The sequence below is a fragment of the Oryx dammah genome, unplaced genomic scaffold (genome assembly GCF_014754425.2).
Source record: "Oryx dammah isolate SB20612 unplaced genomic scaffold, SCBI_Odam_1.1 HiC_scaffold_27, whole genome shotgun sequence".
In the NCBI taxonomy this organism is placed as follows: Eukaryota; Metazoa; Chordata; class Mammalia; order Artiodactyla; family Bovidae; genus Oryx; species Oryx dammah.
The window spans coordinates 6,613,523-6,684,440 of record NW_024070211.1 but is presented as its reverse complement, the minus strand read 5'-3'; the positions used below and the strand labels follow the sequence as shown (position 1 = coordinate 6,684,440).

Genomic DNA, 70,918 nt, shown 5'->3' with positions numbered 1-70,918 from the left:
GGATTTTCCAGGCAAGAGTACTGGAGTGGGGTGCCATTACACAGACATATAATTAGGGACTTGTATCTAGAATATGGGCTTCCCTTGTAGCTCAGTTGGTAAAGAATCTGCCTGCAATGCAGGAGACCTGGGTTCAGTTCCTAGGTTAGGAAGATCCACTGGAGAAGGATTGCCTCCAAGCCCATAGCAATGGAGTATTATTTAGCAAATAAAAAGACAGAAATTACTGGTTTATACTGCAGCATAGGTGAGCCCTGAAAGCCTGGTAAATGAAAGAAGCCAGACATAAATGGTGACAGGATGCTATTTCATTTATATGGAATGTCTGGAATAGGCCTATCTAGGGACTGGAAGCAGATTAGTAGCTGCTTAAGGCTTTGAAGGAAGGGAGAAGAGGAGTGACTACTCATGGAAACAGGGCTTTATTGAGAGGGGGCCATGGAAATATTCTAAAATTGTTGTGGTAATTGTTGTACAGCTCCATGAATATCCTAAAGCCCATTGAATTGTATACTTCAAGTAGTTGAATTGTGTGGTATGTGAATTATATCTCAACAAAGCTATTGCTTTACAAATGGAAATAGGGTGGATGCAAATTTATGGTAATAGTTACAGTTACTTGATACAATTTCTAGAAATCAATGCATTGTACACCTGAAATAGGTGAAATTTAGATTATGTAAAAGATGCTTCAATAAAGTTGTTAATTTTAAAAAGTTCCCAGGTAATGCAGCCAATGAGAGGCAAAGCTGAAAATGTATATGAAAGGAATAATTTTCTAGAAAATAATATATTTACCCAAGTTGGCTCAAGAAGAAATACAAATAGTTAACTAGCTTGAATTGGTATTCAGGAGTTTCTGACTCCAAATGATGCCAGAGCCAGAAGGAGTTTACAAGTTTTACTAAATCTTAATCTTGAACTTACACATTTTTCAGAGAATGAGAGACAAAATCATCCAATGTGTTTTATGAGGCTAGGATAACCTTGATCCCTAAACCAAACAAGGACAATGCAAGAAAAGAAAATTCCAGAAGAATTCTCTCAAATGCGGAGACACAAATCCTAAATATATGTTGCTGCTGCTGCTAAGTCGCTTCAGTCGTGTCCGACTCTGTGCGACCCTATGGACAGCAGCCCACCAGGCTCCTCCGTCCACAGGACTCTCCAGGCAAGAATACTGAAGTGGGTTGCCATTTCCTTTTCCACCTAAATGTGCAGTAGCCAATTAATATACCCTTGCAAAATAAAAATAAATCACAGCCAGCTTGGATTGATCCAGGCACACAAACACATTATCAGCACATTTGCTGCAAAACTCCAAGCTTTTCTTTTGTGCACAATGTGAGCTAGAAATGCAACTTTTGAGGAAATTTTCCTAAGAATCTGTTCCTCATTTATTTATTCAGCAGATATATTTAGGTGCCTGTGAATTGTTGGGTGCCGTTTGCACACCACACATGACACAAACTCCTGTCATCAAAATTGGAAAGAAAGCAATTTATGCAACCCCCACATTAACAAAGTAAAGGAAAACCCACGTGATCATCTCCATAGATACAGGAAAAATGCAGGAAAAAATCAACTCTCATTTATGATTTTTAGAAACTTGATAGGGAAATCAGAATATACAGGAATTACTATTCTACAGCAAATATGTGTGCATGCCTGCTAAGTCGCCTTAGTCGTGTCCAAGTCTTTGCAACCTTATGGACTGTACCCCGCTAGGCTCCTCTGTCCAAGAGATTGTCCAGGCAAGAATACTGGAGTGGGTTGCCATGCCCTCCTCTAGGGGATCTTCCCAACCCAGGGAGGGAACCATGTCTCTTTCGTCTCCTGCATTAGCAGGCAGGTTCTTTCCCACTAGCGCCACCTGAAGCCCACAGCAAATATCATAAAACAATGAAACCTCAGAAACAAGACAAAGACACCTGCTATTACTCCTACAACTCAACATCATCTTGGCAATCCTGGACAAAGCAATAGGGCAAGAAGGAGAAAAAAAGAAAAACAATTTGATGGCTCAAAAATCCATGCAAGTAACTCTGCTCTCCAAGGGGTTGTTTACTTTTCAGACGTTTATTGACCATCCACCTCGTGCCAGGATGGGGTCATAACTACTGCTCCTTCCTTGTTAAGAGTATTGACCTGTTTTAAGAGCAGGCTTCCTCATTCCATGGATGGACAAGGCCTCGCAGATGTGTGTCTGTGGCGGAACTCTTAAGCTTCCTGAAGTTCTAGCTTAGAGCAGGGGTAGAAGTCCAGACCTCTCTGGGGAATTTCTGATGACAATACTATTTGATTATGTATATTCACATATTTCATTTGCCTCTTGATCCTTCCATCCATCCCGGGAGAGAGGACAGATAAAACTGAAATTCAGAAGGTTTAAAATAATTAAAACACAGAAGAAGAACTGGAAAGGATTTTCACTGATGTATTTTACAAACATTTTTGAGCACCTACTATGTGCCTGCATCTGCTAGGTGCTAGGGAAAACATGGCCCCTGCTGCTTTCACGGAGCTTACAGCCTATTCTAATTCAAATAGCCAGTTTTACAGGTTGGTACATCCACTTAATGGGTTTCCCAGGTGGCGCTAGTGGTAAAGAACCCGCCTGCCAATACAAGAGATGTAAGTGACTGGGTTCGAATTCTTGGTTGGGCAGATCCTCTGGATGAGGGCATGGCAACCCACTCTAGTACTCTTTCCTGGAGAATCCCATATCAGAGGAGCCTGGCTGGCTACAGCCTCTGGAGTCGCAAGAGTCAGATATGACTTAGAGACTACACCACCACCACATCCACTTAAATGAATACTCCTGAGCCTCTGTGCTCTAGGCCAGTAGATCACAAACTGTACGTGGAATAAAATCACCTAGAGGACTGACTAAAGCACAGATTACTGGGCCCCATCTCCAGAGTTTCTGATTCAGTAGGTTAGAGGCAAGGCCTAAAAATGGGCATTTCTGACAAGCTCTAAGGTTATGCCAAGGCTGCTGGCTGGGGGGAACCTACTTTGAAAACCATTGTACTGGCAACATGCCCACACTGGGATTCAAGTGTTACACAACGTAAAAAAGAAAGAAAACTGTTCCTACTCCCGAGGAGCTTATAGCTCCGTGGGCTTGTTTGTTTAATCCTAATTTATCCTTCCCCACCTCCCTTTCCCCTTTGGTAACCGTAAGTTTGTTTTCTATGTCTATGACTTTATTTCTGTTTTGTGTATAGATTAATTTGTACTCTCTTTTAGATTTCATGTATAAGTTACATCATATAATATTTGTCTTTCGCTGTCTGACCTCACCAAGTGTAATATTCTCTGGGTTCATCCACGTTGCTGCAGTGGCGCTAGGGCTGAGTAATATTTCACTGTGTGCATATATCACATCTTAAATCAATCATCTGTTGTTGGGCACTTGGGTTGTTTCCATGTCTTAACTATTGTATGCTGCTGCTGCTGCTGCTAAGTCGCTTCAGTCGTGTCCAACGCTGTGCGAACCCATAGACGGCAGCCCACGAGGCTCCCCCGTCCCTGGGACTCTCCAGGCAAGAACATGGGAGTGGGTTGCCATTTCCTTCGCCAATGCATGAAAGTGAAAAGTCAGTTTAGTTGCTCAGTCGTGTCCTACTCTTCACGACCCCATGGACTGCAGCCTACCAGGCTCCTCTGTCCATGGGATTTTCCAGGCAAGAGGACTGGAGTGGGGTGCCAGTGCCTTCCCCATAACTATTGTATAGAGTGCTGCTAATAAACATTGGTGTGAATGTATCTCTTTGAATCAAAGTTTTCATCTTTTCCAGATATATACTCAGGAGCAGGGTTACTGGATCATATAGTAGCTCTAATTTTCGTTTTGTAAAGAACCTCCCCACTGCTCTCCATGTCGGCTGCACCGTTACATTCTCACCAACAGTGCAGGAGGGTTCTTTTTCCTCCACACTCTCTCCAGCATTTTCTATTTGCAGACTTTTTGATGATGGCCATTCTGACCAGGATGAGGTGGTTTTGATTTGCATTTTTCTGATAACTAGTGATACTGAGCATCTTTTCATGTGCCTGTCGGCCATCTCTATGTCTTCTTTGGAGAAATGTCTCTTTCGGTCTTCTGCTCATTTTTTTAAATTGGGTTGTTTGCTTTCTTGATACTGAATTGCATGAACTGTGGATGTATTTTTTGATATTAACCGCTTGTTGATCATATCTTTTGCAAATATTCTGTAAATATTTGTTCATTTACTTGGGGCCGTGTTGGATTTTTGTTGCTGTGCCTGCGCCTAGAAAGAGAATTCTGTTCCAGTGGCTTCTCTTGTTGCGGAGCGCGGGTTCTACCATGCCTAGGCTTCAGCAGTTGTAGCGTGCGGTCTCAGGAGCTGCAGCTCACAGGCTCCAGAGCTCAGGCCTGGTTGTGGTGCATGGCTTAGCTGCCCCATCTTCCACAACCAGGGATCGAACCTGTGTCCCCTGCATTGCAAAGTGGATGATGCTTAACCACTGGATCACCAGAGAAGCCCTCCTTTGCAAATATTTTCTCCCATTTCATAGGTTGTCTTTTTGATAGTTTCCTTTCCTGTGTAAAAGTTTTTAAGTTTACTTAGGTCCCATTTGGGAGAAGGCAGTGGCACCCCACTCCAGTACTCTTGCCTGGAAAATCCCATGGACGGAGGAGCCTGGAAGGCTGCAGTCCGTGGGGTCGCTGAGGGTCGGACACGACTGAGCGACTTCACTTTCACTTTTCACTTTCATTCGTTGGAGAGGTAAATGGCAACCCAGTCCAGTGTTCTTGCCTGGAGAATCCCAGGGATGGGGGAGCCTGGTGGGCTGCCGTCTATGGGGTCGCATAGAGTCGGACACGACTGAAGCGACTTAGCAGCAGTAGCAGAAGCAGCAGGTCCCATTTGGGGCTTCCCCGGTAGCTCAACTGGTAAGAATCCACCTGCAATGCAGGAGATGCGGGTTCAATTGCTAGGTCAGGAAGATCCTCTGGAGGAGGAAATGTCAACCCACCCACTCCAGTATTCTTACCTGGAAAATTCCATGGAAGCGGAATCTGGTGGGGTATGTTACATCCTTAGAGCTGGCCATAATAGCACGCTGTTTTGATTACACACTGTTTTGATGTAGCTTTGTAGTATAGTTTGAAGTCTGGAAGGATTATGCCTCCAGCTTTGTTCTCTTTCCTCAGGATTGTTTTGACAATTCTGGGTCTTTTGTGGTTCCATATAAATTTTAAGAAAATTTTTCTGTGAAAAATGTCATGAATATATTGATAGAGATTGCATTAAATATGTAGATTGCTCTGGATAATATGACCATTTTATCAAGATTAATTCTTCCAACCCAAGAGCATAGGATATCTTTCCATTTCTTTGAATCATTTTCCTTTATCATGTTTTATAGTTTTCACAACTCCAGGGGTTTTAATAGGCACTCACTCACTTGGCCATTCATTTGTTCATCAAACCAGGGCTTTGCATTCTTAATGTTGTGTAGTTTTCAGGAAAACCCTATGTGCTGAGTACTGTTATTAGTCCCACTTTTACATATGAGGAAACTGCAACTCAGAAAGGTTAGATAATGTGCACCCAGTTACACAGTAGTTGACAGAGCCCAGGCTGCAATTCTCCAAGCCTCCTTACTGTTAACATCTAGTTAAACTGCACGTAAGTAATTTAACGATGCGTTTAAATGCTACCATCAAGGAGACTACAGTGTTTGGGGAGCCTAGATGAATCCCTTCTGTGGAGGAAAGAACTCAGAGAGGTGGGGACGAACCTGAAGAGGACGTTTACCAAAGCACAGCAAGCAGAAGGAACCACTTCAGAAAAGGCCGGTGGTTCCATGGTTAGGGTAGAAAGGGTAGAAGGTCCCAGCAAATGCCTGTTCACTGCTCTCAGGCTAATGCCAGTCCTCGAGTGACCGCACAGGAGAGCGACCAGCAGGCTGCCCGTTTGTCGGCCAGTGGCTGTGTTGACCAATCAAGGCCACATCCCCTCCTGGTGCACGTGTGTGCAGGTGTGTGTTTCTTCAAAGGACTCACAGATCACCAGGCAGGCTGTTTTCCCATCATGGGGACCACCGCCCTCTGGTGGCCAGTCTGCCCAAAGCCGAAATTTGGGAAAAGGGAAAAGCACTCTCCCTAATGAGACCATTCAGGACGGGTTTAATCTCCCCAAAACCTTATAGAATAGGTATTATTATGCCCAATGAGGCTCAGAGAGGTGAAGTGACTTGTTTGAGGTCACACAGCTAGACATGGTAGACAGGGTGGTGACTAGAGTGAGGCAGGAGAGACAAAGGATGGGACTGGAATCCAGCCAACCAAACTCCAAGGCTTACAGTCTTCGCCACCATGTGCCCAGCCTCCTGACTGGCATGCGGGGGTTCCATTCTCACCTTGGACATTTCCTTTGTGCGTACAAGGCTAATTGATGCGCAAACAAAGACACAACCCTTTTCCCATGAAGAGCAAGGCTTGTATCTGACAAATGTAAATTGGGAGAAGATGCCTTGCTCCAGGAGAAGCATGAGGGGTATGGTGTGTGTGTGTGTGTGTGTGTGTGTGTGTGTGTGTGTGTGTGTGTTTGGCATCCTAAGGGACTAGGTCCTCAGGGAAGCCTGAAGGCAGTGTCCCAGTCACAAGGAGTCTTCTTCATGGAGTACATGCCCTGAGCCAAGTCAGAGGGCACCCACAGGCCCCTTGGAGGTGCTCAGGAAGCGTTTGTTGGATAACAACCATGAACTTAGAACACAGTTGACCTGCAGTCCACTGTGACACTACACAGGATTGTTATTGTACTGTGTGGTCATCGGGCATGGAAAGAAAACCCTCACCAGCGTGAAAACGCTCACCAGCGTGAAGGTACTTAGCATTCCTTTGACCCAGACATATGCAACTTGGCTATCTTAGCTCTTCTCAATTTGCCAGCATTTTTCATTAGGGCCCAAGTCAGTAGTTGTCCCTAAAACCAATTCACAAATTTTTATTGAACTCCCACTAGGAACTCAAAACACACGGAAAAGGGAAATTACAGAGGTAGAGTTCTAAGCCATCTATTCAGTACCGTTAAGGTGCATCGCATTGTCCTAAACCTGTGACTCCTTACATCAACCCAATGGAGGGGGAAGAGAATCCTTTTAGAGATGAGAAAGGAGCTCGGAGAGAGCAAGGGATGTATCCAAAGTCATGCGGTGAGAGGAAGATTTGAGAGCCGAGCCCAAGTCTAGCTTCGTGCTATCACCTCAACTTCTGAGCCTAGGACCCTTGAAGTGTACTCCCCATATCAGCAGCATCAGGGTCACCTGGACACTTGTTAGAGATGCAGACGACCAGGTCCCACTGCAGATCTACTGAATCCAAAATTCTGGGTATTGGACCCCACAGCCTGTATTGATATTCTAACAAGCACCCCACCCAGCTGATTCTGATGTACACTCAAATGTGAAAACCCCAGACTTTTGCTACAGCATTCTGTGCGCTTCAGCTGCCCACAGTTAAGATGGGGGCAAACCCAAACCTGGACATATACAAAAACTCCAGTCCAGACCTTCTGTAATTGTGTTTGAGAAGGAAGAGTCATTCTGGGGGTTCTGAAGAAGTTTCATGGAAAAGATGACATTTGAACTTGGCGATGATAAATGGAAGGACTTTAATGATCATACATGGAAGAAAAGGCCTCTCAGGTGGAGCACAGGCAAGGAGACCGGAGAGAGCCTCTTCATAAACGGGATGGAGGCCAGCTGATGAAAGGCCCTGCCCGGCTGAGAGGGCTGGCCCCTTTCCTGGAGGCAGAGGGAGCCATGTAGGTTTTTGAGTGCAGGTGTACTCATGGCTCAAAGTCCCAGTATGTCACTGCCCAACAACATTTTCTTTCTTAACTCTGGTAGGCACAGTAATGGTCTTCCAAAGATGTCCATGTCTTATTCCTCAGAGCCTATGAATATGTTACGTTACATAGCAAGCGGAAATTAAACTTGCAGATGGAATTAAGGTTGCTAATCAGCTGACCTTGGGATGGAGAGAGCGTCCTGCATTATCTAGGTGGCCCCAGTGGAATCACAAACATCCTTACAAGTGAAAGAGGAAGAAGAGTCAGTGCCAGAATCAGTGAGAGATTTCAAGGTGCTAAGGTGCTGACTCTGATGACAGAGGAAGGGGCCAAGGCCTCTAAAACTGGGAAGGAAGTGGAATTCTTTCCTAGAGCCTCCGGAAGGAACACAGTCCAGTCAACATCTTGATTTTAGCCCAGTAAGACACATTTCAGACTTCCTACATCTAGAGCTAAGAGACAGACCTCCAAAAAACTGCAAGGAGTTTTCTGTTCTTCAATCAAAGATGAATAACAAGATCGATCACCGTTTCCTGAGTGTTTACAGTGTTGCGTACTTTTTGAGGGCTTCTCACTGGAGAGGGCACCCCACTCCAGTACGCTTGCCTGGAAAATCCCATGGATGGAGGAGCCTGGTGGGCTGCAGTCCATGGGGTCGCTGAGATTCGGACACGACTGAGCGACTTCACTTTCCCTTTTCACTTTCATGCATTGGAGAAGGAAATGGCAACCCACTCCAGTGTTCTTGCCTGGAGAATCCCACGGACGGGGGAGACTGGTGGGCTGCCGTCTCTGGGGTCGCACAGAGACGGACACAACTGAAGCGACTTAGCAGCAGCAGCAGGTGGCACTACTGGTAAAGAACCCACCTGCCAAAGCAGGAGATGTAAGAGATGGGGGTTCGATCCCTGCGTCGGGAAGATCACCTGGAGAAGAGAATGGAAACCCACTCCAGTATTCTTGCCTGGAGAATCCCCTGGACAGAGGAGCCTGGCAGATGGTGACTGCAGCCATGAAATTAAAAGACACTTACTCCTTGGAGGAAAAGTTATGACCAACCTAGATAGTATATTCAAAAGCAGAGACATTACTTTGCCGACTGAGGTCCGTCTAGTCAAGGCTATGGTTTTTCCAGTGGTCATGTATGGATGTGAGAGTTGGACTGTGAAGAAGGCTGAGCACCGAAGAATTGATGCGTTTGAACTGTGGTGTTGGAGAAGACTCTTGAGAGTCCCTTGGACTGCAAGGAGATCCAACCAGTCCATTCTGAAGGAGATCAGCCCTTGGTGTTCTTTGGAAGGAATGACGCTAAAGCTGAAACTCCAGTACTTTGGCCACCTCATGCAAAGAGTTGACTCATTGGAAAAGACTCTGATGCTGGGAGGGATTGGGGGCAGGAGGAGAAGGGGATGACAGAGGATGAGATGGCTGGATGGCATCACGGACTCGATGGACGTGAGTCTGAGTGAACTCCGGGAGCTGGTGATGGACAGGGAGGCCTGGCGTGCTGCGATTCATGGGGTTGCAAAGAGTCGGAGACGACTGAGTGACTGAACTGAACTGAACTGAGGAGCCTGGCGGGGTACAATCCATAGGGTTGCAACGAGTTGAACACGACTGAAGCGACTTAGCACTTAGCACGCATGTACTTTATGAGTATGCTCTCCATTAATCCTCACAACAACCCCATAGACAGGCATTATTCTTTCCATTTTCTATTTGGAAAACAGAGACTTCCCCATCCTAATAAGGAGCACAGCTAGGATGGAAACCCAGGCCTGTCTCCAAAGGTTGTCTTCACCAGGCTTGAGAAAAGACTTTGTATGACAGTCTCTACTCCAGGTTGCTTGGATGGGCTTCAGCCAAAGATGCCAGGGGCCCTTCTGGCTGGAGCAGGGACAGAGGGTTGGAGGACCCTGACTATCCTCCTCCTCTAATTTGGAAGTTGGTGAAGATAATGTGGACTTGGTCATCTACCCCAGCTGAGCCTGCTTTCACCTAGGCTGGGAGATAGAAGCCCAGGCACTGGACACTCGTCCACTGCCACAGTCCCTGCGTTTGTTCCCGGGTCCTGTCACTTCTGGACCTGTAACTTTAGGGAAGTTTTTTACTGCTTCCTGTCTTACTCTCCCATTCTAGAAAATAGGGGTAAAACAGTACCTGCCTCTGACAGTGGGCTTCCCAGGTGGCGCAGTGATCAAGAATCCGCCCGTCAATGCAGAAGACACAAGAGATGCAGGTTTGATCCCTGGATCGGGAAGATCCCCTGGAATAGGAAATGGCAACCAGCTTCAGGATTCTTGCCTGGAAAATTCCATAGACAGAGGAGCTTGGCAGGCTACAGTCCATGGTGTTGCACAGAGTTGGACACAGCTGAGCACAGACACACACCTTTGAGAGCATTCTATGACTTATTGTATGTAATAGGCTTAGAAAAGTACCTACACTCAGTAAATTGGATAGCTGACACTATTTTCATTTTTATTTCATATCCTTAAATATTGGAGAAGGAAATAGTAACCCACTCCAGTATTCTTGCCTGGAGAATCCCATGCATGGAGGAGCTCAGTGGGCTGCAGTCCATGGGAGTCACAAAGAGTTGGACATGACTAAAACAATACCCAAAGGAAAAACAACTGTGGATGTGACTGGTAATGGAAGCAAGGTCTGATGCTATAAAGAGCAATATTGCATAGGAACCTGGAATGTCAGGTCCATGAATCAAGGCAAATTGGAAGTGGTCAAACAGGAGATGGCAAGAGTGAATGTCAACATTCTAGGAATCAGCGAACTAAAATGGACTGGAATGGGTGAATTTAACTCAGATGACCATTATATCTACTACTGTGGGCAGGAATCCCTTAGAAGAAATGGAGTAGCCATCATGGTCAACAAGAGAGTCCAAAATGCAGTACTTGGACGCAATCTCAAAAATGACAGAATGATCTCTGTTCGTCTCCAAGGCAAACCATTCAATATCACAGTAATCCAAGCCTATGCCCCAACCAGTAACGCTGAAGAAGCTGAACAGTTCTGTGAAGACCTACAAGACCTTTTAGAACTAACACCCCAAAAAGATGTCCTTTTCATTATAGGGGACTGGAATGCAAAAGCAGGAAGTCAAGAAACACCTGGAGTAACAGGCAAATTTGGCCTTGGAATGCGGAATGAAGCAGGGCAAAGGCTAATAGAGTTTTGCCAAGAGAACGCACTGGTCATAGCAAACACCCTCTTCCAACAACACAAGAGAACACTCTACACATGGACATCACCAGATGGTCAACACCGAAATCAGACTGATTCTATTCTTTGTAGTCAAAGCTGGAGAAGCTCTATACAGTCAGCAAAAACAAGACTGGGAGCTGACTGTGGCTCAGATCATGAACTTATTGCCAAATTTAGACTTAAATTGAAGAAAGTAGGGAAAACCACTAGACCATTCAGGTATGACCTAAATCAAATCCCTTATGATTATACAGTAGAAGTGAGAAATAGATTTAAAGGACTAGGTCTGATAGACAGAGTGCCTGATGAACTATGGATGGAGGTTCATGACATTGTACAGGAGACAGGGATCAAGACCATCCCCATGGAAAAGAAATGCAAAAAAGCAAAATGGCTGTCTGAGGAGGCTTTACAAATAGCTGTGAAAAGAAGAGAAGCAAAAAGCAAAGGAGAAAAATAAAAATATACCCATTTGAATGCAGAGTTCCAAAGAATAGCAAGGAGAGATAAGAAAGCCTTCCTCAGTGATCAGTGTGAAGAAATAGAGGAAAACAACAGAATGGGAAAGACTAGAAATCTCTTCAAGAAAATTAGAGATATCAAGGGAACATTTTATGCAAAGATCGGCTTGATAAAGGACAGAGACGGTATGGACCTAACAGAAGCAGAAGATATTAAGAAGAGTTGGCAAGAATACACAGAAGAACTGTACAAAAAAGATCTTCATGACCCAGATAATCACGATAGCATGATCACTCACCTAGAGCTAGACATCCCGGAATGTGAAGTCAAGTGGGCCTTAGAAAGCATCACTACGAACAAAGCTAGTGGAGGTGATGGAATTCCAGTAGAGCTATTTCAAATCCTGAAAGATGATGCTGTGAAAGTGCTGCACTCAACATGCCAGCAAATTTGGAAAACTCAGCAGTGGCCACAGGACTGGAAAGGTCAGTTTTCATTCCAATCCCAAAGAAAGGCAATGCAAAAGAATGCTCAAACTACCGCACAATTGCACTCATCTCACATGCTAGTAAAGTAATGCTCAAAATTCTCCAAGCCAGGCTTCAGCAATACATCAACTGTGAACTTCCAGATGTTCAAGCTGGTTTTAGAAAAGGCAGAGGAACCAGAGTTCAAACTGCCAACATCTGCTGGATCATGGAAAAAACAAGAGAGTTCCAGAAAAACATCTATTTCTGCTTTATTGACTATGCCAAAGACTTTGACTGTGTGGATCACAATAAACTGTGGAAAATTCTGAAAGAGATGGGAATACCAGACTACCTGACCTGCCTCTTGAGAAATCTGTATGCAGGTCAGGAAGCAGCAGTTAGAACTGGACATGGAACAACAGACTGGTTCCAAATAGGAAAAGGAGTACATCAAGGCTGTATATTGTCACCGTGCTTATTTAACTTATATGCAGAGTACATCATGAGAAATGCTGGGCTGGAAGAAGCACAAGGTGGAATCAAGATTGCCGGGAGAAATCTCAATAACCTCAGATATGCAGATGACACCACCCTTATGGCAGAAAGTGAAGAGGAATTGTAAAGCCTCTTGATGAAAGTGAAAGAGGAGAGCAAAAATGTTGGCTTAAAGCTCAACATTCAGAAAACGAAGATCACGGCATCTGGTCCCATCACTTCATGGGAAATAGATGGGGAAACAGTGGAAACAGTGTCAGACTTTATTTTGGGGGGCTCCAAAACCACTGCAGATGGTGACTGCAGCCACGAAATTAAAAGACGCTTACTCCTTGGAAGGAAAGTTATGACCAAACTAGATAGCATATTCAAAAGCAGAGACATTACTTTGCCAACAAAGGTCTGTCTAGTCAACACTATGGTTTTTCCTGTGGTCATGTATGGATGTGAGAGTTGGACTGTGAAGAAAATTGAGTGCCGAAGAATTGATGCTTTTGAACTGTGGTGTTGGAGAAGACTCTTGAGAGTCCCTTGGACTGCAAGGAGATCCAACCAGTCCATTCTGAAGGAGATCAGCCCTTGGTGTTCTTTGGAAGGAATGATGCTAAAGCTGAAACTCCAGTACTTTGGCCACCTCATGCGAAGACTTGACCCATTGGAAAAGACTGATGCTAGGAGGGATTGGGGGCAGGAGGAGAAGGGGATGACAGAGGATGAGATGGCTGGATGGCATCACGGACTCGATGGACATGAGTCTGAGTGAACTCTGGGAGCTGGTGATGGACAGGGAGGCCTGGTGTGCTGCGATTCATGGGGTCACAAAGAGTCGGACACGACTGAGCGACTGAACTGAACTGAACTGATATCCAATGGAAGAGCATTCTAGGCAGGAAGAGCAGCCAGTGCAAAGGTCTGGAGGTAGGACTGTGCCTAGTGCATTCAAGGAACAAGGAAGTCCCTGGAGAAAACCATAATTTAAAAAGAGACATGCAGCCCAGTGTTCACTGCAGCACTATGTACAGTAACCAGCACATGGAAGCAACGTAAACGGCCATCAACAGAGGAACGGATAAAGAAGATGTAGTCCATATGCACAGGGGAATGTCACTCAGCCATAAAAAGGAATGAAGTTGTGCCAGCTGCAGAGACACGGATGGACCTAGAGACTGTCATACAGAGTGAAGTAAGTCGGAAAAAGAAAAATAAATATCATACATTAACGCAAAGATGTGGAATCTAGAAAAATGGTATAGATTAACCTATTTGCAAAGCGGAAATAGACACAAACGTAGAGACACGAATGGAAACCAAGGGGAGGAAGAGAGTGTGAGATCAATTGGGAGACTGGGACTGTTACAGACACACTGCTGCTGCTGCTGCTGCTAAGTCGCTTCAGTCGTGTCCGACTCTGTGCGACCCCATAGACGGCAGCCCACCAGGCTCCCCCGTCCCTGGGATTCTCCAGGCAAGAACACTGGAGTGGGGTGCCAGTGCCTCCTCCATATACACACTACTAGGTATAAAATAGGTAACTAATGAGAACCTACTGTACAGCACAGGAAACTCCGCTCATTGCTCTGTGGTGACCAAATGGAAAGGAAATCCAAAAGAAGAAGGGATGTCTGTATACATATCACTGATCCACTTTGCAGTACGGTAGAAACTTACACAACATTGTAAAGGAACTATACTCCAATCAAAGCTTAAAATAAGGAACAAGGCAGTCAATGTGGCTGGAGCAGAGGTGGGGAACATGGGGAAGAGTGGATGAGCTCAGAGAGAGAGATTATACAAGAATTGCAAGCCATGCAAGGACTTGGCGTCTAGTCTGGGTGAAATGAGACGCCATTAGAGGGTTTTGAGGTGTGAAACTACATAATCTGACACGATGTTTTAAAGGCTCACTTGCTGCTCCGTTGAGAACAACCTGTAGAGGAGCCAGGGTGGAAGCAGAGAGACCAATCCGAAGCCTCCCAAAGGAATGTGGGCAAGAGATGATGGTGGCTGGAATCAGGCTGGTAGCAGTGAAGAGGTGAGGGGTGGTGGATTCTAGATCTATTTTGAGGAAGAGCCAATGGGTCTTCTGATGTGGGGGGAAAGGTTTGGGAAGGGAAATCCGGAGTTCACCTTCGGACACATTAAGTTTAAGACGCCCTAATAGATTTTCAGGTGGGAGTGTCAAGGAGCTGGTTGGAGACAGGCGCCTGGAGTTCAGGGGAGAGGTCCAGGCTGGAGTTGTAAGCTTGAGGGTCATTGGAGAACAGTTTCAGCGGTTAGTGAGAACAAAAACCTGGTCAAAGGGAGCAGAATAGTAGCGCTCAGGAGTGGCCTCCTTCCTGAGGTCGTCCTCTGCCCAGTGAGCTCACTTCTCACCCTCCCCACTGCTCAGTCCCAGCAACATGCTGGAGTCTCCTCTTGACAGATGGCAATTTGCCCATGACCCAAAACCAAGCAAAGCAATCCAATGAGGCTGATGCTCAATTACTCCTGATTCTATACTACTGGTGGTATAGATAAAGAGAAGCTATCTTAAGAAGTTCTGTTTAAAAAGTTGTGAATCTAAAAGAGAGTTTTGCATTAGGTATATCAAACGCTGGAATTCTTACATTTTTCTCCTCTATATAAATTCAATATAAATATAATCTTGGGCATGATATGATTGTTGTTTTTCAGTCACTCAGTCGTGTCTGACTCTTGTGACCCTGTGGACTGCAGCATGCCAGGCTTCCCTGTCCTTCACTATCTCCCAGAGTTTGCACAAATTCATGTCCACTGAGTCGATGATGCCATCCAACCATTTCATCCTTTGCTGCCCCCTGCTCCTCTTGCCCTCAGTCTTTCCCAATGTCAGAGTCTTTTCCAGTGAGTTGGCTCTTTGAAACAGGTGGCTGAAGTATTGACTGACAGCTTTCGCATCAGTCCTTCCAATGAATATTCAGGGTTGATTTCCTTTAGGATTGACTAGTTTGATCTCCTTGCTGTCCAAGGGACTCTCAAGAGTCTCTTCCAACACCACAGTTCGAAAGCATTGTATGATAGCAAACATCTAAAGATTACCCCAAACCTAGAAACTTAGGGAAAATTCCAATGTAATTGAATTGCTCACATAATATTTAAATAAAAACAAAGCATTATTTTATTGAAAAGAAAAATATCAGAAGAAAGGAATTGGATACTTAACTGTGAATATAGTGGTGACTTTTCAATGACTTCAGTTGCAAAGAGGAGCAGAGAGATGGGGCAGCAGCTAGAGGGAGAAGTTAGAATCCAAGAGGAGTTGCTTTCTTATGGGAGGTATTGCAGCCTGTGTCCACGCTGATGGGAATGGACTTTTCTGTACTTTCTTCCCTGTCTTTGCTCATTCTGTCCCAACTCCTTCAAATCCTTCAGGGCTCAGATCAGGTCCCCTTCTTCTCTGAAGCCTCCCCAGCTTCCCTGAGCCAGACACCAAAGGACTCGTTGCCCTTCCCCATTCCTAATTCCCATAACATCTATTCAAGGGCATTTTTAAGTACAAGTTCTCTGAGAATCGCTCCCTATCTTGCCCATCTTTGTATCCAAAGCCTTCTCACTCCTCACTTTTCACTCAAGAGTACACCTAGAACTGCTTGATAAAACGTTTATTGAGTGAACAAGTGAATTCCAGGGAGCTGAATTTACACAGGTTGGTCCAGGGACCTAGAAACAGCGATTTTATAAGTAGTGTATCTCAAACTCTTCTCTTGAAATAGACTTAGTAAAGTGAATGTTTATGTAGGGCGGTCTGGAGAAACAACTAGAAGCAGCTGGAAATTTCCAGCAACTGGAAATGTTCCCTTTAAAACTTCCTGACACGTTCCCTGGCGGTCCAGTGTTAGGCTCAGTGCTCGCACTGCTGGGGCCACATTCAACCCCTGGTCAGGAAACTAAGATCTCACATGCGGCGCAGTGTGGCCTAAACAAAATAAAATTTTTAACCTACCCTGATATTGCTCTGGTTTTATCTTATTTCCAAATAATACTGTAATTTATTTATTATTTATTATTCATTTTCTCCCAAAAGTCTTGAAATAGAACTTGTACTTCAGAAAGTGACCCACCCTCAAAGTACGTGTCTCTTGGTTTGAGTATCTGGTAGGGGATTTGACACTGAAGAGGTTGCTTTACAAAATAGTTAGGAATTTGTTAGCTTGCAAGGTATTATTGGAGAAGGCGTTGGCAACCCACTCCAGTACTCTTGCCTGGAAAATCCCATGGATGGAGGAGCCTGGTGGGCTGCAGTCCATGGGGTCGTGAAGAGTTGGACATGACTGAAGTGACTTAGCGGCAGCAGCAGCAAGGTATTATGATCGTATTCTGCCTCTGTGGGATGTCACGTTTTAATTATAGGAGAGAATATACGGAACATGTATATCTACTTAATTTATAAGAGGCAATATTTTCTAGTTAGGTAGCATAGTTTGGTGATTAATAATAAAACTAAAGCAAAAGCTCTGTAGTCATGCAGACCTGGGTTGCAGTCTTGGTTACATTATTCATTCATTCTGAGAGTGAAGTTGCTCAGTGGTGATCACCTTTTTGCAACCCCATGGGCTGTAGCCTACCAGGCTCCTCCGTCTATGGAATTTTCCAGGCAAGAATACTGGAGTGGGTAGCTATTCCCTTCTCCAGGGGATCTTCCCAACCCAGGGATCGAACCCAGGTCTCCCACACTGCAAGCAGACACTTTACCCTCTGAGCCACCAGGGAAGCCAAAATAAGTGGGTCATTCATTCTGACTTTACACAAATTAACAACCCCTCTAAGCCTTGGTTTTTTCCATCTCTAACACAGAGACAGGAAGAATAATGTTCCCCACCTCCTTGGGTTGTTGTAGGTATTGAGTGAGGTATTGCTTGTATAGCCCTTGGCTCTGTCACTAATACGTAGTAGAAAGAAAGTAGAAAGTGAAGTCGCTCAGTCATCTCTGACTCTTTGCGGCCCCATGGACTGTAGCTTGCCAGGCTCCTCCATCCATGGGATTTTCCAGGCAAGAATACTGGGTTGCTATTTCCTTCTCCAGGGGATCTTCCTGACCTAGGGATCGAACCTGGGTCTCCCAAACTGCAGGCAGACTCTTCACCATCTGAGCCACCAGGGAAACCAGAGCACATAGTAAGTGCTCAATAAATAAGTGGGCCAGAAACCCAGACCAGCAAATAGATGATTACAGCGGGTTGCCATTTCCTTCTCCAGGGCATCTTCCTGACCCAGGAATCAAACCCGGGTCTCCTACATTACAGGCAGATTCTTTACTGACTGAGCTATGAGGGAAGCCCCAGTACATAGTAAGTGTTCAATAAATAAATGGGCCAGAGACCCAGACCAGCAAATAGGTGACTACAGCCTTCATTGAGAAGTGCTGGGGCAAAGGGTACTGAGTCCAGTGGGAGTCCCAGGAAAAACATTAGGGAAGGCTTCCTGGAGGAACTGACATCTTATCTGAGCAGCTGAAAGGAGGCTGGGATATGTTATGGGAAGAATAATGAGAGAGCTGTGTTCCCCTGGTGGCTCAGATGGTCAAGTGTCTGCCTGCAGTGTGGGAGACCCTGGTTCAACCCCTGGGTCAGGAAGATCCCCTGGAGAAGGAAATAGCAACCCAGTATTTTTGCCTGGAAAATCCCATGGATGGAGAAGCCTAGCAGGCTACAGTCCATGGGGTCGCAAAGAGTCAGACACGACTGAGAAACTTCAATTTCTACTGTATTTTCTTTTCCGTTCATGGCAGGTGAGGAGAGATGAGAGGTAAGGCTGTAAATGGCAGGAGCAAGAGATCATATAGGACCAGATAGCCATGAAGAAGTTTGTCTTTCACTCAGAGAGCAATGGGGGTCATTGGAGAATTCTAAGGAGGGGAGCAGCCGACCAGATATGCAAGACTAGGGGGAGAGAGACTGGTGAGGAGATGAGAGGTGGTGTGATCTGAACTAGTGTTGGCCAGGAAATGGAGAAGGTGACCATGTTTGTGAGACATTTAGGAAGTAGTGATAATGACTGAGTGAAGGCTGGTGGAAGGAGATGGGGAGTATGATTTCCGGGGGCACAGTGGTGCCTTCCACCAAGACAGAGAGAGAAGGAGTGAGGTACAAGATGGTCAGTTCAGTTTTGGACACGTAGACTGTCTGTGAGGTAGTCACATGAAACCATCCCGTAAATGGTTATATACATAGATCTTAACCCAGAGAAGGTTCCAGGCTGGAGAAAGAGTCTTGGAAGATGTGATAGGCTCAGTAATGGCCCCCAAAGATACCCAGGTCCTAATCCTTGGAACCTGTTATTGTCTATGGCAAAAGGAATTTTGCAGATGTGATTAATTTAAGGATCTTGAGGAGGGGAGGTTATCCTAGATCCTCTGGATGGGCCAAAAATGTAATCATAAACATGCTAATAAGATGGAGATCAAGGGAAATTTGACCACAGAAAAGAAGGTAATATGACACAGAAGCAAGATGGCCTTTAAGATGTGAACTTTGCCACAGGCCAAAGAATGCAAGGAATGTAGTTCTAGAAGCAGGAGAAGGTGAGGAAACAAATTCTCTAGAGCCTTTGGAGGGAGTGTGGCCCCGCTGATACCTCGATTTCAGTCCAGTAAACTTCAGACTTCTGACCTTTAGGACTATAAGAGAATAAATAGGTGTTGTTTTAAGCCGCCAAATTTGTGGTAATTTGTTACAGAGGAAATGACTATAGAAGACATCAACATTAATGGTGTAAGGAGAGCTGTTGGGGTTGCATGAAGGTTTCCAGGAAGCCTGGGTGGAGTGAGAAGAAGAGCAAGGGGTCCAGCCTTTAAGATACACCCAGAGGGATTTCCCTGGTGGCTCAGTGGATGGGGATCTGCCTGCCAATGCAGGGGACATAGGTTTGATCCCTGATCCAAAAGGATTCCATGCAGCATGGAGCAACAAAGCTCATGCATCACAGCTACTGAGCCTATGTGCTGCAACTACTGGCTAGCTAGATAATCTTCTCAATAAGGTAGTGGGGTGAAATACCATGAGGTCATTTCAAAAGCAGGGAGATTCAAGCTTAGAGAAGCAAGCAATTCACTCAGCTGTGTACAGCTTGGTCCACAGCAGTGCCAGGATGGGAAGTGAGATCTGACTCCAAAGCCAATGTTCTTCAGCGCAATGCTTCCTGATATTTTCTAGAGGACCTCATGCTCCAGAACTAAACCTAAGTGGATTTTTATCCTGAACACCATCCCTCATCCACCCAAATATATACGTCCTTTCCCAAGAGGCAGAGTTTAGTGGGTGCGAAGGAGTGGTAGTCTTGAGCCTGGTCGGGATGGTGAGTCGGTGAAAGGCAGGAGACTGAGCCCAGAAAGAATGAAGGTGTGGGTGAGAGGGCTGGGTAAGGGGTGGTGGGGAACCAGTTCCTGAGCGCCTGTTGGGTACACGCACGTGTGAGGCTCCCTCCTGCCCAAATCACAACCAAGTGGCATTAGACTTCCCATTCTGCAGAGGACGAAACTGAGGTTCCAAGGAGGGACGTATTTTTCCTTAAATCACAGCTAGCTAGGTCACCAAGACACACAGACCCCGGAAGCACGGTCCACGGTTAGGAACGGAGCCAAGGGGCGGGTGTGGGCGGTCCTGGACGAGCAGAGGCACAGAAACTGGTGTGCGGGGCAAGGAAGGGGTGGGGCGATCCGGGGCGCAGGCAGGGCACCGAGAGCCCTCCGATCCCGGGCTCGAGAGAGCGATGACGGACCGGGTGGGGATAAGGCTGAAGGGTGAGATCGTGAGGGCTGCGAACCAACAGACAGGAGAGAAAGACACAGGGTGCATTCAGGAGTGGTGCGGAGATGGGGCCCCGGGCTTTGGGAGGGAGGGTAAGTTCAGAGGCCCGGGAGCCCGACAAAGGGGCGGAGCCCTGGACGCGCCGAGAGCGAGGTCGGGCGGAGGAGCTTTAAAGGAGGCCGAAGCACCCGGCAGAGACGCAGGGAGAGGGGACGCGGAGCCCTCAGAGGGGCCAAGGGCAGCGACGCGAGCCAGGGGCGGGGCAGTGAGCCAGGGGCGGGGTTCTCAGGAGCCGGGAGGCCAGGGGGCGGGGTCGATGGACCGGGGACCGGGTAGTGAGCCAGGGGCTGAGCTCTCGGGAGCCGGGAGTCCAGGGGCGGGGCCGATGGGCCGGGGGCGGGGCAGTGAGCCAGGGGCGGGGTTCTCAGGAGCCGGGAGGCCAGGGGGCGGGGCCGAGGGGCCGGGGGCGGGGCAGCAAGCCAGGGGCGGGGTTCTCAGGGGCCGGGAGGCCAGGAGCGGGGCCGAGGAGCCCGGCGAGGGCCGAGGCCGCGCGGTCCCGGTTAAGGTGCAGAGAGAGGCTGGAAGGCTGTGGGCGGGGCTGAGAAGCGGGCGGGGTGGGAAAGGTCGGGGCTCCCGGGACGCTTAGGGGAACGCGGCAGTGCCAGGCGAAGGGGGCGGGGCGGCACGGAGGGGGCGGGGCGCGCCGAGTCCCGGACTGCGCTCGCGGCAGGCGGAGAGGCCGGCCCCGCTCAGTGCAGCAAGCGCCCCCCGGGCCCCATTCCCGCAGCCCCGGCGCCCACACCTCGCGCCCGCCATGCCCGAGCAGCTCAGCGTCGCCGAGTTCCTGGCCGTCACGGCAGAGGACCTCAGCTCCACGGCCGGGGCTGCTGCCTTCGCCGCCAAGATGCCCCGGTGCCGTGGGGCAGCCCTGGCGCTGGAGGAGGTGAGAGGAGGGCCGCGGTGGGAGGGGTCTGGGGTCCCGGCAGGGCCTTTCCTTGACCTTCACAGGCGTGACCCGAGCAGTGATGGTTCTTACCGCGCCCCAGAAACCTGCCCCTTCTCTAAATCTTTGAGAACCGAATGCATCTCTAACATCTGGGTCCTCCCCGTCGAGTGCCTGGGGCGGAGAGCGAGGAACCATTAGGGGGGCCTCGCAGTCACCTCGACGACAGACTTCCCAGGTCGAGGGACATACCCACAATGTTCTTGATGACCTGCAGCCCGGTCACTGGCGGGTTTGCTCAGCGCCTCACAGCATCTGTTTGGATTTTCATCTTTGGAGCCGCACAAGTTCGTCCCCTAAGTCACTCCCTTTCTGGGAAGACTACCTTCCCGCCACAGTCCTGAACGAAACTTCTCCCTGGGAACAGGGAGGCCCCCTCTCCCCCAGACTGCTGGTTCTGAGATTTGGCTGGTAGTGTGGAACGAATGCGGAGGAGAAGGCGCCAGGAGCCGGGGTTCACCTTGGCCAGGCTGTTCAGGAGTTTACAGTCTCCTCTCCCCTCCCCTCTCCTCTTTGTCTTTTCCAGCACTGCCGTCCCAGGCCTTTCCTTTGGCCTTTGCAGGCTGCCCCACCCCATTCCCCTGCTCAGAGGAGTTCTTTCCTTTTCTCCAGACCCACCGCACTTTCCTGGGCCTCCTCTGCCGGAATATTCTAGGGCAGACACCCTGAGGCTTTGGGCCAAAGGAGAATAATGTGTTTTTGCAGCTCCCTTTCAGAAGATGCCCTGAATTTAGGTGGCGTTTTGGACCTCAAGTGGCTCTCACCTTCCGTCCTTCACCCTGAGAATATTGAGCACCTACTGTGTAGCAGATAGAAAGATTAGTAGTTCCTCATACTCTGGGCCAATATCTTGGGGAATCTTTCCTCCTTCTCCTCTCCCCTGCAGTCTGAACCCCCATCCTAGAGTAGTGATGATAGAGGACTGTGGAAAGATCATCCTCTTTGGGGAAGGCGGTGGACCTGTGTTCAAATTCTGGCTCCGCAGTTTGTCAGCTGTGTGAGCTTGGGCATGTGACCTGATCTGTTTGTGTCTCCACTTTTGGCATCTGTAAAATGGGGATAATAATGTTTGCCTCATGGGACTATGGTATTAAATGAAGCCACGTAGGTAACGCATGCATTTTCATTAATGGAATGATTATAGGGTTAATTGACAGACCTCTTTAGACGGGGCTGGGTCTCTTTTTGTCCTCATGTCTTTCACAGTTCAGTTCAGTTCAGTCTCTCACTTGTGTCTGACTCTTTACGACCCCTTGGACTGCAGCACGCCAGGATTCCCTATCTATCACCAACTCCCAGAGCTTACTCAGACTTACGTCCATTGAGTTGGTTGTGCCATCCAACCATCTCATTCTCTGTTGTCCCCAGCCTAGCCTAATGCTTTGCATATGGTGGGGGAGGGGCAGTACTTGTTTGAAGCAGCGATGACCTTTGGCTTCTTTCCTTGAGCAGAACCAGTAGCTTGGAACCTACCGCCTGTGAATGTAGGATGTATTTTACTGGAGGCTTACAGGGAAACTGCCCAGAACCTCCTCTTGAGGAGAGAGAGCCTCCAGAGGATTGTCTTCATTTTGTGACCTGGAAGAGGTCAGTGCGATCAGCATCGTTAGGGCTTTCACAGTTCATACTCCTGTTGGGGTTGTTCATTAATATGTTAAATCAGAGCAGGATCTGGAGAAAGGGCTGTACTATGAACCTTTCTCCAGGGACAGAAATGCCCATTTATGCCCGTGCATCTGGTCTTGCCCGGCTCCGTGTGGGTAAGCACTGGTGTGTGCCTGGGAGAGGGAGTCCTCAGAATGGATCTGGAGGCCACTGCAGGCTCCTATCAGGACTCTGCCTTGGCTCCAGTGTAGGCCTGACAAAATCCAAATCTTTGCCTTTGAGACTTTAGTTTGGTGCATGCATGTGTTCATTTTTGCAACAGAAAGGTTTCTGACACCCAAATTCAGCTTTTCTCTTCAGCATGTCAGTGCCTCAAAAGTTAGACTCTGACCTTTGGACTTTCCTGAGGTTTCCTGTTTGGCTTTGCGTTTGTGTTTATATTTACATGCAGTTTGATGCTGGCATTCCCCCAGTCTCAGTTCTGGGCATGACTGACCCCCATTCTTGAAGCTCTGTTTGGCTGAGTCAAAATTTGACTGATTCTCAAAGCAAGTCCTCCAGCTGGTTTCCTGGGAGTAACTAAGGGCTCTGCCCTGGGACTTGCAGTCTTTTTTTTGCTGTCCTGCTAAGGAGGGTCCTGGGTAGGTTACAGGAAACTAGAATATCAATGCTGAGAAGCGCTTGAAGGTCAAGATCACCTAGGAACTGCCATTTAAGATGGGGAGGGGACACATGTATACTATGGCTGATTCTTATCAGTGTTTGACAGAAAACAACAAAATTCTGTAAAACAATTATCCTTCAATTAAAAAATAAATAAATTAAGATTAAAAAAATAAATCTGAAAAAAAAAAAAAAAGATGGGGAAACTGATATCCAGGGAGTACTATAGATTTGTCTAAGCACCCACAGCTGGGGAATGGAGAAATCAGCATTTCCAGCCAAATGTTCTAACCTTTGGTCCTATTCGCTTTCCTTCTAAAGTCCCTATGTAATTTCTCTGAACCTCAGTTATTTACCCTTAAGATGGGTCTAATAATCCTTCCTTGCTTACCTCTCTGGGTTGGTAAAGGTTTTTGTTTTTAATTTAAAACTGTTCAAATATAAGGGAGTATTAAAACAGATAATCATTCTATCAGCCACCTTCTTCCTGTCCTGGGCCATTGTTACATTGATATTCACAGTAATACAGGTGAAAATGGACCCAGGGAGATTAAGGCAGTTGCCTCGTGTCACATCGTGGATCTGTCTGACTTTAAGGCTGTTCTGTGTCAGTTCTCCACGCTATTTCTCTGCTAGACACCAAGAACGTAAAGATGCTGCTCGGGTTTGCTGTCTGGTAAGTGGAACCCCAGGAGTCTATCCAGAGTACACAGAGAAAGATATGGTTAGTGCCATAAGAGACCAGTGGAGCAAGGCAGGGAGAGAGACTGATGTAGTCAGGGACAGCTTCCTGGAGGAGCTGACACTTTCCAGATGCGTTTTGAAGGATGGAAGAACTCCACTAACTGGAGAGGACAAGTGAATGAGTATGGAAACAGATGGGAAGAAAGCATATTCAGGAACCAAGTAAGCCACTATGACTTGTAGTGAGCCACTAAGTCTCACTATGACAATGCTGAGACTTTACGCTATGTCATGTATCTTAAACTACCAATGAACGTACAGTGGGTCTTGGATGAATCAGTCCACCACACATACACTTGTGTTTTGTATATGTTTTTGGAAATTTAATGAAGTTTTCATTGAACAAAAGACATACTGATTTTTAATTAAAAAATGTAAAGGCAACAGAAAAGCTGCAGTCACCTCTGACCATGTCTCATGATTCCTGTCCTCTCCCCAGAGGTAACGGCTATGTAAATGTGCACGCTTCCCAGTATCTGTCCTCAGAGAAAATGTGTTCTCAGTAAAGGGGTGGTGGTGAAGAGGGACGTTTACCTAAATCAGTATCGTGTCTTATAATGCAGTTTTAAGTTTCCTTGGAGTCAAATTAATCTTTTCCTTTGTAACTTAAGCGTTTTTGAGTCTAGTTTTAGAAAGGATTTCATTCTTAATTCTCAGTGTTCTTGTGAATTCTACGTTCTGCTTTGTCGTGTGTCAATACTCGTTTTACCCAAATAATAACATTTCTGTTTTTTAAAAAAATGGTAGAAATTATGTAATCTTAGAGATTTTTTTTGTTTGCAAGAAACAGAAAGCCTCTCAAGTCTATGTTGAAGGGAAACTTGTTTTAAGGAATTAGAGGTGCCTTGTGGTACTGGGGAGCAGTAGACCTCACCCAGGCCTCACCAAGGCCCCACTTGAGGCTGCAAAGTCATCAGGAGCAAAAGCAGCTGCTTCATCCTTCCCACTGCCTCCGGCCTCTGTTTCTTTCTGCACCTCTGAGCAGTGCTTTTGCTCACTCATCATCACCCAGGCCCCCAAGGGCATCACACAGTCTTCTGGGCGGCCGGGCATCGTTAGCCCCCACTTGCACGTGAACTCACTGGTCCAGCTTCTGAAGGCAACCAAGCCAGTCTTGTGTCCCACTTCCAAGTTCCACCAACCTTCTGGACTGGTTCCAGAAGCTGGGTCTCCGCCCCTGGTTTCATCAGCAGAGGTCATGAAGGGATAGACCCAGGCAGGGAAACACAGCCACGGAGACCTACACTGAGGGAGGAGACACTTCTCAGGGAAGAGGGGCAGGACCGGAAAGTCCCCACCCTCGCCCCTACTTGTCCCTGGCAATCCATTTGGCACAGTCTAGGCTCCAGGGAGAGGCGCTGTGTCCATCCTGTTTTCTGCCTCTGGTTATCCAGGTGAAGAGGAACCCCAGTTTGGAAAACTCAGCCGTAGTGCATTTAAAAAGATGGCGAGCTGAGGCATGCAGCTTGACTTGGAGGGTCTTGAATGTCATTTAGGCATCTGGGCTTTTTGCTGGACAGCAGAGACAAGTCGACCAATCATGTTGTCTAAGGATTGGATGAGGTTGTCGCTGCCGAGGGACAGTGGCCAACATCGTGCAGGGAAACTGCTCCATGCCAGGCCCCACATTGGGCCCTGGGTAGACACATTACTCATTAAGAGAGACATAGTCTCTGCTCTACTGAGCTTATAGTCTCCTGGGGAAGACAGACAGTAAGTAGGTCAGTAATTGCACATGTCATAAATGTCATGGAGGCTCCTCCTCCCTGTCTAGGCCTGCCCTGAGGCTTGGTTCTGGGTCCTCATCTCTGCAGGCAGTCTCGTCCATACACATGGGTTCAGTGTTCTGGTTTCAGCTGGCTCACATATGTGTACCTTTAGCCCAGACCCCGGAGAAGGCAATGGCACCCCACTCCAGTACTCTTGCCTGGAAAATTCCATGGACAGAGGAGCCTGGTAGGCTGCAGTCCATGGGGTCGCTACTAGTCAGACACGGCTGAGCGACTTCACTTTGACTTTTCACTTTCATGCATTGGAGAAGGAAATGGCAACCCACTCCAGTGTTCTTGCCTGGAGAATCCCAGGGACGGGGGAGCCTGGTGGGCTGCCGTCCATGGGGTCGCACAGGACACGACTGAAGTGACTTAGCAGCAGCAGCAGCAGCCCAGACCCTCATGTCCAGCTGCTCACATGGCTATTTCACTTTCACTTGGTCAGTGTGTCCAAAGCCACGTCACAGCTTCTGCCCCAGGCTAGCCCTTCCAGTTTTCCCTTTTCAGAGAAAGGTCTTTCCCTCTCTTCTGTTACACAAGCCAGAAGCTCCGTGTCCTTCATCACTAAAGGTAATTAGTGTTAACTTCTAAGCGTCTCTGTCTGCTTTTCTACAGCGCGACCCTGGTCCACGTCACTGTCACCGCTCCCCTGGAATGCTACACTGGCCTCCTAACTTGTCTTTCCACTTTTACTCTGGCTCTGTTCTCCCTAACAGCCCTGTGTCGCTGTCTTTGGCAGCATACATCCTAGATACATTTTACATTTACTTGTGTAATTACTTTATTAAAATCTGATTTTTCACTAGATTTCGACTTCCATGAGACAAGAACCTCTCTCACCACTGGATCCCTAGTGTTGACCATAGCACCATAGTAGGAGCTCAGAAAATATCAGTGGAATAACAATGAAAAGAAGAAACCTGAAAAGGAGCATTAATAGAGAATAATGGGGTGAGGGTGCTCTAGTTGGAGAGAACACCATAGGGCACATCTGAGTCAGTAAAGAACCTAAAGTGTTTATGACACTGAAAGAAGGCCAGAGGAACAAAAGCATAGCCTGGCAAATGGAAGAGCCACCCCAGATGAGTTTGGGAAGCAAGGGCCAGATGAGCCTCAAGTTTGTAGGCCCTGGTGGCAAGTCTGGATTTCATTTATTTTGCAGGCAAGCAACATGACCCAATTTATATTTTTTATTTCTTTTTAATATTTGCTTCCTTTAATATTTATTTATTTATCTGGCTGCCCTGGGTCTTAGTTGCAGCATGCAAACTCTTAGTTGCTCCATGTGGGGTCTAGTTCCCTGAGCAGGGATTGAACCAGGACCCTCCTGCATTGGGAGCAAGGAGTCTTAGCTACTGAACCACCAGGGAAGTCCCCCTCAACTTATATTTTAGAAAGATCGTTATCAGCTGCTGCATGGAGACGAGATGGGAGGAGTTGGGAGAAGACCCAGGGAGGCTGTTGGCAGTTGTTCATGGAAGAGACGATGGTGGTTGTGGGGAGAAGTGGTTGGGGCTGTGGTTGGTGGAGAAGTGGGCAGATTCTAGAAGGATTTTATAAGTAGTGACAGCAGGATTTGTTGATGGAATGCATGTGGGGAGGGTCAAGAATGGTTCCCAAATTCCTAACAGAAGAATGCCATTGCCCCTTCCTGGGAAGAGAAATCTGAGACAAGAACAGGTCTGGAGGGTAGTCAAGAATTCTGTTTTTACATCTTATAGGTTTTTGAAGCATTCAAGTGGAGGAGTCAAGAAGACATTTAGATATATTCATTTGAAGGTCAAAGGACTAGGCAGGAGATACACATCTGAGAGTTGTCAGCATTGAGATGGGCTTCCCTAGTAGCTCAGATGGTGAAGCGTATGCCTGCAATGCAGGAGACCTGGGTTCGATCCCTGAGTCGGAAAGATCCCCTGGAGAAGGAAATGGCAACCCACTCCAGTATCCTTGCCTGAAAAATTCCATGGACAAAGGAGCCTGGTGGGCTATCGTCAATGGGGTCACAAAGAATTGGACACGACTGAGTGACTAACATACACACACAGCATTGAGATAATGGGTTTCAGACTTGGATCTGTGTAAGCATCACCTGGCGTCATTCCCAGAGAGTCCTATTGAATAGCTGTTTCTTACTTAGCCTTCTTATTGCAAGTAACAGAAACCAACCTGAGCTGATTTAAACAGAAAAGAAGTTCACTGAAAGGGAATATTCAGTAGTTCACAGGATTTCTGGGAAGCTGGAGAACTGGGGCAAGGCAGCAGACGGGATCTCAGCCAAGCCACTCTACTGAGCCAGTTTGGCGAGGACACTGCTGACATGCATTAAATGCCGCAGCTTGTACCGCCGCTGTCCCCTGGGGACTGGGTACCTTCACCGTTGGTGTGGTTATTCAGTCGCTCAGTCGTGTCAGACTCTTTACGACCCTATAGACTGCAGTATGCAATGCTTCCCCGTCCTTCACTATCTCCTGGAGTTTGCTAAAACTCATGGCTGTTGAGTCAGTGATGCCATCCAGCCATCTCATCCTCTGTCGCCCCCTTCTCCTGCCCTCAATCTTTCCCAGCATCAGGGTCTTTTCCAGTGAGTTGGCTCTTTGCATCAGTTGGCCAAAGTATTGGAGCTTCAGCATCAGTCCTTCCAGTGATATTCAGGGTTGACTTCCTTTCAGATTGACTGGCTTGATCTCCTTGCTGTCCAATTTTGCCATCAGTTATCAGAACGATCTTCCACTCTCTGCTCCTGATTCCAAGTCTGCATTGAGTGCCTCTGATTGGCCAAGCCTAGCTCCTGCATTCCTGTACCCTAGCTTCAAGGGAGTCTGGAAATCATTAATTTGGTCTTGGCAGCTTTTGTAGAAGGCAAGCTCTGCTGAGGCTTGTGTAGCAAGTAGTTTCCTAGGTGTAGGAAAGAGGTTTAGATACCAGTCTGGCAGAAATGAGAAATGTCCTTGGCAGGTTCACCAGCCTGCAGGAGAATGTCTGGGAATCTGCATCTTAACCAGCACCCCAAGGAGATGCTCATGTAGGTGGTCTATGAGCTACATAATACATTTAATGCGTTTAGTGCTTAAAGAAGTGGGAGTAGACAAGATCACTCAGGGAGAGGAATGAAGACAGCCTGGGCTCAAGCTCTGGGGAGCTCCAGGTCTGACCGGTTAGGATGGGAAGAATAGTTAATAAGGGAGATAGAGGAGCTGCCAGGGAGGAAGGAAGGAAATCAAGAGAGTACAGTGCCTCAGAAGCCAGGGGAGGAATGTTTCGATGAAGGAGCAATGCTCAGCTCTGTCAGAGGTCCAGAGGTCAAATAAGAAAATGACAGAGCCATGACTCCTAATGTTGGCAACCTGGAGGTCATTGGTGACCTTAAGTGCTATTTTAAGGTCACCTTAAGTGACCTTAGTGCTGTTTTCCCCTCCACACCGGCCTGGACTAATTTGAGGGGGAGACAGATGAGAAATTTTCCTGAGAAGGGAAGTAGAGACATGGGATGCCAACCAGGGACCTGGGCCAAGAGGGTTTTCCAGGCCAGACTTAGAACCCGGCTCTGTCTGAGCCCAGCCTCTTCCCACTCCCGGCTGCCTCTGCACGAGGACACAGGGTCCTCCTGGAGTGTGAGCCTCAAGCCCAGTCTTGCAAAGTCTCCTTGTCTCCCCAAATTTGAATCTTTGGGCCCAACTTCCTTGCTTGGTATTCAGCTGTTTCTGGCCACCAAGGTGACACAGGCAGGTTTGGGGACAGAAACTGGAGTTTTAGGTCAGAGTAGAAGGGAAATGCTTTCTGCAAAGTCAATTTGGTAGTATAGTCCTCGGATATCTTTGCCAGAAGATTCCTTTGATAGGCTCAGAGTATATGCAGCAGTGAAGCCCACAGGGGCACAGTGAGTTCCTCAGACTCTGGGGCAGGGCTTTGGGCCCCCTTTGTCCTGGGAACTTTGGGAGTGGGCCTCACTGTGAAGGTACAGGAGGCTAAGCTGGGAACAGCTGCTAAAGGTTTTCTTTTTTAAAAATTATTTTATTTTTTTGGCTGCACTGCATGGCATGTGAGATCTTAATTCACCAAGCAGGGATCAAACCAGCACCCCCTGGTTTGGAAGCACAGTGTGTTAACCCCTGGACTGCCAGAGAAGTCCCTGCTAAAGGTTTTCTAACTGGGCTTGGTTTTGACTTTGAGCTTTCAAGAACTTCAGATGTTGTTGGCTCCACCCAGACCTACAAATCAGAATCTCCCAGCGGTGAGACTTGGGCAAGGGAACAGTCAGAAGTTCCCCAGGCAACTCTGACGAGCAGTCAGAGTGAAAACTATTATGGTGAGCTGTGCGTGCTCACTTAAGGTTTATTACTCGTTAAACACTATTTATTGAACATGGTAGTCTCTGAAGGCATAGACATGACAAGGTACCCACCTGGGAGGGAGAAGAACTCGTGCCCATGGAAAGATGACTGACAGCCCGCAGCATAAAGGGGTGTGGCTGAGATCGAAGGAGAGAGTCCTGTAACTGAAGTCAAGCAGACTTGGGTTTGAATTCTTATGGGTTATGTGACCTCAGGCACATGACTGGAATTGTCTGAACCTCAGTTTCCCCATCTGCAAATCAGGGTGATGATAACTGTCTTATGGGGTTTTTTTTTTGAGGGGCTTACATATAAAGCCTCTAGCATCTACCTGGCACATAACAGATACTTAATTTTTAAAATTCTCTTTTACTGAAAACACAAGTATCCCTGCTTATAGAATAGTTAAGTAGATTAGTAACCACAGAGAAAAGAGGAAGGTCATTGCAATAGGGATGAGGTAATTACCGTGAGTAAGCACTAAAATTGTGTAGTTCTGGCACCGGAGCAAAATGAGAAATCTTGTGTACCTTGCGAGTGTCTGGGAATGAGTAGCTGAGCCTGATTCTGGACGAGACGGGGTGTCCCCTCAGCTCTGCCCTTTGCTCTCTCCCATCCATTTCTTTCCACATCAAACATTTGTTGAGAGCCGTCTCCATTCTCAGTCCTGGCTGCACATCACAATCCCCTGGGTTGCTTTTAGATAGTTTTTTTTTTTTTAATGGAGATAAAGTTCATATGACACAAAATAGGCCATTTTAATCATTCTAAAATGTACTCTTCAGCAGTCTTTATTCACAGGGTTGTGCAATAATTGCCACTGTCTAATTCTAGAACATTTCCATCAGGCCAAAAAAGAAATACTGTGCTCACTAGAAGTCACTCCCCACTATGACTCCCTCCAGCCTCTGGCAACTGTCAGTCTCCATGGATTTGCCTATTCCAGACATTTCACTTCAGTGGAATCCTACAGTATATGGACTTTTGTATCTGGCTTCTTTCAGTTAGCTTAATGTTTCAGGGTTCTTCCATACCCACCTGGCAACGTTATAAGCATTTCTCACGTACATATTAACTCTTGTAATCCCCATCAGAGGCACAGAGAGATGAAATAGCCCAGGAAGCAGAATTGCCAAAGCACGTACACAGGATGAGCATGCAATATTTGCAGCTTACTTACACTAAGAATTATTCACTGATTATACGAAATTCTAATGTAACTGCGTGTCCTGTATTTATTTTTGATACATTGGGCAACTCTGCCAGCAGTAAGTGGCCAAGCCAGTTATTTGGATGTGAGCACATGGGAGTACCTCACCTCTCACTCCCCCGGGGACTCTGACTTAACAGGATGTTAAGTATGAAGTGAGGCTCTGGCTCCCTTATTTTTTTAAGCACTCCAGGTCTTTCCCCTGATAATCTGGGGTTGTGTATCAGGCCCTGGGCATGCAGAGATGTCTGCTATCTTCTTCCATGCTTCTTCTTCCTGGCTGTCATACAGCCCTCCCTGTGTGCCTGACACTGGGCTAGGTGCTTAAATGCCTGTTGGCATTCAGTCTTATGAGATAAGTGCTATTTTTATCCCTTCGAACAGATAAGGACATGGAGGCTCAGAGAAACTGAGTCACTTGCCTCAGGTCACACAGCTAAGAGAATTAGAACTAGAATTTGGACCTCAGAACACTGTGATGTCCTGAGTTCTTAACCCCTGTTGCCTTTTCTGTGTTTCCATAGGGCCCTGCTACTATTCATATATTCATTCATTCATTCCACGAAGGTTTACTGCTGCTCACGTGCCAGGCCCTGTGCTGGGTGCTGTGGATATGAAAGCAAATGAGCCCACCCTTGCCCTCCCCTTGTAATTAATTGATTTTTAAAAAATTCTGGCAGCCCTGGGTCTTCATTGCAGCGTGCAGGCTTCTCATCAGAGAGCACAGTCTCTAGAGCGCCCGTTCGGTAGTTGCAGCAAATAGGCACTCTAATTGTGGCATCCTTAGTAGCTCCAGGCATGTGGGATCTTAGTTCCCGACACCAGGATCAAACCCCGGTGCTCCCCCCACCCCAACCACCCCCACTGCCTGCTGGCAAATTCTTATCCTTGCCCTTTTAGTGTTTTCAGTGCCCGTAGAGAGTCAGAAGTGGTAAATAAGGGCCACGATTGCTCTGATAGAAGCCTGTGGTGGGCCTGGGGTGGCATAAAGTCAGTTCTGTTGTGGTGGGGGGGGCAATGACCTGTAAGCTGAGTGGGAAAGGATGGAGTGTTTGCTAGGCAGCATGGTGAAAGGTCTAGCAGCTGGAAACAGACACACTGAGGAGACTGCAGAGCTGGGGAAGACCGGGGTTCAAGGGGTTCGTGGTGACCATCAGGTGGGGGCAGGGAAGGATTCACCCAGGCCCACCCAGAGACCCCAGAGGACGGGAGGCATGGGGCCCTGCTGCCCTGTCCCAGGGACAGGCTGCGTTCTCCTCAGGGTTGGGTGGAATTCAGGGCTCGGAGCCAGAGGTCAGATGGGAATCTACAGCAATCCTCGGGCAGAGTTCTTGCTGTCTTAGCTCATCTCTGCTGAGCAGTCTCCCGAGGAAAATCCCAGCCAGGAAACTTGGGGTTTGTGGAGGCCTCGGTGCACACAAAGGGTGCGGCTCCCTTCCTGCAACCCCTCTTCCCCCCCAACCCCAACCCTGCTTCCCATCCCACCACCCTGCAAGGGGCAGCTCATGAGGCTGAGTTGGCAGGGCTGGCTGGGTGCCCGGGATGGGGAGACGGCTTCAGGGGCCCGACCGTGGAGGCACATGGCCAGCCACAGTCTCCAGCAGCGCAGGAAGGAAAACAGCGAGAGACTGAGGGACCCTGAAATAATAAATGTCAGAGCTGGCAGGAGCCTTCCATGTCACCGCCCAGCCCCTCGTTCCAGACAGGAGTCGGCCTAGGGAGGGAAGGAGACTGACTGCTCGAGGTCACAGCGGGGGCCGGGGCAGACCTGGGACTGGCAGTGGAGCCCGTCCTCCAGACTGTCCCAGCCTGGATGCTCAGGTGCTGGGGATGGGGGCTTATCCAGATGAAAACCATTTGGAGACATTTGCTCCTGCTGGTGGGGCTTCCCAGGTGGCGCTAGTGGTAAAAAAAAAAAAAAAAAAAAAAAAAAAAAACCCAACTCATCTGCCAATGAAGGAGATGTAAGAGACACAGGTTCGATCCCTGGGCTGGGAAGATCCCCTGGAGGCAGGCATGGCAACCCACTCCGGTATTCTTGCCTGGAGAATCCCGTGGACAGAGGAGCCTGGCGAGATACAGTCCATAAGGTTGCAAAGAGTCAGACAAGACCAAAGCTGACTTAGCATGCATGCACGCTCGTGCTGGTGGCCAAACTTGGGGAAGCCTTACCGAAGATGCTTAACTCAGCTCTGAGTCCTGGAGCTTTGACCAGGAAGGGTCATGTCTGCAGGTGGGGAAGCTGAGGCACAGACAGAGAAAGGAATTTGCTCAGAGGGATACAGAGGGGCTGATGGCAGAATTGAGCCTAAAATTCAGTGCCCCCACTCCTTTCCCTAAAAATGTTTCTGCATTGCTTCCAAAGATGCCTGACATCCACCGTTAGAAAAACCATGACCTAATTTATTAATAATCTTCACAGCCATCCTTAAAGAGCTGAGTGGGGCTCAGAGAGGGGTACAAGTGAGAGAAGGCTCTGGAGCAGAGGGCGCTACTTACAGGACTCTGAGCCAATTGCCTCACTTGCCCCAGCCTCGGTTTCCTCATCTGTAAAATGGGGAGGATATTAACTACCTCACAGGAATAAACAAGGAAACAGAAATAAACCAGCATTCTGTAAGTGGGGGTGGTGGCTGGATTCATGTAAGCAGATCCTCCTGGGAGGTTGGAACCCAGGTGTTTCCTGTTGGTGATCTGCTTTGGGCCGGGCTGGGCTGTGCTGTCCCATCACCTAGTCAAGCCTGAGGTTCAAGGTTGCACCCCTTTTCTCCCACTTGGGCCTGGGTGTGCAGATGTGTCCCTGAGTCAATCTTTCTACCACAATAATTTTTTTTGGCTGAGTCGTGCGGCTTGCAAGATCTTAGTTCCCTGACCAGGGGTTGAACCCATGCCCTCTGCAGTGGTAGCATGGAGTCCTAACCACTGAACCACAAGGAAGTCCCATCTACCATGAGAATTTATTGGGTCACTCTTCTCTTGTTCAGAACTCTGCAGGACCTCCCCATCACTCGTGGGCTAAAACCTAGAAGTTTGGGTTAAACGCATGGATTGTGAAGCCCAATACCCTGGGCCTGAGTCCAGTCACACCACTTACCAGCTATGTGAGCTGGACAAATGCCATAACTTCCTCGGGCCTCAGGTTCCTCATCTGTAGAACTTTCTGGGGATGTTGACAGGATTGCGTGATATAATGCAGAATCTGTCACGTTCTTAGAAGAAGCCTGGCACGTGGCGGTAATGTAAAACCATCCCCTGGCTTCTCACTAGGAACATGGGCTCCCAGTGGGTCATGCAGGGTCCCACTTAGCCTGAAGCCTCACTACTCGCCACTTCCCCACCCAGCCTGGTAAGTGCTTGCCACATAAGTTCCGGGCCGTTCCCCAAATGTGCTGACGCTTCAACCCAGGGACTTTGCCAAGGCACCTCTCCCCTCTTTTTTTTTTTAATGAATTAATTGGGCTGTGCCGGTTCTTCCTTGAGGCGCAGGGGACCTTCGATCTTCATTGCAGCATGTGAGATCTTTAGTTGTAGCCTGTGGGATCTAGTTCCCTGACCAGGGATCAAACCCAGGCCCCCCGCACTCGGAGCACAGAGTCTTAGCCACTGGACCACCAGGAAGTCCCCTCTCCCCTCTTAGAGCTGTCTTCCCATCCTGCTTTTCTCCACCAATGTCTCCTCATCTTTTCAAGGCTCTGGTGAAGCATTACTTCATCCCAGGGTAGGGTGGGCGCTCCTCTGCCCTCCTCCACCCAACAGGCATCTCTTCTGCTCCAGCCTCATCCAGGCTGCCTCAGCTCTTGGCTGGGCACATCCTTGTCTACGTTTGGCCTGACCTCCTCTCCCCAGCACTTGCACAGTCAGGCAGAGCACAGCTGGACACTCAGGATGTGTGGACAAGCCCTTACTGTGTACCGGCAACTCTGTTGGAGACCTTACCCCAGCCCCTGCCTCGGCCCCACTGGGCAGAGAGGGGCAGCCTTCAGATTTGAGGTCCCAGAGTAGATGCTGTTCAGGGAGTAGAACTGAGCTGGGATTGCCTGGAGGTGGGATGCTAGCGAATACTTCCCAGTCCCACCCTTGCCCCTCCTTGCTGGCCATCCATGAAGGGCCCTGTGGGGCTCCCTGCCTTTCTCTGGATCTGCTGGTTGGGCAGGTGGGTGAGCAAAAGCAAAACTTAGAGCATGATACGAATAGGACAGCTCACATTTGCAAGGGCTACAAACTTAGCCAGTCCTTATGATCCAAATCCCAATGGAAAGTGGCTGAAGCAGGAGTGATTATCATTCCCATAAAATTAAAAAAAATTATTAATTTATTTAATTGACTGCGTCAGGTCACACGGGATCTTTCATTGCTTGGACCCTCTAGTTATGGCACACAGGCTCCAGTTTGGGTCCCAGGTTGGTCTCTGCTACTTTCTGGCTGTGTGAGCTCAGGCAACTTTCTTCACCTCTCTGAGCCTCCCTGACATCAGCCAGATGGGAATAAAAGCAATACCTGCCTTATCGGGATGTTGTGAGTCTTAAAGGGTGGATGTCAAATTGCTTTGCAAACTGTAAAGCCAGGTGCAAGTTTTGGATTTACTCTTTCCTTAGTTTGTTTGCATTTCCAGTGAGAGCTGGGGCCAGAAACTCACCTGAGCTTTTGTTTTGCAGTCTGTAAAATGAGGAGATAATGTTAGGTTATCTCCCACATTCTGTGATTTAGTCTCTCAAGGGACGACATCATGGTCCAAGGCAAAGGTAGAAAATGGTTTTCATCTCCTGTGCCAATTATAGTTTGATAGGTAGAGGCTACCTGAAGAACTGCCTTAACAGAATGATGAAACAAAGCCAGTCAGTGGGGAAAATACTGTGGTGGATTAATCATGGCTCCAGCGGTCATGAAATCCCACAGAAGAGGTGCCTATGCCCTGTATTATAATAGTCCAAAGGAATGAATGTCCACCGGTGAAATTTAATCTGCAGCTCCCAAGGCCTTAGCTTTACCAGCTCTACCCCCTGGATTGGGTCGTCATGGTTACCGCAGCTGGTTCTGAGAAACCACAGGCCTGAAGAATGGCTCCTATTGATGAATCCTGACCCAGGAAGGGGACATGCAGAAGGCCCTGCCACGCAGGGAAGCTGGGCACAGCCCTAGTGCTGCCATCTGTGGACTTTTGCTGCAGTGAGGGAGAGCACGGTGTGTGTGTAGGGGGCGGTGTGTGTGTGTGTTTATGTCTGGGGTGGGGTGGGGGGCAACATGGAGCTGTATCACCAACTGGAATTCAGACTTTGTCCAAGCCCAGCCAGGCAAGGCTGCCTGAAGGACTCCGGTTGATTTTCTAAGTTCAGACATGTCCCTGGTACTCTGAGTTTCGCCTCCCTTTGCCCAGTGCCTGCCCAGACTCTTGCGTGAACTCTTAGCTTTGAGAGAAATCTAAATGGCCATCCCTGTTGATTCAAAATCTGAACCACACTCTACCACCCGAAGTCCCTGAATACTTCAAGCTCACACCTTCCAGGGTAGCTTATTCTTCCTTAGGACCTTCTTCTGTTTGAGCTGATGTCTGTTTCTGTCTCTCTAACTTCTACCTGTCAGTCCAGGGAATCCTCTTCAGGGCCAACTTTAACCAATCTGTTTTCTCTCTAGTAGGACAGCCCTCAGAGAAGGCAATGGCACCCCACTCCAGTACTCTTGCCTGGAAAATCCCATGGATGGAGGAACCTGGTAGGCTGCAGTCCATGGGGTCGCGAAGAGTCAGACACGACTAAGCAACTTCGCTTTCACTTTTCACTTTCATGCATTGGAGAAGGAAATGGCAACCCACTCCAGTGTTCTTGCCTGGAGAATCCCAGGGACGGGGGTGCTGGGTGGGCTGTCGTCTATGGGGTCACACAGTCGGACACGACTGACGTGACTTAGCAGCAGTAGCAGCAGCAGGACAGCCCTTGGAGTATTTGCAGTGGGGGGCCAGCCACTACTGTCAACTTCCTTTTCTTTGGACAGGTCTCCCTCTGTTGCTCCCTCCTCCCTAGGAGGGAGGAGGATGTTGAGGGGATGTTGAGGGGATATGATAAAGATGCTTGAGCTGAGATTCAGGCTCAAAGGCAGATCCAGCCACAGGATCAAAGGAGCCATGTCTCGGTGGGGCTGCTTGCTCGTAATGAAAGAACATTGGCGCTGGACTTGGCCAGACCTGGGTTTAAATTATGACTCTGCTGCTCCGCAGTGTTATGTGACCCGGACAAACCTGGACATGCTCCTTCCCCTGGCATTTTCATCTACAAAATGCAGATGGTGATGCCTACCTCAGAGGGTGGCTGGAAGAGTGACAAGTAAGAGCCTGGCCCAGAACGCTTCCTCAGGCACTCAGGATGTGTAACGCCTTGCACTCTGTGGCTGCCCAGTGGCAGAGGTTGCACTGTGGTCCCTCGGCACCGTGGTTCCCACATCTTGCTGAGCAGACTCATGGGTTGGGGGAGGTATCTTCAATTAGCTCAAGGAAAGATGAGAAATCCTCAATCAAATTCAGTTTCATTTTGAAATGGATAATATTATTATCAATCAAATAATAGTATTCTAAGCATTTTACCTATGTGGGTTCATTTCATTTCCCCAATAACCTTATGTAGTAAAAAACTATTATCATCCTCATTTCATAAATAGGGAAATTGAGGCACAGAGAGGTCACATAGCAAATATCTAAATGGAGCTAGAATTCAAGAGCGGGTAGTTTGGGGCCAGCCTCCTAATTTTAGCCATGATGATTTACTGCATCTCTGAAGGGTAGAATTAAACCAGTGATCCCCAAACTTTAGCATGTGTCTGAATCACCTGGAGGGCTTGTGGAAACACAAATTGCTGGACTCCACCTCCAGATTTTCTGATTCAGCTGAAGAATTTGCATTTCTAACAAGTTCTCAGCTGATGTGATGCTGCTGACCCCACTTAGAGAATCACTGACTTGGGAATTAAATAGACCCCCTTGAGTCCAGAGGCTAATTTTTGTCTTTTCCGAACCTATCCAGTCACAGGAATGAGGAAGGAGGGCTGATCTCATACAGAGGCAGAAAACAAACCACAGTAAAAATCATGCTCATATTTTCCAAATGCCTCAAGCCTTGGCACATGCTCTTATGTCTGCAATCTCATCTGAGCCTCACAGTGACTCTGTGAGCTAAGTGGAGAGTGGATTTTTTTCCCCATATGATATTATCTTTCTCCTATTTTAAAGAAGGGGGGGCGGAATGTGGCTGGGCTAGTGTCAGCCAGGGAGATAGTCTCCAGGAGACTGGGGCTAGAATCTCAGCTTGTGACTCACACCATGGTAGCCTCGTTACCGGAGTTCCAGAAACCTCTGTGCCTTTCTCCAAATCCCATCCCATTCCCAGGCTATGAGCAGAATTTCCTCCTTAAAAATAGGCTTCCCAGCTGGTAAAGAATCCACCTGCCAATGTAGCAGATGCAAGAGACGTGGGTTCAATCCCTGGGTCGGAAAGATCCCCTGGAATAGGAAATGGCAACCTACACCAGTATTCTTGCCTGGGAAATCCCATGGGCAGAGGAGCCTGGCGGGCTACACTCCAAGGGGTCACAAAGAGACATAACTAATCATACACACGCATGACAGAAGTCACCCCTTCCTTTTTTGTTCTTTTATGAATCCTTTTTTCTTTATTTCTTAGAGCAGTTTTAGGCTCACAGCAGAACTGAGTGGAAAGTATAGAGAGTTCCCATATACCCCTGGCCCTACACATGCACAGCCTCCCCCGCTATCATCACCATCCCACGCTAGCACGGAACATTGGTTATCGTCGGTGGACCTGCACCAACACACCATTATCACCCGAAGTCCACAGTTTGCATTAAGGTTCTCTCTTGGTGGGGAACATTCTGTGGGTTTTGACAGCTCTGTAGTGAGATGTGCTCACTAGTGTAGCATCACGCAGAATAGTTTCACTGCGTAAAACTCCTTTGTGCTCTACCCACTCTCTCCCCCTCCCTCCAACCCCTAGCAACCACTGACTTTTTACAGTTTCCATAGTTTTGCGTTTTCCAGAAAGTCATATACTTGGAATCATATAGTATATATGATTTTCTTTTCTTGTGCCTCTCTATGGCCTTTTTAGATGGGGTTCTTTCCTTTTAAGTTTCCTTCATGTCTTTTGTGGCTTGATAGCTCATTTTTTTTTTTATGTTTTCTTGACTTTTTATTGTCCTATTTTCAATTTCCTTGACTCATGTGCAAATGTTAGTATTTCTATTCTTTTTCCTTTCTTAAAAAAATTATTTTAATTGGAGGATAATTACTTTACTGTACGGTGATGGTTTTTGCCATGCACCAACATGGAAAAATATGGCACACCTCACAAATTGGCATGTCATCCTTGCACAGGGGCCATGCTAATCTCTGTATCATTCCAATTTTAGTGTATATGCTGCCGAAGTGAGCACGATAGCTCATTTCTTTTCAGTGCTAAATAACAGTCCACTGTCTTCCAAGTTTTGACAGTGATGAATAAAGTTGCTATAAACATCCATGTGCAAGTCTTTAAGTGGAAATAATTTTCGGCTCATTTGAGTAAATACCAAGGAGAGCAGTTGCTGGATCGTATGGCAAATGTCTGTCTGTTTTTGTAGGAAACTGTGAAACTGTCTTCCAAAATGGCTGTGCCATTTGCATTCCTACCAGCAATGTGTGAGAGTTCCTGTGGCTCCACTTCCTCACCAGCATTTGGTGGTGTCAGTGTGTTGGGCTCTGATCATTCTAATAGGTGTGTGGTCCCTCCCTTCCTTTTAAAAACTACTTGCTGAAAACTAACAAATGAAATATCCGTTACATACCATTGGTCAGAACTCTGTCACGTGACCACATTTAGTGGCAAGGTAACCTGGGAAGTGTAGTCTTTATTGTGACTGGCCAAGTGGCCATTTGAAAAATCAGGGTTCTAATTGCTAAAGGAAGAAAAGAGAACGGGTTGAGAGCCAACCAGTAGCATCTGGTCTACTGCAGGGAAGACAGACCCTCTTAAACTAGTTTGAGCTGTCAAGGGAACTTGTTGGGTAGATTTGGGGGTATCTCATGGAGGCCCAAGGACAGGAAGTACGGAAGGGCCTCTCAGAGTGAAGGACCTGGAAAGTTGTCAGAAACCAGGGCAGCTCTTTTCTTGTGCCTCTCTATGGCAGGGTGGGTCTTGTTTCCTTCTTTCTACACATCTACTTTGTTCTTTTCCCTTTGCCCATGGTAGGGAAGGTGTCCCAGCTTAACACTTCCAGTCAATTAGCTAGCTTTCCAGAAAGTGAAAAAGTGAAAGTGAAGTTGCTCAGTCGCGTCCAATTCTTTGTGACGCCATGGACTGTAGCCTACCGGGCTCCTCTGTCTGTGGGATTTTCCAGGCAAGAATACTGCAGTGGGGTGCCATTTCCTTCTCCAGGAGATCTTCCTGACCCAGGGATTGAACCCGGTCTCCTGCATTGTAGGCAGATGCTTTACCATCTGAGCCACCAGGGAAGTTCAAGCTTTCCAGAGCTGATTCCAAATTTCTTGGAAAGAGAATCTGATTGGCCTGGCTTGGGCCAGGTGTCCACCCTGGTCCAGTCAGCTATGACAAGAACAAACAAGGCAGCAAGGGCCCACCTGTAGAGAGCTTGTCAGAGAGTATGTGTCAGGGGATAGGAAGACTCCCCCGAGTAGCTAGAGCATGGACATAGACCGCTCAGGTCTGTGTCCCAGGGCTTTGCAAACCATTCACTCATTTAGATAAACAGTTACTGAGCACCTTTGGTGTGCTTGGCACACGATCTGCCTTCTAGGGAGTTTTCTAAATCTCTTTGGAATCTGTGTATATCTTTGTTGTTGTTCAGTCAGTAAGTGGCATCTGACTCTTTGCCACCCTATGGACTGCTAGCATGCCGTGCTTCCCTGCCCTTCACTGTCTCCCAGAGTTTGCTGAAATTCACGTCCATTGAGTTGATGATGCTATCTAACCATCTCATCCTCTGCCTCCCCCTTCTCCTTTTGCCTTTAGTCTTTCCCAGCATCAGGGTCTTTTCCAGTGAGTCAGCTCTTTGCATCAGGTGGCCAAAGTATTGGAGCTTCAGCTTCAGCATCAGTCCTTCCAATAAATATTCAGGGTCAATTTCCTTTAGGATTGACTGGTTTGATCTCCTTGCTGTCCAAGAGACTCTCAAGAGTCTTCTCCAGCACTACAGTTTGAAAACATCAATTTATTGGTGCTCAGCCTTCTCTAGGGGCTTCCTTGTGGCTCAAATAGTAAAGAGTCTGCCTGTAGTGCAGGAGACCCAGGTTCGATCCCTGGGTCGGGAAGATCCCCTGGAGAAGGGAATAGCAACCCATTCCAGTATTCCTGTCTGGAGATTCCCTTGGACAAAGGAGCCTGGTGGGCTTACAGTCCTTGGGGTTGCAGAGAGTTGGACATGACTGAGCAACTGATTCTATTTCACTATTTTCAGCCTTCTTTATGGTCCAGCTGTCACATCCGTACATGAGTACTGGAAAAACCACAGCTTTGACTCTATCGGCAAAGTGATGTCTCTGCTTTTTAACATGCTGTCTAGGTTTGTCATAGCTTTCCTTCTAAGGAACAAGGATCTTTTAATTTCCGTGATTTTGGAGCCCAGGAAAAGAAAATCTGTCACTGTTTTCACTTTTTCCCCTTCTATTTGCCATATCTTTAACCTGCACTGTCTTTTGGAGTGAAGTCCCAGTTCCTTACATTAATCAACTCTTATCTTTCCCTTTTCACATTTCAAGGTGGGAATCAAGGACTTTGGCCAACACATGTTTCCCAGCCTATGTCTTCAGGAACTACAGACCCGTCTGCGTTCTCTCCTCTTTTCTTTGTCTCTCAAGTAGACGTGTCTTAGTTCTTCAGCTGAGTCAGTTATGGCCTCCTCTCCCAGTCTCCCTTATTCCTCAGCTTGCTTGCTTTCTTCAGCCCTGGGTGGGCCTCTACTGGTCCCAGACATGAAAGTTATCTCAAGGCCATACTTGGGAAAGAGACTATTAGGTTTAGATTACCTGGAGGAAAAGTACCTAGAATTTGATGGGTACTTTATAGCATCAGAGCAACTGCTGACTGTTCATTGAGGACACACTCTGTGCTTTGCACCAAAGTGAAAGTCGCTCAGTTGTGTCCGACTCTTCGTGACTCCATGGACTATTCAGTCCATGGAATTCTCCAGGCCAGAATACTGAAGTGGGTAGGCTTTCTCTTCTCCAGGGGATCTTCCCAACCTAGGGATTGAACCCAGGTCTCACGCATTGCGGGCGGATTCTTTACCAGCTGAGCCACAAGGGAAGCCCAAGAATACTGGAGTGGATAGCTTATCCCTTCTCCAGGGGATCTTCCCAATCCAGGAATCGAACCAAGGTCTCCTGCATTACAGGCAGATTCTTTACCAACTGAACTATCAGGGAAACCCAAACTAAACCCTTTATGTGCATCATCTCATACGTACAATCCTCATAATGGTCCTGAGAGGTAGGCATTATTTCCTGCATTTTACAGACAGCTGATCAGAGAGCTCGGAAAGAATAGGAGCTTGCCCAAAGTCACACAGCATCTGTGCAGTGAATCTGCACTTCAAGACCAGACCCCTCTCCCTCCAGGGGCTTCCCACATCCCCCAGGTTTCCAGAACACTCCATTGCCTCCAAGATCTGTCCGCTGCATGTCCTTTGAATTTCGTTTAAAATCTTTGCAGATACCATTCCAAATAGGTTTGCTAACCCTTGTCACATTGAAGTGACTCTTCAGAGATCACATTTTGATTCCGTTATAGTTACTGGAGGAAATGTACGGGGCCTGGGATCAAGATGGGGCTGTCGTGTGGATGGAACACTGTCCCAGGGCACCCCCAGAAAGCCCAGCTCAGCTGTTGCCCCACTCTTTGACTCTGGGCAAGAGTCCCCCCCTCTCGGCCTTGTTTTCCTCACCTGTGGATCTGTGGGCCCTTTGCAGCCCTAATTCTGTCATTTCCCATTTGACTCTGCATTTCATGAGGGTTTCATGAGTCTGGCAATTCCTCTACCCCACTAAACCAGGAGTGTGTCTGGGAGGTTTCCATCAGGGCTGAGCCCCCGGAAAACGTAACTCCTGTTTCTCCGCATCACATCTTCTGGCTTCCCTACAGTCGACTGTTTGTTCTGCAACCCCTGGACTTTGGGGTTGGGTTGCCTGATATTGTCCCACCAGTTCTGTCCAGAGGGGGCTCAGTGTCCCCTCGATCTCCCCTACTCTGCTGGTATCCTGGCCTTTTCCTCCTCGTCCTCACATGACTGCTTATTGAGCCTGAGGTGTGGGGAACAAGTGTTCCCCAGCTGAATCTTTGAAGAATATAGAGATGTCGGGACCTCCCTTGGTAATCAAGTGGTTCAGAATCTGCCTTCCAATGCAGGGGATGTGGGTTCAGTCCCAGGTCAGGGAACTAAGATCCCATATGCCATGGGACAACTAAATCCACATGCCACCAACTAGAGAAGCCAGCTCACCACAACTAGAGAGAAGCTGGCACACTGCAATGAAAGATCCCACGTGATACAACAAAATTAGCCACATGGCACCACTAAGACTTAACCCAGCCAAATAAAATAATAAATGAGACTATGGAGACGTCCACATTCTTTCCTCTGGTATTTTGCTAAGCTCATGTATATATTCATCAAAACATTCATTCTCTCAGCAGCTCTGTAGTGTCATCCTCATTTTGCAGACCAGGCATCTGAGGCTCAGAGAAGTGAATAGTGTGTCTAGGTTGACACACTAGTTAGTGTCAGAGCCGACATTCAAACCCACCCTGGCATACCCCACGACGCCACGTGCCTTGGGATCACTGCCTTTACTTGTCCCGCAAGTCTTCCTGGAGGGGTGTGACTGGCCCGTGGCTTCCTGTGTGGTCTGGGTGAGGGAGGGTGGTCTGTTTATGTTTGGTGAGGGTGCAGGGGGCCCCTAGGGAGGAAACTCTGTGTGTGTTTGGAGGGCGGGATCACAGAATCGGGCAGTCCTCCCAGCCGAGCGTCCCTGAACCTCTGTCCACGTTTGCTTCCAGATGCTGGAAGGAGACCAGGCCATCTTGCAGAGAATCAAGAAGGCCGTGCGTGCGATCCACAGCTCCGGCCTGGGTGAGTGAGCCTACCAGTAGCAGCCTGGCCAAGGCAGCCCCGTCCCTGGCCCCAGCCCGGACCTAACTCTGCGCCTCCACAGGCCACGTGGAGAACGAGGAGCAGTACCGAGAGGCCGTGGAGTCCTTGGGCAACAGCCACCTGTCCCAGAACAGTCATGAGCTGTCCACCGGCTTCCTGAACTTGGCCGTGTTCACCCGCGAGGTAGCCGCGCTCTTCAAGAACCTGGTGAGGCCCTGCACCTCCCCGTCGGCCTCAGCCCAGGCTCAGGGCAAATCTAATCTGTGGCTTAAAACTCTGACTGGGAAAGGGCTGGTTTCCATCCTTCTTTCAGCTTGCCCTTGACCTGTAGTCCCCCTTGACCTCTGACCCATGACCTGAGGCCCCTTTCCACTTCTGCCCTCCCGTTTGCTTTCTTCGTCCTCTCTGACTTCTTGTTGGTGTCTCCTCTTCCCTTTCTCCCTCCCTGCCTTCCTCCTCCTCCTCTGTGGTGAGCACATAGGAGCAGAGAGGTCTCACAGCGGGGAAGAGCCCACGTGAGGGAGGGCTCCCTGGAGGAGGCTTGAGAGAGGGGAAGGCCAGCTCTGCTTCCTGTCTTTGCACCACTGCCTCTCCTTCACCTGCTTTGTACTCTGCTTTCCCGAGCACACCTACTTTGCCCTCAAAGCCTAGAACGTGCTTCCTCTCAGTAAACCTCTCACTCCTGCACGTGGCCCAGTGGCCTCTGGTTCCTTCCTGAGATGGCTTTGTTCCCTAAGTCCGCACCTTGAGGCCACCCCAAGACCCCAGCTCTCCCCGGGCACAAGCACGGCTCTCAGTACTTCACGTGTGTCCACATCCACCCTGGCGCACAGCTCTGTGGGGCTGGTTTTACCATTGTCCCCTCTGCACAGGCTAGGAGACTAGGATGTGAGGTTAAGTACCTCACCTGAGGTCACGCAGGTGGATTTGAACCTAGCATCTGAGCGTAATTAGCCTGCTGGTACTGCCTACCAGGAAAGCCCCTCTCCCCGCCCCAGGCTCCATAGCTTTAGGGCTGGCTTTCATGGCTGAAGTCCCACCAGGGCCCTCCCTGGCAGGCGAGGACCACATCATCTCTGTAAGGCAAGTTGCTTAGTGATCAGGCTTAGACTCAGGCCATGAGTCCCTGCTTTGCTGCTCACGAGGTGCATGACTCTGGGCAAGTCACTCAGTCTGCTTGAGCCTCATCTGCAACAGGGGAATGAAAGGGACCTCCATGGTGGTCCAGTGGGTAAGACTCCGTGCTCCCATTGCAGAGGGCCAAGTTTTTAATCCCTGGTCAGGAAGCTAGATCCCACATGCTGCAACCAAGACCCAGCAAGCCAAATAATAAATAAATATTTTTAAAAATTAAAATAAAATGGGGATAACAACGGCCCCCACATCACAGAGCAGTGATGAGGATTTCTCAAGTTAAGTGCCTGCTCCAGGGAAAGCACTCAGTAAACGTTAGCTAATGCCATCTGTCATTATTTTATCTCTGGGTAGCACTGCCTTGCACCCTGTCCTGCAAGTAGAGGTCTTTAACAGTGTTTGGGTTCAACTGAATTAGTGAACAGGGGCTCCTTTGTCTTTACTCCTCTTCCCCTTGTTTTGGTCAGACTGTTTGTTAAGGGTCTACTTGGTGGTGGGCGCTGTACACAGGGAAGAGTCAGGCTCTGTCTCGGAGAGCCATATAGTCCAAGAGACAGAAACTGAGGTGTGGGATGACACCAAGCAAGATCAGCAGTGTGGCACAAACTCAAGGACCCAGCAGTTTGGGTCAGAGGCCTAGAACTGCCATGGCTCAGAAAAGAGGAGATCAGCATAGGCCATGGGAAGTAGTAGTCAGGAAGGCTTCCTGGAGGAGGAGCGACTTGAGCTGTATCTTAAAAGGTGGGCTGAAATATCAGATAGGCTGTTTTGAGTTGCCAAATGACAGAAATTCAACTCAAACTAGGTATTTTTTAAAAATAAGTCTTTTTCTCTCTTCCAATCTTTTTTACTTCTTTTGGTCATGCCACATAACTTGTGGGATCTTAGTTCCCCAACCAGGGATTGAACCTGGGCCCACCTGGCCCTGGCAGTGAAAGCACTGAGTCCTAACCATTGTACCACCGGGGAATTCCTCAGGTTAATTTTTAAATTTTATTATTATTTTATTTTTGGCTGCGCTGGGTCTTTGTTACCGCACTGGCTTTTCTGTAATTGCAGAGAGCAGAGGCTGCTCTAGTTGCTGCGCTTGGGTGTCTTACTGCAGTGGCTACTTTCGTTGCAGAGCACTTGAGCTTCAGTACGTGCAGCACCTGGGCTCAGGAGTTGCGGCTCCTGAGCACAGGTTCAATAGTTGTGGTGCACAGGTTAGTTGCTCTGGGGAATGCCTGATCTTCCTGGATCAAGGGTCTAACTCGTGTTTCCTGCATCGGCAGGCGGATTCTTTACCACTGAGCCACAAGGGAAGCCCCTCGAGGTTGATTTTCAAAAAGAGAATTCACTGACCCCTATAATGGGAAGACCAGGAGTGCAGCTGGTTTCAGGCACCTTCTCTTTCTCTCAGGGTTTCTCTCTGTCTCTGCTCCAGGGGCAGAATAGCCCAGCAGGCCCAGCTTCACACCTTGCAGAAGAAAGACAGTCTTTCTCTTGTGACTTTGGTAGAAAAGTCCCAGAAAGTATCCTGATTGGCTGGCTTGAGTCACGTGCCTGTTCCTGAACCAATCACAGTGGCCCCCCGACGGAGCTCTCTGGTCAGCTCTGACTCCATGTTCATCCACGTGACCATAGGGAAAGGGTTCTCACATTACAGGGGAGTGGAGAAACAACAGGTGGGCCACACAGGTGGACCTCGGAGAGTCAGAAAGGAGACGTGAGGGTGTCCCTCTGGCCAAGGAGCAGAGAAGGGCTGACCGTGGATGCAGTGGAGCGGGCAGCGGAGGCACGAGGCCCATCAGTCGGGGGAGGGCAAGAGCTTTCCCGAGAGGCCGGCCCGCCACCCCTGTGTACCCTTCCACCTTCTTGTCTTTCTTTCCCCGGCCTCCTTCACCCCAGTGCTGTCCTGGTGATGCGTCACCTTACCCTGAGCCCTGTGGGGCTGGACAGACGTTCGCTCAAGGTGGGGTATGGGGGTCTCTGCTTCTTCCAGGTTCAGAACCTGAACAACATTGTCTCTTTCCCCCTGGACACTCTGTTGAAGGGACAGCTGAGAGACGGGCGACAGGTGAGTCTCCGTGTGGGGAGGGGTGCCTGGAGGTGGTGAGATGGAGCGAGAAGGGGGGCAGGCAGGAGACCACAGTGGGGGACGGGGCTGGGCTGAGGACGGGGGCCAAGTGAAGCTGGCACGGTGGGTGTGCTGCTGCTGCTGCTGCTGCTAAGTCGCTTCAGTCGTGTCCGACTCTGTGAACCCATGGACGGCAGCCCACCAAGCTCCTCTGTCTCTGGGATTCTCCAGGCAAGAACACTGGAGTGGGTTGCCATTTCCTCTTCCAGTGCATGCATGCATGCTAAGTCACTTCAGTATGTCTGACCCTGTGCGACCCCATGGATAGCAGCCCAGCAGGCTCCTCTGTCCAGGGAATTCTCTATGCAAGAGTACTAGAGTGGGGTGCCAGTTCCTTCTCCATCACAGTGGGTGTGCTGTCCCCGTATTATTGATCCCCCGGGAAGACAAGAGGGCCCGGGTCTAGGGTGAGCCTAGGTGAGCCAGGGCCCTTTTGGAAATAGCTCATGGAATCTTACAACAGCCCCCTGAGGTGTGTTCTGTAGGTGCTGTTGTGCCCATTTTGCAGTTGAGGAAACAGGCTCGGGGGTTTGATAACCTGCTTACAGTCTACCCAGCTGGTCAGTGGAGGAGCTAGTGTGAGGTCAGGGCTCCTGACCCCCCCATGCTTGCTGCGCTCTCTGCACCAGGCAGCCCCTGGCTGGAGGCAAACCAGAGCTCAAAGAAAGTGACAGGATAATCTCCCTGGGAAGTCTGTTCCAGAAGGCCCAGGGGAGGAGCCATCCCCGCCTGGCTAAGCACCAGCCTGGGAACCACCCAAACCAGACCGGCAGCTTTTTCACCTGGCGGACTGAGACAACTTGAATGTCGGGGCTGAATGTTCTGAAGGGTGTGAGCAGCCCGCTGGATGGGGCCCAGGCACAAGAGGCCAGGGATCGGCCAAGTCTCTCTGGCCTGCTATGTGGCCTTGGGTAGACTTCTTAGCGCCTCTGTGCATATGTCTCTCAACCCGTACCTTCCTGTTGAAAGGATGAGCTAGAACCAGGCAGGAGAAAACAGTGGGACAAAGTTAGGGGAAGGATTCTGATCTTTATTCTCCCTCTTCTTCCTCATGGTGATCTCCATCTTCTAAGGGAGGGGACTCAGGGCAGAACCCCCCTGCCCTGCCCAAACAGCCCCAGTATCCTAGGCCTGAGCCTACCAGTTCAGACTGATTACTGGCAACTGTGGGAAGAGGTCAGGTGGCAGGAGGGCCTCTGCTCTGAGAAGTGGGGTCAGTGGGGTTTATTTAGCAGATGAGGTTTGCAGTCAGGGCTAATGTGAACATGGGCTGGTTGGAGGGTGGCTCTCAGCCTGCAAACACAGGGTCTCCCTAATTGTAGCAAAGTGTCCTATTGATTCCAGACCCCAAGACCTTGTTTAGGCAAATTGTTTGTTTGTTTGTTTGTTTTTTCTGAACTACAGGATTCCAAAAAGCAGCTGGAGAAGGCATGGAAGGACTACGAAGCCAAAATGTAAGTAACTGTGGCCAGGGTTGTTTGTCTAGGAGAGTGATGCTTCTGTTGCAGCAGGAGGCTGGATGTGGGGAAGAACCCAAGTGCTACCAGGGCGTGTCACCCGGAAGTGCATGGCATCTCGCTCTCCAGAAATGTTTACAGGAGGGGGGTGGTTTATGCCCAGACCTTGAAAGGAGTCTGGGGGCTTGACCACGAGACAACAAGGAGGAGCTATTGTGAAAGGACCCCAAAATGCTCCTCTCAGAGCCCCTTCTGCTTGGTGGTGCCAACGTGGGTAGAGAGAAAGGAGCATCCATCTACTGAACACCTCTAAGTGCCAGACATCCATCCTCACATTCACCCAGCCCTCTAAGGGAGATATTGGTATCCCAGTTATCAAAGGAGGAATTAGAGGTTCAGGTAGGTTAAGTTACTTGCCCAAGGTCACACAGTTCGGCAGAGGCAGACCTGGGACTCATGTTCGGTGATCCTGTTTCTGCAACGCCAGGGAGTATCTGTAAACATTTAGTTGGATACAGAGGAGGAAAGGCCATACCCAGGCCTCTTGTGTGCACCAACCGAGTTTCTCACTAGCTACTGGGACATTATGGAGACAGAAGGGATCCCAGGTGCCCAGTGACCAGCTCTCCCTGCGTGGGGACTCCTCGGGCTCTGCCTTCTAAACTCTGTCCAAGTCCCGGCCCAGCCAGGCCCACTGAACCTCGGGGCACTGTTTACTCTTCTTTGTAAAACATTGGCTTCTCTTGCATTTTTCGAAAGCACTATGTGTTCATTATGAGTAACTTTGGAAAATATGGGGAAGTAGAAGAGGAAAAAATTTAAGTTATCCTTTGGAGAAGATTAGGGTCCTGCAGGGGGATGTCTAGTACTTCTCTATTGTTAGAATTTTTTTCCACATTTTTAAAAAGTGGAGGAGGGGGAGTTCCTGGGTTAGTCCAGTGGTTAGGACTTGTGCTTTCGCTGCCGTGACCCAGGTTCAATCCCTGGTTGGGGAACTAAGATCCCACAAGGAAATAAGATCCCACAAGCTGTGTGGCATGGCCAAAACAAACAAAAAAAAAAGTGGGGGGAGAGGATATACCGAAAACACGGAAGAAGAGCCTTCATTTCTTTTCTTTCTTTTTTGGACATTCATTTTTATTTATTTGTTTATTTAACTGTGCCAGGTTAAAGAGTTTGCAGCATACAAACTCTTAGTTGTGGCATATAGGACCTAGTTCCTTGACCAGGGATCAAATGTAGGCCCTCCAATTGGCAGTGTGGAGTCTTAGCCACTGGACCACCAGGGAAGTTTTGACCTTTCATTTCTAAGCCTAAAGTATTAACATCTATCTAGTCATTTTTCTGTGTATAAAGAACTATTTTTACAGAACCCAATATCATAATTATACTGGGGGGGGCGGTTTGCTTAAAAATACATCGTGGCCATCTTTCTACATCATTACATATTTTTATATACAATGCAACATTATTATCATTATTTCTTTATTATTTTTGGCTGTACTGTGTCTTCGTTGCTGCGCTCGGGCTTCCTTCAGTCGTGGCAGGCGGGAGCTCCTCTCTTGTTGCGGTAGCTTCTCTTGTTGTGGAGCACAGACTTTAGGGTGTGCTGGCTTCAGTAGCTGTGGCACACAGACTTCGTCGCCCTGTGGCACGTAGAATCTTCCTGGACCAGGGATCGAACCTGTGTCCTCGCCATTGGCAGGCGAATTCTTCACCAGTAGACCACCAGGGAAGTCCAATAATGTCGCTTAAATGGGTGCACTGTGTCTCAACATATGCTCCCCTCACCGTGTATTTAATCTGCCCTTGTTGTTCTGGAGGCATCCTTGGAACTACATCCTTGCTCCCACCCATGATCATTTCTGTAGAATCTTTCCAAGAAGTAGTTCCTGGAGCTTTATTGTTCCTCAGGCTCCCAGCGCCACGGGGACCTCCCTGCGTCTGACGGAAGCCTGAAACGGCTCCTCCACCAAGGTCTCCATGTGCGCCCCAGCTGTAGATGTAAAGCTGGGGCTGGAGGGTGTGGGGCTGTGATGGGCGTGGCCACCCATTCTCATCAGCAGCCCGGGGAGGGGTGTGGACACGCAGACGGAAGACCTTTCTCTTTCCGATTGATGTGGGATCACATAGCCTTCGTCTTCCTGAGTTACCTTGACTGAGCCCCCAGCCTTTCAGGAAGTCATCTACTACAAGGGTTCCCGACCCCCTGGGCCACGGACCAGTGCCAGTCCTGTTAGGAACTGGGCTGCGCAGCTGGAAATGAGTGGTAGGCAAGAGGGTGAAACTTCATCTGTATTTACAGCTGTTCCCCATTGTTCATTTTGCCACCTGAGCTCTGCCTCCTATCAGATCAGCAGCGGCATTAGGTTCTCATGGGAGGGCAAACCCTAACCCTAAAGAACATCCTGAGATTGCCACAGAACAGAAATAAAGTGCACAATAAAGGTAATGCACTTGAACCATCCCCAAGCCATCCCCACCCCTGGTCCGTGGAAAAATTGTCTCCCCCAAAACCTGTCCCTGGCGCCAAAAACACTGGGGGCCAGCCATCTACTAAATAGAACAAGCCCTACGCAATGCTGACCTCCCCAAGCAGCTGGGCCTTTACCAGACTGATATATTGATCTTGCCTGTGAGGTTTCATTTAAAGAAAAGTCTGTGGAACGATGAGGAAAGAGGTTTGGCTGAGGTTATGCAGTGAGTTATCAACAGGGCCTAGGCTAGAACCCGGGATTTCTGAGTCTGGTGCTCTTCCTGCTACCCCACGTAGCCTCCTGTCTCCTTCTCGTGTTACGTAGGTTGAGCCATTATGTCCTGGCACAGGTGACTGTGTGCATTCCTTTTATGAGCGCTCCAGGTGTAGCTAGATATTAACAAGCCAAAAGTTGCTGTGTAATTGCACTTCATTCTTACCAAACCAGTCTGGGCAGCAGCTGCAAGGACCCAGGGCCCTGATAACATCTGCTGATCACCACCAGGTTCCCACACACTGGTTGTTCCTGTAGGAGGGTCCCCTCCCCACCTGGGGCTGCTAAGAAAGGCCCTGGGCAGCGGACACAGTTACCTAGGCTATTCCATTTTCAGGGCTGTTTCCTCATCTGAAAAATGGAGCCAACATTACTTTCCAGGGTTGATGTGGAGATGAAACAGATGCAGTATACAGACAGCCCCTGGCACTGCAGTTCGACGCGTACTTATTTGCCCTCTTGCTGAGCCAGAACTGGGGCCAGAATAACACCACGGGGTAGAGAGGCAGAAGCCCAGACCTCTGCTCCTAGCATTTCCCCCACCAGCCTGGGATCTGGAGCCATTACCTCCCTTCTCTGGGTCTCAGCTTCACCTTCTGTAAAACAGTTTCTGACCATGATCTATCAGAAGAGACAGTGTGACTGTCGCCAGCTGGGGGAGACCAGCCAGGGAAGGAGGGATGGGATGAATCTGAGCCACAGTGTTGGCTCAGGACCCTCCCTAAGGCTCTGACATCAGGCAGACTTGGGTTCAAATCTAGTTCTTAGTGGCTGTGTGGCTTGGACAAGTCACTTATCATTTCAGCCTCAGGCTCCTTGTCTATAAAATAAAGTCATGAGTCCTGCCTCACGGGGTTGTTGCTTTAGTGTGTGATGGGTCTAGCAGAGCACACAGCACAAAATTATCGCTTAAAAATAATTATTAAGGGACTTCCCTGGTGGCCCAGTGGCTAAGACTCCATGCTTCCAGTGCGTGGGGCTTGGGTTCCATCCCTGGTCAGGGAACTAGATCTCACATTCCACAACTAAAGATTCCACATGCCTCAACTGAGACCCAGTGCAGCCAAATAAATCTTTTTCAAAATAAATATTAGTAACAGCAGCTAATAATACTTCCTTAAGAGCTTACTTTTTGCTAACTGCTGTGATAAGCTCTTTACATCAGTTATCAGTTTTGATTGTTCTTGGAAGGGAAAGGGGCTGTCATCCCCAGTTTCTAGGTTGAGTAGTGAGTGGAAAAAAATACCACCACAATCCCTGACTTAGTGGTCCCACTGGTTTGTTAGGAAGAAGAAAGACCCAAAAGAATGAAAATACAAAGCAAAAGTGCTCTAGTGATGGTATCAGCACAGAGGCAGCAGAAGAGGCAAGCAGTTTTGTTTAGGGGGAAAGATGGGTGATTGGAAAAGGCATCACCGGAGAGGTGGTTCAGGGGGCCAGGTTGGCAGGTGCACGGTTCCTTTTGATTCCTTTCCTCTCCCATCTCCCCACCCCAACGTCCTCACTCTACCTGTACCTGTCTCTCATCCCCTGGATCACATTAGACAATGGCTGTGGTCCCCTTCTCCAGTTGTCTCTGTCTTCTTAGCAACTAGCATTTCAGCACTCTTCACTATTTTATTTCACTCCTGCTGCAATTCCATTCAAAGGAAATAAAAAATATTCTTAAGGTTTGAAATGTTTAAGAAACACTGGTGATCCTTTGAGGACAGGGAGGGAATGGAATTTGTTATTTTCTGGGTGGGGGTGTGTGTGTTGTAATAAAAGCTCTCCCAGCTATTAGTGGGAGGTGATTCGGGTCGTTTTGGGTGACTATATCAGACTTTATAGGGAAATCTCTATAATTAGCTGAGGCTGCAGGACAAAGCTATGATTAATCACAAGGCTCTGTATCATACTTTACCGCTTATCTCCATTCTGAACTAAATAGCTTCTATCCTTTAATCTCCATTAGACCCGGCATTAAAAACAAATTATTGGAAGTGAAAGTCACTCAGTCGTGTCCGATTCTTTGCAACCCTGTGGACTACAGTCCATGGAATTCTCCAGGTCAGAATACTGGAGTGGGTAGCCTTTCCCTTCTCCAGGGATCTTCCCAACCCAGGAATAGAACCCAGGTCTCCCACACTGCAGGCAGGTTCTTTACCAGCTGAGCCACAAGGGAAGCTCGAGAATACTGGAGTGGGTAGCCTATCCCTTCTCCAGCCAGAAATCTGGAGATCTTCCCAACCCAGAAATCGAACCAGGATCTCCTGCATTGCAGGCAGATTCTTTACTAACTGAGCTATCAGTTCAGTTCAGTCGCTCAGTTGTGTCCAGCTCTTTGCGACCCCATGAATCACAGCATGCCAGGCCTCCCTGTCCATCACTCAGACTCACGTCCATCGAGTCAGTGATGCCATCCAGCCATCTCATCCTCTGTCGTCCCCTTCTCCTCCTGTCCCCAATCCAGGGAAGCCCTAAATAGGAAGTGAGTGAAGTGAGTGAGTGAAAGTTGCTCAGTCGTGTCTGACTCTTTGCGATCCTGTAGACTATATAGTCCATGGAATTCTCCAGGCCAGAATACTGGAGTGAGTAGGCTTTCCCTTCTCCAGGGGATCTTCCCAACCCAGGGATTGAACCCAGGTCTCTCGCACTGCAGGCGATTCTTTACCAGCTGAGCTATCAGGGAAGCCCACCCTACACTAATAAAAAGTATCTAAAGGAATCACCAGGTAATTCCTCTAATTGTCAGTGTCATTAGCAGCATCATAGTCCTGCCATTTATTGAGGGCCTTACCACACACCAGGGCCTGTACTAAATGTTTCCAATGCGTTAGATCATTTGAGACCTAGGCAGTATTAGTCTTATTTTTGGAAATGGGGAAGGTGAGGTTTAGAAAGATGCATAGAGGTTAAATAAGCAAGGGAGCTGCCATAAATCCAAAATCCACATTTCTAGCCACTGTACTGGGCTTCCCTTATGGCTCAGCTGGTAAAGAATCTGCCTGCAATGCGGGAGACCTGGGTTCGACCCCTGGGTTGGGAAGATCCCCTGGAGAAGGGAAAGGCTCCCCACTCCAGTGTTCTGGCCTGGAGAATTCCAGGGACTGTAGAGTCCATGGGGTCGCAAAGAGTCGGACACGACGCTTTACTGCACTGCGGCTTCCTTTTTGTCCGTTTACTCTGGAGCAGGCTTTCCATGTTAGTGTATTCCCCATCTTTTTTTAACAGCTGCATAATATCCCTATATGTGGCCATAGCATAATTTATTTGCCCACTTCCTGTTTATAGACATGTAGCTTATTTTTTCATTTTCCCTGACATGGTAACAGTGAAGGCAGGAGCCCCCCTTGCCCTCTCCCAGTTGTTCTGCCCCCACAGTCCCCCCGTCCTGCTTCATGAGCCGCCAGGCTCATTGTTGCTCAGGCCTGGCCATTGCCCCTCTCTCTGCCACTCATCATCAGATCCCAAAAAAAGCATCTGCCCTGACCCCCAAGCCTGTTCACAGGGTCAGTCCCCACCTAACTCCACTCTTCTGCCATAGACTCCCTCCCGGGGTATTATAAAGCTTTAGCGAAATGAAGAATCACTACTTCAAAGAAAATTAAAAACAAAACCACCAAAAACCCTGCAAAAGTCTGCTCTTAGAGCAGTGGCTTTCACCCAGGGGTGATTTTGCGCCCCCACCCTATCCCCCAGGAGACATTTCTGGTTGTCACAACAAGGGAGATGCTAGTGGCATCTAGTAGGCAGGGGTCCAGGATACTGCTAAACAGCCTGTATGCACAGAATGGCCCCCACATCAAAGAAGTATCTGGTTAAAATGTCTGTAGTTCAAAGGTTGAGAAACTGCTCTTCAGGTCTCCAGAGACAGATTGTGCAAATAAGCACCATTCCAGAGGTCTGAGGTCAGTAAAGCCTAGAACTAAAGACTGAGAACTCAGTCTAGGCCATTGCTTCCTCCCTTTATAGATGGAAGAACTGCAGCCTAAAGAGGCCTATAACACAGCTGCCGTGTCTTCTCTGTGTTGTCTTTTGCATCCTTTATCTCATCTGGGTACAGATAAACAGCCCCATTTTCCAGATGTGGAGACTGAGGCTTAGAGAGGGGAAGTAATGCAGATGTAAGGTTGTCCCACATCTGTCTTCTTTGACACCCCCTTGGAAGCAAAACTGTTATGCAAGTTGTCTCCTTCACACAGGCTCATGGGTCCAGCCCCAAGTGTGGAAATACTCTCCTGGTTGGGAGTGGGTGTTCTAATGGGTGTGGCATTTCCAGGAAACTATTTGCCCACAGTTCTACTCAACCCCAAACAGGGGAAACCACCAACCCTGAGAACAGTAGGGGAAGGCCCAGCTTACTCTCAGATACAGGGTGGGAAGTGCTCTCTTGCTTGACCTACAAAAGAAAAGAATCAAGGTTTTCTAAGCTCTAAATGGAAGCTCTTGGCTCAGAAGAATGAAGGCACCTTGTGGTGCCTTCAAACCCCCCTGGTCCTAAATCCCTTCCAGCAAACTCTAATCCCAGTCCCACCTGGTCTGTGGGAACCCATCCCCTCCCTGCATTAGAAACCTTTAACTCCTTCCTATTGCTCTTGGGACAAAGACCAAGAACCTCAGCATGGTCTCAATCCGGCCCTGCGTGGTCTGGCCCCTGGAAGCACCTCCCTCCATCCCTGCTGTGACCCCGTCTCTCCTGCCTCCAGGCTGTCACATGGTCTGATCCTCCCACCCGGCCCTGGCTTCCTTAGACTTCAGATCCCAGCTCCAGTATCACTTCCTGAGCAGCCAGATGAGGTCGGATGCCCATTTTACTCTCCCCTCACTCACTGCAAGGCTGTGATTTGATTCATGTCTTTCCCCGCTACCAGCCTGTAGATTCTCTGAATCCACCTTGTTGACCATTGTACCCCAGCAGCTGGCACAAAGGAGGGTTCCCCTCATCCTCGTGTGCCCGTGCAGAGAGCAGCATGTAGGGATGGTGGGACATGCAGGGGCTTAGGGAGAGTTGTTCAGGCCTCTCTTTCCTTGGGATCTAGGACCAGGCTGGAGAAGGAGAGGGACCGGGCCAGGGTGATAGGAGGGAGTACCGGGGAGGTGGCCCAGGACACGCAGAGAGAGCGACGTGTCTTCCAGTTGCACATGTGTGAGGTAAGGGGGGCCCCAGGGTGAGGGTGGCGTAGGATGTGTCTTCCAGTCTACATCCCTGCATCCTCGGGGGCCAGTCACAGTCTTAGCCCAGGTCCTTGCCAGATGGCCCTTGAGATGTCACCCAGGTTCAGTCCTGGCCAGAAAGATTAGCCCGGGATGGAGACGGCAGCCTCTTGGCCCCAGGATTCCGTCTTGTTCACGCCACACACTTTGCCCTGCCCTCTCCCCAGTATCTGCTGAAAGCCGGGGAGAGCCAGATGAAGCAAGGTCCTGATTTCCTGCAGAGCCTCATCAAATTCTTCCACGCTCAGCACAAGTAGGTTCCCCCCATGTCCCACCCATAGCCCCACAGTCTCTTGCCCCTTAACCCTTCAGGCAACCCAGAACAGGGTCATCCCCAGTGTCTGGCAGACCTTCGAAGTTTCTATGTGTGAATATGTGTCATTGGTAACGCTTTTTGCAGCTGCTCTTTATTGAATGTTAACCAAGTATCAGCCACTAAGCACTTACCAACCCCCTGTGAGCAGCTACTGATATTATCCCCATTTTACAGATGTGAAAACTGAGGCTCAGATTTACTAAGATCACATAGCTAGAAAACGGGATCTGGACCATCACACTGTACTACCCACCAGGTGCCCTGGGATCTTTAGAGCACCTTCTCTCATACTTAATCTCTCATTTTCATCTCTCTCTCTCTCGTCCCGTGCTTGGCCTCAAACTCAGCTTTTTCCAAGATGGCTTGAAGGCAGCTCAGAGCCTGTCTCCCTTCATCGAGAAGCTGGCAGTCTCGGTACACACAGTAAGTCAGGCTTCACCCCCAAGCGTGTGGTCAAGCCCCCTGTCCTCCTGGGAAAATCTGTGGCTGTGGAAGAGCTGGCTCCTGCCGAGAGAGTGAGGCTGCTGCCCTGCTGCTCTGGGCATGAGCTCCGTGCCTGGCACAACTGCCAGCTGATAACCGGGTCCTGCCCTTCATCCCATAGCTGCGTCAAGCCCAGGAGGAGGAGCTACAGAAGCTGACCCAGCTCCGGGACTCCCTCCGAGGGATGCTGCAGCTTGAGAGCAGAGAGGTCAGCCCCCAAATCATCCCCAAACAAGTGCCCACCCCCTCCCAGACCCTCCCTGGAGGGAGGGAGAGAAAGGAAGAACCCACAGGGTCCCCTTGAAAAGGTCTCCCTGATCGAGAACCCTGCAGAACGGGGCTTTTTGCCCCACATGCCCTGAGGTCTCCTTCACGTGTCCAAGCAACAGGAGAGTCTGAGCCGGAAGAACTCGGGAGGTGGCTACAGCATCCACCAGCACCAAGGCAACAAGCAGTTTGGGACAGAGAAGGTTGGCTTTTTGTACAAGAAAAGTGATGGGTAAGTGACTCAGAGAGCTCAAGTAGCTTGCCCGAAGCCACACAGACAGTAAATGACAGGGTTGAGGGAGGTGCCTGAAGGGCTTGTTCCTATTATTTGTTGAGGGTTCCAGGGCTCTCCACGCTGCAGTGCAAAATCATCAGAATCCTGGGCTCATGAACTTCTGCTGAACGTGGCAGTTCTTAATGTAAAGAAGAATAGCAGTGCCAAACACTTTCTGGGCAGTCTCCATGGCCTCACTCTTAACTGTTGTAATATACTGAATATGCCTGGACATGAAAATGTGGGCTGTGCCTTGTTCCCTTGTGTGAAAAACAAAAATCAGGCTGTAAATGCAAAAGCCTTTATGGGATCCATTCATTAATTTTTTTTTTCTTTTACTAACTAATCAGTTTTTATCAGAGAACAATAACTTGGTTAAACCAGTTAATATTTACCTCTTATAGGAAAAGTGTTAAGTAGCTTTGACTATGGATTTGCTCATTTTATTTCGCATGCTGAGTTGCTCCAGTCGTGTCCAACTCTTTGCAATCCTGTGGACTGTAGCCCGCCTGGCTCCTCTGTCCATGGACTTCTCCAGGCCAGAATACAGGAGTGGGTGGCCATGCTCCCCTGCAGGGGGTCTTCCCGACCCAGGGATTGAACCCGCGTCTCTTATATCCCCTGTATTGGCAGGCGAGTTCTTTAACATTAGTGCCACCTGGAAAGTCCATCTTATTTTGGGAGTCTCAGTGTTTGTCTTGCTTTGTCTTTAATCATAATTCATCTCTTGTGGTCAAGAGCCTATTCCTTCTCTCAGACTAGGAGCTCCCTAAGGTTGCAAGCTGTGTCTCTTCCATCAGACTGGAAGCTCTCAGAGGACCAAGGTTGCATGGTCCCCTTTTAGAATAAAGATTCTCAGAGGGTGGGGCTGTTTCCCCTCTCTGACTGGGAGCTTTCTAAGGGCAGGGCTGTGCCTCCTTCATCAGAAGGGAGCCAGGGAGTGAAGAGTATAGGGGTCGGAGTCAGGGGACAGAAAAGGTAAAGAAGTGGGACTGGAGGTCATACAGGTGGGGTCAGAGACCTGGTCCAGGACCCTGTTCACTGACATGTTCACACCTAATGTGAGCCCTGGGTGATAGTCTATATCCCTCTGGGCCCTAGAATTCGAAGAGTCTGGCAGAAAAGGAAGTGTGGAGTCAAGTATGGCTGCCTGACCATCTCACACAGCACGGTGAGGCCTGGAGGATGGGGGTCTCAGGGCATGATGGGTCCTCTCCTCCTGGTGTTCAGAACAGACAGGTGGCAAGTCCTCCCTCTAAGATGCAAACCTGCATCCAGGGAGCTGGGGACCCCCTGCAGGAGGAAGGATGGGCTCCAAAGCCCCTAAGCTGGTCTTGTTCCATCCTCCACATCCTTGAGGTGCTGGGAGAGGGGAGACATTAACTGGAACACGATTATTATGTCCATTTAACAGATTGGGAAACTGAGGCCTAAGAGTTTGGGAAGCCCAGAGGGTAATTGTACATCCTCCTTCCGCAACTTCCCACAGATAAACCGGCCCCCAGTGAAGCTGACCCTGCTAACATGCCAAGTAAGGCCAAACCCCGAGGAGAAAAAGTGCTTCGACCTGGTGACCCGTGAGTAGTCCCTGCCCCCTACACCTCAACTGGCCAAGGCTTCTCTAAGAGACCAGTCAGTCCTGGGAGGCTCCAATTAGGGGTCTGTGTCCAATTCCACAAGTGAAAGTGAAGGTTGCTCAGTTGTGTCCGACTCGGCGACCCTAGAATTCTCCAGACCAGAATACTAGAGTGGTTAGCCTTTCCCTTCTCTAGGGGATCTTACCAACCCAGGGATTGAACCCAGGTCTCCCGCATTGCAGACAGATTCTTTACGCCACCAGGGAAGTCCAAGAATCCTGGAGTGGGGCTGGCCTATCCCTTTTCCAGGGGATCTTCAGACCCAGGAATCTAACCAGGGTCTCCTGCACTGCAGGTGGATTCTTCACCGCTGAGCTTCCAGGGAAGCCCGAAGTGTTGATCAAATAGCCTGCTACAGGCATACAACTCTTTAAGCCCTGGACAGGCTATTTAAAGGTTTCACCCTATATCACATTAAAGATTAAAATGCACCCACATGCATGCATGGGTGCTTAGGCACTAAATTGTTTTCTGACCGCATGGACTGTAGCCTACCAGGCTCCTCTGTCCGTGGGATTTCCCAGACAAGAATACTGGAGAGGGTTGTCATTTCCTTCTCCAGGCGATCGTCCCCACCCAGGGATCGAACCCTCATCTCCTGCATTGGCAGGCAGTTCTTTACCACTAAGCCACCAGCGAAGCCCAGAATATGTCCATACACCACTCTGAATATGATTATTTCTGTAAAACATATTTAAATGGATTTGGGTAATTTGGCTTTCAAAATTATTATTACTTAAAAATGTTCCATTTTCATCGTTTGGAGTCTTTGGTGACAGGCATCTCACGGGGGCTAGCACAGGCTGAGAAAGCCCTAGATCTGGTCCTTGGGGAGCTCTACCTGGCTGGGTGTAATGTAGAGGCCCAGGACTGCAAGGGGATGGGGAATGTCCAGAAGAGAGGTGCAGATAGGGCCCCCTCAGAGATTAGAGGACAGAAGTCCTGCCCTGCCTGGGGGAATCAGGAAAGGCTGCTGGGAGAAGAGAGCTCTAGAGTCTGACCTTAAAGAACCCAGAATGTCAAGTCTAGGGAAGGACATTTCGGGAAACGACCTGGTGTGGTGAAAGGCATGGAAACAGGAGGGTGGACCCCACCAGTTTAGCCAGGGTGCAGGGTTCACACAGGAGCAGTGGGAGATGAAGCCTGGGAATTTCTCTTTTTTTATTTATTTATTGTATTTATTTGGCTGTGCCAGGTCTTAGTTGGGGCATGTGGGATCTAGTTCCTTGACCAGGGCTCGAGTCTGGGCTTCTTGCTTTGGGAGCATGGATTCTTAGCCACTGGGGTCACCAGAGAAGTCCCTGGGAATAGCTCTTAAAGATTTGGACCTTCTTTCCTGGAAGGAGGGAGCTGTAGACCTCGGAGCAGTGAAACGGCGTGATTCGGGCAGAACCTGGGGCCCAGCCATCTGGCAGCTGGTGCAGGCTGGGGGTGGGGCGGGGGACAGGCCAGGAAGACCAGAAGGGAGGCTGTGGACCTGGGGCTGAGTGGGAAGGTGGTTGTAGGTTCAGAGGATACTCTGCTTGTGGGCTGAGGGGGGTCTTGTGCCCTGGGAAACGGCACCTGCCCCTGGAAGCGGGTTCACACAGAGGGACCTTCTTGGAATTGGACTTTGAAGGGGACTGCTGAGAAACTGCCCCCTCTGCTGGCCACTGTCATCACCCTCCCCTGGTAGCCTAACCCAGCCTGGCCCCACGGGGACAAGAGCTCCCTCTGGACCCAGCACTTGGGATGAGACCCTCCCGGGCCCAGGGAGGTAAGGCCAGCAGGATCCCTGTGGCCCAGACAACCTCTCCTCTCCCCACAGACAACAGGACGTACCACTTCCAGGCGGAGGACGAACATGAGTGTGAGGCGTGAGTGCCCCTCCACAGCCAGCCTCGGGGTGGGGGTGAGGGAGGCAGCCTCCAGCCCTGATACATAAGCCCCCCCATCACCAGAGGCGTCATCCCCACACTGTGGCCCGCCCGGCTCTGCAGGTGGGTGTCTGTGCTGCAGAACAGCAAGGACGAAGCCTTGAGCAGTGCCTTCCTCGGGGAGCCTGGCAGCGGCTCGGGACCCTGGGGGGCCGCCGGGCTGGATGGGGAGCCCCAGGACCTGACGAAACTGCTCATCGCCGAGGTCAAGAGCAGGCCCGGGAATGGCCAGTGCTGCGACTGTGGGGCTGCAGGTGCGGCGGGGCAAGGAAAAGCGGGTGGAAGTGGAGGGGCGGGGCCCACGCCTCTAAGGCACGAGTGGCTCTATTTTGCAGACCCCACCTGGCTCAGCACCAACCTGGGCGTGCTCACCTGCATCCAGTGCTCGGGCGTCCACCGTGAGCTGGGCGTGCGCTTCTCACGCATGCAGTCCCTTACCTTGGACCTGCTGGGCCCTTCGGAATTGTTGGTGAGGGCGGGGCGGGGCCAGACGGTGTTTGGGGCGGGGCCTGGTTAGGGGGCGGGGCTTGGGCCGGTTGGCTCAGCTCCGCTGAAGCTTGCGGGGTTGGATGAGGCTGGGCCGGTTTGAGGATGGTCAGGAGCGGGGCCTGGACCAGGAAGGAGGCTGAGGGGCGGGACCTCTGGAGGCTCAGTCCTCCAGGGGTGGGTGCTGTCCTAAGCTCCAGGTCTCAACCCCATCACTTTCCCCACGAACCCAGCTGGCCCTGAACATCGGAAACACTCGCTTCAATGAGGTCATGGAGGCCCAGCTGCCCTCGCACGGGGGCCCTAAACCCTCAGCTGAGAGTGACATGTAAGGAGATTCTCAGATGGGGGCGGATGCCGACTGGGGAAATTCTGCTTCCCCAGAGCCCAGGGAGAAGCCTGGGGAAAGAGAGGAGCCTCTGGTCTGGAAGAGCCCAGGACATGTGGGATGGTCTCAAGGGTCAGCTGGGTGGAAACAGTCCTTGCTCTGACATCCCGCGGTTATTTTTGGCAGGAGCGCCCGCAGGGACTATATTGTGGCCAAGTATGTGGAGCACAGGTTTGCCCGGAGGTCCACCCCCGAGCCTCAGAGACTCTGGACAGCCATTTGCAACCGGGATCTCCTGTCTGTGCTGGAGGCCTTTGCTAATGGGCAGGACTTTGGACAGCCACTGCCAGGGCCCGAGGGGCAGGTGAGAACCTTCTCTAAGGACCACTTACAACCCAGACACAATTAGCACACCTTGTCCTCCTCCAGGACTGGCTGTTACTCCCTGCTGCCCCCACCTCTGTGTGTGTGTTGTATGTGTTAATCACTCAGTCGTGTCCGACTCTGCAACCCCATGGACTCAAGCCCACCAGGCTTCTCTGTCCATGGAATTCTCTAGGCCAGAATACTGGAGTGGGCTGCCATTCCCTTCTCCAGGGGATCTTTCCCACCCAGGGATCAAACCCAGCTCTCCTGCCTTGGCAGGTGGGTTCTTTACCATCTGAGCCACCAGAGAAGCCCGTGCCCCACCTCTGCCATCTGCTCAAACCCTGCCCATCAGAGGGGTAAATGGGAGAGAGCACAGCTTCAGTCAGGCGACCTTGAGGCCAGATCCTGGCTCTGTCTTTTCCTAGCTGTGTGCTCCTGAGCAGGTTACTTAACTTCTCTAAGTCTCTTTTTCCCCTCATCTGTAAAAAGGTTAATGATAGCACCCACAGGGTTGAGGTGAGAATTAAGTCATGTATGAAAGGGCCTGGTGCCATAATATATGTGCAATAAATGATAGAATCTTTTTTTTTTTTTTCTGAAAAGGCTTAGAAATGGGTAGGGGTGGTGAGATCAGAGCAGGGGAAGGCCATCGCGTTGGTGACACCAGTAACAAATATCATGTGAGCTGGGAAGGAAAGGATAACACAGACTTTTGAAAGATTAAATGGACACTGATTGGGCATCAGAAATTGGGTGCCTTGTTTTTGAGCCTTCTGCCTGATACCTTGGTGGAGCTGTCCAGGGGCCAGGGTGGGTGCAGCACTTTCTTAGGGTAAGAATTTGGAGCAACTTCCGTGCAAATGATAGCTGAAAGCTCAAGGTTATTTGCCATCTTGGGGGTCATGAGAGGGATGAGCAGAGAGAGGAGTGCAGGGCCAAGAACCAAGTTTGGGAAACACCTTCTCCTGGGGGAGGAGGAGGTGGAACCACCGAAGGAAGGGGTGAAGGAATGGCCTTGCACTCCGCTCTGGAACCTGGGGTTTCCCCATCCAGTCTCCTCTCACCGGGGTTCTGGCACTCTCATATCTGGAGGTGTCAGGGGGCAGCAAGCGTTCAAGAGGGTAATGTTGCGGGGACAGGTGAACTGGGGGAAACTCAGAGGTGTGGACGTGTATTCAGGCACCTGGAGAGCTCGCCCTGCACCTGGCTGTCAGAGTCGCCAACCAGGCCTCCCTGCCTCTGGTGGATTTCATCATCCAAAATGGGTGAGAACCTTCCTGCTCGCCTGCCCACCTCCTCACGCTCCCCTTTCCTTCCTCTTTTCCCCATCTCCTCCCTCCTTTCCTCTCCCTCTTTTGCCTCTGATGCTGACCCCCTCACCTGTCTGTTCCCTTCCTACCTCCCTACCTCCCTGACCCCCCGACACCCGCAGTGGTCACCTGGATGCCAAGGCTGCTGATGGGAACAGCGCCCTCCACTGCGCGGCTCTCTACAACCAGCTCGACTGCCTCAAGCTGCTGCTGAAAGGGAGAGTCTCAGTGGCCACAGGTGGGGCTCTGACAACTCCTCCATCAACCCCCCATTCCTGACTGCCCCTCGTGGGGGACTTCCTGCCTTACTCCCAGATACAGAGCACTTATAGAGTCCAAGCACTGCAGATGGACAGACTTGGGTTCTAATCCTGGCTTGCTTCTGACCACCTTTGTGATGTTGGAGTTTGTTCATCTCTTGAACCTCAGCTTCTTCATCTGTAAAATGGGAATGAAATCACTGACTTAGTAGACGTGCTAAAAGGATAAAATAAAATGTTTCTGAAAGTACCTAGTCAAATAAACATTAATTAAATCTGAATAATAGTGCTTATAATAGCTACTGTTTGATGTGTTTACTGTTTAATGTGTACCTGATAATATGCCAGGGTTTTTCTATGTCCATTAACTAATTTAATCCTTACAACAACCTCATCAGTAGTTGGTATCATACTCATTTTATAGATGAGACAGTTAAGGCCCAGAGAGACTGAGTCACTTCTCCAAGGTCACACAGCCATGAGGTAGCAGAGCCAGGATTAAAACCTAGACAATTTTGATTCTAAGACTCGTCTTAACCTCTATGCTATATTGCCTCTTTGACCCTAACCATGACCGCTGCCTTTATCCCTCCCAGTGAATGAGGCAGGAGAGACGGCTCTGGACATAGCCAGGAAGAAGCAGCACAAGGATTGTGAGAACCTGGTGAGGTCTAGGGAAAGAGAGGGAGCCCCTGACCCCTCCTCTCTTTCCACCGTTCCCATGGCCTTCTGAACTACAAAGGCTTTGTGTTTGGCAGCTGGAGCAGGCCCAGGCCGGGACCCTCACCTTCCCCTTGCACTTGGACTACCCCTGGGGAATTTCCACAGAGCCTGGCTCTGACAGTGAGGAGGAGGAGGAAGAGAAGGTGCGTCCCAGCCTCTCGGGTCTCCAGACAGCCCAAGGGAAGAGTCAGACGGGCCCTGATGTGAGGAGGGCCAGGGCTGAGCGTGGGGAACCAAGGCCATCTTCCCCATCACAATTTTTCCCCGGCAGCGCTGTGCACTGAAGCCCCCAGCCCAGGCCCGCTGGACCAGTGGGAGGCTGGACATCAGCAACAAGACCTATGAGACCATCACCAGCCTGGGACCAGCTGCCCCTAAGAGCCAGAGTGAGGATTGCCCCCCACCTTTGCCGGTCAAAAACCCTTCTCGGACCATGGCCCAAGGGCGTGTGGGACATGCCAGTGGAGGTACGGTTGGTTGCCCAGAAAAATGCTCTCATGCCATTCATTGAGGGCCTGCTGTGTACTGGGGGACTGAGCTAAGAGTGCTGTGTTAGTCCATGTTATCCTCACCATCACCTGGCAGGTAGGGGTTATCATCTCCCCCTTACAGGTAAAGGCAGAGAGATGTTAAGTAACATGCCCAAGATCCCACAGCTAAGCCCTGATGTGGGCTTCAAACCCAGGTATGTCTTATTCCAGATTCTTCAGTGCTTCACTTAAATAAAAGAGAGGGAAGAATGTTTTGAGCATCCACTGTATCTCAAGTCCCTTGGGGTCTACTGAGACACAGTCTAGAGAGGGAGATAAAAGCTGGAAGCTAGCTCATCATAATAATATAAGGCATAGTGTGACATAGAACATAAATCCCAAAAGGAAAGAAGCAAGCTTTGCTGACTATTTCTCCAGCACCTAGCACAGTGCCTGGCTGTTGTCAAGAACTGTTGGTTGAATGAATGAATAAGCTTTTTCTGGGAACTCAGGAGAGGAAGGGAGCCGATCCTGTTGGGATTGGTGCGGGGGTTAGGAAGGCTTCCTGGAGGGGGCAGCATCAGAGCTGAGCCTGAAGGATGAGCAGGAGAGTCCAGGTTGAGGAGAGGGTGTGAGCAGAAGCGTAACAGTGAACAGCGTGAGCCATGAGACTAAAGCATGATGGGGAAGAGTTAAGTGCTGGAGAGGTGGGCGGGGGTGGGGTGGGAATTGGGAGAGAACCGTGATAGATCCCCAAAGTCAAAAGTTCCTTTGCATAAGTGATGAAGACAGGCTTTATCACTTCTGATTTCAGATCGTTCTGAAATTCCCAGCCTGAGCTCAGAGTCCCTTGGGGCCTCTGAGAACCTGAGCAGCCCAGCCTCCTCCTCCTCCAGCCTCACAAGCCCCGTGGAACCTGGGGGTCCCAACGAAACCCTACCCAGCTCTGAAGAGGGCCCCTGCGAGCCCCCAGGCCCTTCCCGCCCCAGCCTGACATCTGGAACCTCCCCTGCAGAGATGTATCCCCCGGTCAGGTTCAGGTTGGTGAAAGCCCGGCTGTGCAACGTAGCCAAGTCTCCAGACCTCTCTGAGCCTTCATTTACTTCCCCACCTGTAAAGGGTGCCTGCCTGAAGCCTGAGATGCCTCCCGGCTCTGAGGCCCATGAACAGTGTGGAAATGCTAGACCTTAAGTGGAGGGTGACTGGACCTCTTCCCCCTTCACACATCTGCTCCGAGTCTCGGGCTCAGGCTGGAAGAGCGAAGGCCTCATCCCACCTGTGTACTTGTTCTGGGGGCTCACAGTGGGGTCTTCACTCTGTCCCCACCTCCAACCCCGGATCCAGTCTTTCCTTCCTTGCAGACCCTTTCAGTTTGGAGTTTGGGGAATAGACATGGGGAAATTTCCAGTGTGGAAGTCAGTTCAGGCCTCTGAGGCCTGTGATGGACTTGGCCTGGGGGCCTCATGGACTGTCTACCCAGCCATCCCAAGCCCCCAGCCTCGCTCTCTCCCTGAGCCTTTCCCCCCAACTCCAAGGGGCTCTCTGGGCACGGGGGTCACGTTAGCCTTTCCCTGTCTTCCAGCTCCGAGAGCACGCGCTCCTATCGGCGGGGGGGCGGAGCCTGGAAGAGTGTCCCTCAGCCCGGCAGCCTGTACCCGGAAGGAACGTGATGGTAGGACGTGTGATTTGCAGGATGGTGACGGTGCCTGGGCTTCCCAAGTGACGAAGTGCCAAAGAATTCACATGCAGGAGATGTGGGTTCTATCCCTGGGTTGGGAAGATCTCCTGGAGTGGGAAATGGCAACCCACTCCAGTATTCTTGCCTGGAGAATCCCATGGACAGAGGAGCCCGCTGGGCTTACAGTCCATGGGGTTGCAGAGAGTTGGACACGACTGAGTGACTGAGCAGGCACGCATGCACGACGGGGTGCCTGGGAGGCAGAGTTGGCCAAGAGTGAGTGTATTCGGGCGGGAGATCTCTCTCCAGCACCAGGGGCAGCCTTTGTTTGGCCAGTCCCTTTCCTCGTGCTCCTCCTCCCCTGCTGCAGCCCTTGATGGGTGCAGCTGGGGAGAGCGGAGGCCTTGAGAGACGGCAGAGGTGGCGAAGCCCAAGTTCTAGCTGCTCCCCAGGGGAGGATAAGCAAAGCAGTGTCAGCCGGCCTGATCGCTGAGAAGAGGTACTGCTTCCCTGCAGGTGAGGTAGGATTAGGGTGGCAGATTAGGATTAGGATTAGGGTAGGATTATGGTACCAGCCCTTGGTTTGCCGGACTCTCCCCTTGTACAGAAGTCTCCTGGAATCTGCTGAAACTTCTAGGCATTCAGGGATGTGCTATCATCCTCTTGCAAGCTGTCATCCCTAATCCAGCTTCTCCCTGCTGAATCACAGAGTCTCGAACAATCACACATCTTTAGATAAGGAGCCTGGGGGTGGGCAGAGGACAGAGGCAAGCATGCCAAGAAGGAAGCCATCTCTGTTCCTAGTTCCCCTGGGGATTCACCAGGGATGGCATCAGTTGTCTGTTTTGAGAGTAATGGATGGGAGGAACTGGGTCTCTCTGGGGAATCGTCATCCGAAGTCCACCAGAGGCAGGCACCAGTCACGAATGTGTGTCTACGGCCACCATTGTCCATTACCCGCTTGATGCCTGTTGTTGAGATGTGAGAATAAGGACCTGGGCTTTGGTGTGTGGAGGCCTTGGAGAAGTGGTGTTTCACTTCTTAAAGCCTCAGTTTCATTCTCTAAAATTGGATATTTCATTCACGATAATTTCATTTACCTACAACAAAACTGTTTGAAACTGAGATAAACAGCTGGGATATAATAAGTGCTTGTGTGCGTGCCAAGTCACTTCAGTCGTGTCTGACTCTTTGTGACCCTATGGACTGTAGCCTGGCAGGCTCCTCTGTCTGTGGGATTCTCCAGGCAAGAATACTGGAGTGGGTTGCCCTACCCAGTGCTTCAGTTCAGTTCAGTCGCTCAGTCGTGTCCGACTCTTTGCGACCCCATGAATCGCAGCACGCCAGGCCTCCCTGTCCATCACCATCTCCCGGAGTTCACTCAGACTCAAGTCCATCGAGTCCGTGATGCCATCCAGCCATCTCATCCTCTGTCGTCCCCTTCTCCTCCTGCCCCCAATCCCTCCCAGCATCAGAGTCTTTTCCAGTGAGTCAACTCTTCGCATAAGGTGGCCAAAGTACTGGAGTTTCAGCTTCAGCATCATTACCTCCAAAGAAATCCCAGGGCTGATCTCCTTCAGAGTGGACTGGTTGGATCTCCTTGGCATTCCAAGGGACTCTCAAGAGTCTTCTCCAACACCACAGTTCAAAAGCATCAATTTTTCAGCGCTCAGGCTTCTTCACAGTCCAACTGTCACATCCATACGTGACCACAGGAAAAACGATAGCGTTGACTAGATGGACCTTAGTCAGCAAAGTAATGTCTCTGCTTTTGAATATACTATCTAGGTTGGTCATAACTTTTCTTCCAAGGAGTAAGTGTCTTTTAATTTCATGGCTGCAATCACCATCTGCAGTGCTTAGAAGATATCAATTTTCATCCTTTTCTCCCCAGGTCGGCTTCCCTGAAGGAGATGGCTTGAGGACTGGGGTTCTCCTGCCAAGTTCTGTGCAGCTTTTGCAGGACTAGCTCCTTGCTGGCCCTTGCATGCCTGAACCACCCTTGTGCTGAACCCCAGCATTCAGAGCTAGGACTTCAGCCCATAAGACTGAGGAGCTGATGTGTTCATGCCCTGGGGTCTTGTTCTTTCTGTCCCTTGTGCCTCTGTGGCTGGCCTTCCTCCCTGCCATGAGCCCATGCCCCTGCCAGGAACACTGGGCCCTCTGTGTTAGGGCTGACAGTGGTTCGTTTTCCTCTATCTCATACCTGCCAGGGACAAGGGAACCCTATGTCTGGAACCCTAGTGCTCCTGACTTAGCTCCAGCTGCAGAACCTTAAATCTTTCATTAGAGCAGTGTTTCTTCCATCAGTCTGGGGGACTTTGGCCCACCTTCATCATTCTGTAGGCCAGGGATTCTGCCAGACTAGTGACTATCTTCTCAGCCATTCATTAGCCTAGTATTCTTTGACTGAGTTCTGGCTCTTTGTCCATTCCTAGGCCAGGCACTGCAGAGGCCACAGGAATAAGATACAGGTCCTGCAGCTGAGGTCCCTTTCCCAGCAGCTGGTCCCAAGAGTTAGGCTTGGGAATGGGCAGGGCTATTCCAGAGGATGGTTCTGGGCTCAGGGGCAGACTGACAATTAGCTGGCTTACACCCGAATAGTATTCCAGTTGTCTGCAGCCTGCATCCATCCGGTTGGTCAATGCCCATGCTGTACTGGCTGTTAAATATTCTAAATATCACTCCTTCTGAGGGACAGCACAGCCTTCCTGTGGACCTCTGCTAGATCCCCAGCCAGGAGGTAGGGTAGGGCTTACCCCCAGTTTGCCTACTTTCCTTATTTAGCCAGAAGGACAGGCGTGGTCTAGGATGATTATCATCACTTCCCTCCTGTTTCAGTCAGCTCAGGAGCCTTCAAGGGGAAGCAAAGGGCCAACAAAGGAGAGAGTGATAGAAATGGAGGGTGGAGACTTAGAGGTTCTGCTTCCTAGCATCAGAAATCCCACCATCACTTTCAGGCCCATACTGGAAAACAGACCTATGCCATCATCAGTCTCTAACACATCAGTTCTGTGGGCACTGGGC

General features: G+C 49.5%; 1 protein-coding gene and 1 non-coding gene across 2 annotated transcripts; one reads left to right on the top strand and one right to left on the bottom strand.

The window, feature by feature from the left end:
- Positions 1-20,962: 20,962 nt before the first annotated feature.
- ASAP3 (ArfGAP with SH3 domain, ankyrin repeat and PH domain 3) lies at positions 20,963-70,472 on the top strand. The gene is given in 26 exon segments (XM_040229588.1): positions 20,963-21,187; positions 44,625-44,697; positions 44,780-44,925; positions 47,837-47,911; positions 49,376-49,425; positions 57,200-57,311; positions 57,542-57,627; positions 58,038-58,113; positions 58,295-58,381; positions 58,563-58,672; positions 59,816-59,885; positions 60,204-60,291; positions 62,159-62,207; positions 62,331-62,521; positions 62,603-62,736; positions 62,987-63,081; positions 63,268-63,445; positions 64,630-64,715; positions 64,883-64,998; positions 65,617-65,684; positions 65,779-65,886; positions 66,015-66,210; positions 67,028-67,253; positions 67,796-67,824; positions 67,827-67,885; positions 69,786-70,472. Coding segments are annotated over 26 exon segments (2,712 nt in total). The 5' UTR covers positions 20,963-21,058; the 3' UTR covers positions 69,861-70,472.
- Positions 39,905-40,008, bottom strand: LOC120855259. The gene has a single exon (XR_005719222.1). It is a non-coding gene; the product is annotated as a U6 spliceosomal RNA (small nuclear RNA).
- Positions 70,473-70,918: the final 446 nt, after the last annotated feature.